Source organism: Melanaphis sacchari, unplaced genomic scaffold (genome assembly GCF_002803265.2).
Source record: "Melanaphis sacchari strain LSU unplaced genomic scaffold, SCAv2.0 Contig107_pilon_pilon, whole genome shotgun sequence".
In the NCBI taxonomy this organism is placed as follows: domain Eukaryota; kingdom Metazoa; phylum Arthropoda; class Insecta; order Hemiptera; family Aphididae; genus Melanaphis; species Melanaphis sacchari.
The window spans coordinates 1-72089 of record NW_020270407.1 but is presented as its reverse complement, the minus strand read 5'-3'; the positions used below and the strand labels follow the sequence as shown (position 1 = coordinate 72089).

The 72089-nt window shown below is 24.4% G+C and overlaps 5 protein-coding genes across 8 annotated transcripts in view; 3 read left to right on the top strand and 2 right to left on the bottom strand.

The window, feature by feature from the left end:
* The window catches only part of LOC112603400 (A disintegrin and metalloproteinase with thrombospondin motifs 9-like), an 87263-nt gene extending 73507 nt beyond the window's left edge, over positions 1 to 13756 (bottom strand). Inside the window, exon 1 of the mRNA XM_025351938.1 lies at positions 13181 to 13756. Coding sequence (XP_025207723.1) covers positions 13181 to 13370 — 190 coding nt within the window. The 5' untranslated portion in view covers positions 13371 to 13756. The remainder of the gene's footprint in view (positions 1 to 13180) is intronic.
* Positions 13757 to 26188: 12432 nt separating this feature from the next.
* LOC112603407 (peptidyl-prolyl cis-trans isomerase NIMA-interacting 1-like) lies at positions 26189 to 30142 on the bottom strand. Its single transcript, XM_025351947.1, has 3 exons — positions 29807 to 30142; positions 26566 to 26778; positions 26189 to 26493 (listed from the first exon to the last, which is right to left on the bottom strand). Exons 1-3 carry the CDS (start codon positions 29862 to 29864, stop codon positions 26273 to 26275), a joined length of 492 nt encoding a protein of 163 aa, XP_025207732.1. The 5' UTR covers positions 29865 to 30142; the 3' UTR covers positions 26189 to 26272.
* A 534-nt stretch (positions 30143 to 30676) lies between these two features.
* Positions 30677 to 56212, top strand: LOC112603405 (ecotropic viral integration site 5 ortholog). 2 transcript variants are annotated; one of them, XM_025351946.1, is made up of 16 exons: positions 30677 to 30841; positions 45136 to 45431; positions 46729 to 46826; positions 51187 to 51419; positions 51488 to 51784; positions 51926 to 52044; positions 52129 to 52243; positions 52325 to 52483; positions 52839 to 53075; positions 53142 to 53315; positions 53370 to 53699; positions 53911 to 54078; positions 54148 to 54243; positions 54325 to 54426; positions 55540 to 55594; positions 55970 to 56212. In XM_025351946.1, the coding sequence occupies exons 2-15, from the start codon at positions 45250 to 45252 to the stop codon at positions 55588 to 55590; spliced, it is 2361 nt and encodes a 786-aa protein (XP_025207731.1). In that variant the 5' UTR covers positions 30677 to 30841; positions 45136 to 45249; the 3' UTR covers positions 55591 to 55594; positions 55970 to 56212. The 2 variants fall into 2 exon arrangements, with proteins under 2 accessions (XP_025207731.1, XP_025207730.1); XM_025351945.1 differs by lacking the exons at positions 30677 to 30841; positions 55540 to 55594 and having other exon boundaries at positions 45250 to 45431; positions 55970 to 56110.
* Positions 56213 to 62755: 6543 nt separating this feature from the next.
* LOC112603404 (tumor necrosis factor alpha-induced protein 8-like protein) lies at positions 62756 to 68835 on the top strand. 3 transcript variants are annotated; one of them, XM_025351942.1, is made up of 4 exons: positions 62756 to 63411; positions 65605 to 65678; positions 65756 to 65910; positions 68013 to 68835. In XM_025351942.1, the coding sequence occupies exons 3-4, from the start codon at positions 65758 to 65760 to the stop codon at positions 68424 to 68426; spliced, it is 567 nt and encodes a 188-aa protein (XP_025207727.1). In that variant the 5' UTR covers positions 62756 to 63411; positions 65605 to 65678; positions 65756 to 65757; the 3' UTR covers positions 68427 to 68835. The 3 variants fall into 3 exon arrangements, with proteins under 3 accessions (XP_025207727.1, XP_025207729.1, XP_025207728.1); XM_025351944.1 differs by lacking the exon at positions 62756 to 63411 and adding an exon at positions 65294 to 65304; XM_025351943.1 differs by lacking the exon at positions 62756 to 63411 and adding an exon at positions 65345 to 65507.
* Positions 68836 to 70213: 1378 nt separating this feature from the next.
* LOC112603402 (zinc finger BED domain-containing protein 5-like) lies at positions 70214 to 72081 on the top strand (the record flags this gene model as incomplete). Its single annotated transcript, XM_025351940.1, has 3 exons — positions 70214 to 70386; positions 70543 to 71152; positions 71285 to 72081. Coding segments are annotated over exons 1-3 (1497 nt in total), but the record flags the coding sequence as incomplete, so codon positions are not given.
* Positions 72082 to 72089: the final 8 nt, after the last annotated feature.

Here is a 72089-nt window from a genome sequence, read left to right as displayed (position 1 = left end):
TGATCAAATAACTGATGAGATAATATTTTTAAAAAAATTTTCTCTTTTAGTGATATAATAAATTCTAAAAATGCTTCATCTTTAAAAAAATGTGTGTTCTATAATATCTAATTCATATAAAGGTATGATGTGTGATGAACAATATTTTTTCATCGCCTTGGCGATTATTAATGTATTAAATAAATATAATTATAAAGCATTAGATCCAATAAAAACTAAAATATTAAAAAAAAAAAAAAAACCAAAATGAATTTATCGTTTCTGTTATAACGTTATTTAAGATTCAGTTATCTTTTAAACTTAAATGTTTCTACGTAGTACACATTGGTATGTAATTAGCACGTATTAATATTAATGAACCTATATAACTGCACTAATATTCTTCTCGGGGCTAATAACATACCTAGATGTCGAATTCAAATGACAGTAAATATGTAATGCACGTGTTACTTTATTTTTTAATGAATAGTGTAAAGAATAAATTAAATGGCTTTACAGAAATACCACACAAATAAAAGATGAAACAATAATTTATTGTATAAATACTTCACACATTTTACTCGAATTTATCACAATTAATAAATATAGAATACAACTTATTGGCTTCATATAATTTTACACGAATAGGTAAAATATGTGTAATATAGTAATATAAGTACTAGACGTTTAATGATATTATCATAAATATTTTATTTTTCTATTTCGATATAGAGCTTAACAGGATTATCATATATTCAACGAAGTCAATTTACTATGATAAAAACTAAATTAAATTACGCGATATAATAATTTAGACCACATTACATAAGTAAAATAATAAATTATAAAACGTATAGTTAACTATGTGCAGTACCTATATATTATACAATTAGCGATCGTTCTTAAATCTCTATAGAAATCTATACAGTGTGTATATAATATTCTTGCGGCAATGTCTTGGAATTTTTTAATCTTACAATGTTGTCATTCAGCTATTATAAAATATGTTCAACTTTTACTCCGCTTAAAGCCACTTATTTTTTAAAGTACCGTTGAATTTCTAAATTGATGGATGAAAAATAATTATGAAAAGCAATCAGTTTCATCCCACAATAAAATTATTAGTTCGTTACTTATTTTGTATGTATATTATGTTATAAATCCATATAATTTAAAATAAGAAATAAGAAATAAAAGGTTAATCAAAGAACAGCAAATTAATATTTCTCAAAATAAAACAAAATGTCCTTTTGTCTATTACGAATTAATTAAATAAAATTATTTATTTATCATCACAGTACGGCGCACGCAGAAATTCTTCAAATTTTAAGTTTTCTCTTTTAAGATTATCTAAATTTACCTAGCTAATATGATTTGATTTAAATTGAATTATAGACATATATATTATATTAATTATATGTATATATTATTTTCAATTAGTATATAATAAATTAATGTCTTCAAATTTTGAAGTTTGATCCAATTTCGAACCTAATTGTGATAGTCACACTTGACCTTGTCAGTAATCACTTTTTATTTAAGGACGAATTCAATAACACTATGTGTAAATTTTGGCTTAGCCAGTAATTATTCTCTCCTTTTTCATAATTTTTACTGCTGGTTCTAAGTAATAATGAAACGCTGACCATTATGCTGAATATTAAGAAATTGTTTTTTCATTCATTCATTGGACTCTAGATCTCATTCAACAAAATACTACGAAATTATACACTTATTTTATAGAATATAATATAGTATAATATAATTAACATAATAGTCTATTTCAACCAGTAAAACTAAATGACTTAACATAATTATAATAATATTGACTTTCTGAAATACATTTGGCTGATGTGAATGGTTAATAAATGGTCATAAAATCTAAACTTATCTATTATCATTTGAAAACCTACTGTGAAACCACATATTACACACTCTTAAATTATAATGGTTAATATTTCTAATATTATTAAATCATTTTTGATATTAAAAAAAAAAAAAAAACTTTTATAATGTTATAATAATATTATTATTGAATGGTATAAGGTATAATAAAAATAAAATTAAAATTTGTTGAAAATATAAACTATTGAAATCATATTTTAACTCATATTGATTTCTTATAATTGTTGATTTTTTAAAAATATTGAAAAATATGTATTAAAATTCAAAATCAAATTATTTGATAACGTGTATTTTTTATGCTCATTAAATATTATTTAAGCTACATAGTGGACTCATTTAATATCTGATAAAAGTTAACGGTCTTTTTTCGTTATGATAGCAATTAATTGTTCTTTGTGTACCAGAACATTTCATAACAATTTGCACACACTACGGGCATTTTTGAAAAAGGTGAATAAAAATTATGTAAGCACTCAGTTTATTTTATTTAACTAATCATTACTTCACTTTGACTATTAAGCTACTAGTGTTACATTTATTGTTTAGTTCTATTAATTATTATTTAAATATATATTTTTATTTAAAATAAACAAAAACATCCTTGGTTAATAGCTTTATTTCAACCAAAATAAAAGTCATATTTTTATTTTACAATACATAACAATAATGGTACAATAATATACTATAGTCAATTTAATTTTATTATCGAATAGTTAATTTAAAAATGATGAGTCTAATTTTGGTTTGCATAAACTATTAATAAGCTCTTAATCAATCAATAGGTAGTGAAAGCTAATAGTTCTTTAAAAATTATTTAGTGTTCTATAATTGATCCATTAAATTTTAGTGAACCATTAAACTAATCAATTTTTTATGCAGCTCAGCATAATATCAGAGTATAATAATTTATGTACGTATGTAAGTCAGAACTCGGAGATAAGAACTACTGTGATTACTCATTATTCTTATACAACAATATTCTAAAAATACTAGTATATGTGTAATAGGTACATATGTCATATTAAACTAGAAACCTACACACTTAGTGTAATAATATTGCTTAGATTATAAAAACAAAAAAAACTATATGCATATATAATATATTATATAATATAATATATGTATATAAACAATCTCAAAGATTGAGAAAGATATTATAGAATGAATTTTAATCTATGAAAAGTATTTATTGAACTAATTACTATATATCTAAAACATAGGTTCGTATAAAATCATGCACAATGTATAATCTCGATTTAAATAATTAATTAACAATTAATAACCAGAAAAATAAATCTTTATATAATATTGTAAAATACAATCTACATTCGATTAAATTACAAAAATAAAATATCACTATGCGAAAATTGTTTTCATTATAATAAATGTCAAAAATACAGTAATTTAAGAGATTAGTACCATTTTTATTTTTTATTTGTACAGTAGAATAGGTATATTCATAAACACAATGGTAACTCACTGTTTGTCTACGTTTATGAATAAGTTAATAAAAGAAAATATAGAGATTTATCAAAATATGAATACTACTAATTAATTTAAATTTGTATTAGATTTTAAAAATATTTAAATTGTACTCGTATTTTACGTCAAATCAAATAATCTGATTATATAACGTATTCATTCAAAAAAGACAAAATTGTTTTAAATTATATTTTTTGATTTCAATTTTTAAATATTAAAATATGTTTAATATTCCAAATAAATTATAAAGTACAATTTTTTTTTTTTTTATAGAGATAAAATTATTAAAAAATAGAATATCCTATAATCTATATGATTAACATTATATACTAAAAACATTTTATTTAGTTACAGTTGTTTAATTTTTTATAATTTTTCTGTTATTTTGTGTGTGTGTGTGTGTGTGTGTGTGTGTGCTTATCAAAACTATAAAATAGTAAAACAAATGTTTTTACGCCCTCTAAACGATTACATATTTTTTTAATTATAGGAAATGTTTAATATATAACTAATCATTGTAAATGTACTATGAATATTTAAATATTTCTAATAATTTTATTGTTAAGCATAAATTTCCATTTTGCTAAAAGTAAGCAAAGAAAATATTATGTACTATATGTATTTACAATATTATTAAGGAAATAAAATATAAAAAAAACTAACTGATGAGAAAAATCGAGTTGTAAGCATACAAAATTTAAAGTTTCTATTCTTCATCGACCGGATGTGGTTGTAAGTTTATGACATAAATTGTAATGTTGGTTAAAAAATATATATTCATACGTAATGAACACTCAATGCTCATATAATAATAAAGAGTAGTATACAACAAATTAAATTGAAATAACTTTATTTTGAAAATGACTTTATTCACATACGACGTTCATTATAAAGTAAAATATTATATTATTTCTTAAATTTCTGACTACATGATTTATGTTCTTTCAACGGTCGCCCATACATAATATTATACATTTTACGAAATATTCCTCCTGTCTATGTATCATCATCTGTACACGGGGTAAACTCGTATCCGTTTGTTTACTACCTACCGCGTATTATAACCCCAAACAATTAATGAAACCTGTTGTTTTGTCTGTACATCTCCCGCTGTTTTTTTTTATTCTTTTTGGTCCATTTTACATTGTTGACCATTAATCATTGACGTGAACAAATTACAGTCATATGTAAGACTTCTGTGTATAAATAATAACTTTTAGACTACTCACCGTGGATTAGGGAGGTATAGACATTGTATGTCATCTGACATTTGACTATTTTTAATTCATACTACATTGAGATATTATGTAGAATAATGCCACGATTACGAACGTATATAATAATATTATTCATTAAACAGTTAATATTTTTCATAAATATTTCTTACTAGGTATATTAATAGTTAGTGAGAAGTATATTTATAGCAATTAGTAACTATTTTTATTGAAAGAATAAAATATAAAATATATTGATATTAATATTAATTTTTACTGAAAACACTTTAGCATGTGGTTATGGGTACAGCAAAATATATAAACAATATTATTCGCTTATTTTAAAAATTGTAATTTTAATTTAAAAGTATTTATTATTGCACCTGCATCTAAAAGTATTTCTTAAGTTTAAAGTTTATTAACGTTCAATTTGTAATATAAATTATTCGATCAATACACATTCGAAAAACAATTATACAGACCGCGGTGCTCAGGTTTTGCATTAATATAAAAATATTTCCACAATAAATTATTGGTAATCTTTCCTTACGTTTTGTAAAACTAGTAACTATACTATTAACTACAGAAGAGATTGAGATTTGAGAATAATAACATATCAAAAGAACGAACTGCAAACTTGAATCAAAATCAATAGATTTGTAAAGAACTTTTAAAGCTTTATCACTTTCTAAAAAAAAATATTTTTCTAACTAACAAGTCAGTTACAAACAAAAAAATATAAGTATAACATTCAAACTATTAGGTCTAAAGTGTAATCAGCTCGTATGTGATTGCAGTATGTAATAATAACCTTAGTGATGTGTATTACTTTCTGTGACTCACTATTAAAAAGATTCAATACATTCGATATGTGTATGCAATATATATATATATGCATACCCTAATATTTTCATTTGATAGAAGTTAATTACAAAATCAATTTCTAAATTAGCATTTAGTTATGGTGAGTGTAATTGTACATTCTTACATAGACTACTTTTAAACAATATATAATAAAATAATATATATATATACACATATATTATAACGCATTATCAATGACGACAATTAAGTATAAGCTGAACCTATTGCAGACATCATACACAATAAACTTTACCTATGCGTATTGTGTTATTTGTGTATACACATTTGATTTAAATAATACATTTTAATTTTTAATACTTGAGAATAAGCCTAATCTTTTTGTAACTGTATCATACCACAAAACTAATTATTTTCTTGTGTATTGTTTGTGTGGGTCCAATAATAATTACTTTACTTTTAGATCTTTTGAATAAAATAATTATTATTACGTTGCTTTCAGTAAGTTTACGTACAGTTACATAAATACGAAAAATTATAAGCTGATAATATTATGATAACACATTTTACTTATTCTTGACTTAATGATAAAAATAACAATTTTAATTAAATTATTTTACATTAATTTCAAGGAACAAATAGCATTTATTTTCATTTAAAATAAAAGCAAAATATTACTTATACTATTGCCAGTAAATTATTTATGATGTGTGGTGAGATTTTTATTGATTATTTTTCTATTTCTATTTCAGAAGATGCAAATAAGAAATCTTATTAAAAGCTAGTATACTAATTAAACCTAATATACTAAATACTAATATACCTATAATAATCATCTCCTCTATTTAGTTACATATTATTTTCATGAGTAATATTTGTAAATATATTATGATGATAATCAATATATTTTTTTTTAATTCAAACACTTTACTTCTACTTGAAATTTCAAAATGTATCTTCAACTTCATTAAAATTACATGCAAAAATAAATTAGAATTAAATTTAAAACATTCAATATAAATAATGCTAGATAGGTAATGTTTATATATCTAAATTAGTTAGAAAGCGATAAAAATAACATTGACGTAAATTACTAAATTAATAAACAATTATACTTTTACTTTTAAAATATTAATTGAAAATACATGAAACAATTTTCAAATTTTTAATATTAGTTAAATAATTGATATATAAATAATTAATACCTATTCGTTTTAAGTAATTTAATCGTTTGTATAATCATTATTTATTAATTATACAAACGATATATTATTATATCACCAGAATTTTTTTCTTCTAGTCTTTCTAATTAGGTATTTTCCAATATCGCTGTAAAATATTTGAAATCATCGACGGTGATCGTTAAAACCATTTCATTACCACATATCGGAAGAGAAAACTTTAAATAGAAAACATTAAATAACACTACACCGATCGAATCTTTGAAAAGGAATATTAACAAGACGTAGTTTACGTCGTATACCATCGTCAAACTGTCAATGAAACCGACATACGTTTTTTTTCACTGTCATGAAAACATATCCAATTCTATCCACTAAAGCAATAATAATAATATGTCAGGTACACGCACGAAATGTAAATCTGTTTGAATTCGCAGTGAAAATATTTTATTTTTTTCATTTTTATTTAAAATTATATACATAATGTAGGTACCTAATATATATACGGAGTGAATCATTTGACTGACTGCAGAAATTTCCTAAGTGAACTGTAGATTTCTTTAAGAAAAAATGTTTTTATACAATTTTAAGTATCTTATAGTAATGTAACACAATATTTCTATATAAAAAAATATAATTTTTTTTTAACAACAATCAGTAATTTTAGTTTCAGAAGCAAAAATACTTTATTAAAATAATTGAAGTGTAAAATGAATATCGAATACTAAATAAATTATTATTATTATTATTATTATTATTATTATTATTATTATTATTATTATCATTATTATTAATAACTATTATTTAAAGTTTTTATGAGTAGAGAACAGGTGGTTTACAACTTTTTTAGGGTGCATGCCCTTGATATTTTGCTTTATACATATAAACTTTAAAATTTAAATGCATGATAATAAAAATGGTTTTTTTTTTTAAAAAATATAAATTTTCAACAAAACAATTAATTTAAAATCACTACAAAATAGTAAACAATAAAACATATTTTTTTTTTTTAAATGTGTTATACACTTATTACAATAATAGATTTTCAAAGTTCTAATTCTATAAATAAAAAAAAAAATTGAAATGAAAATGATTGTAGTCATGTTAACGAATCATCCTGTATATATAAATAGCATTATATGTATTTAATTAAGCTATAGTCGAAGAAAAAAATTAGCCACCGTAAATTGCATTCGTGCGCATAATACGTTTAGGGCCGTCGTTCAGCGTCAGCAATCCGCTGACTTCGCGTTGACAGCCGTTAATGTACAAACGCAGTACCAGTGTGCCGTAGTGTGTTATATGGCGCGTAAGTATAATATGCAATGTCCCAACCTCACGCAGATGCAGTTACGAAAGTCATACTGTTATAAATTTATAATACTGGACATAAGTATATTTTAGTAACTCGTTCGGTGAACATATTTCTCACGTTCTACAGTTACTTCTGTTTGAGTGGTATTCGAAATTATTATGTGACGCGTAATATAATTAAAAAATATTTATATGTGTTTAAATAAAGCTATAAAATAACAATGGACTTATTGAATGTAAAAAATTTCCTGGGTGAAAAATAAATTAACCTAACCTAAGCGCGCAGAAATAGTATAGAATAAAAATTAAAGCAAAAATATTATAAAAAAAATAAAATAATAATAATAATAATAAACATATATTTTTATGTTAAAATCTAATTAACCTACATATTAATAGGCTTATAGGTATAATGATTCGTTAACGCCAAAATTATTTTATTGACAAATCTTTGTTTACGTAATAGAATATTATCAACTTAAATATTATTGTTAATATTAACCTAGAACATGAAATTATATCTCGACGCTATAGATAATTATGAATATTATATTATTAATAACCATAGAAATATATTAGACCGTTTTAACTGATTTTACATAAATGACGATTCGTCTATCACAATTATTAGACAAAATATGTTGTCTTATTACTTTAATCATGTATTTGTCAAAAAAAAGGTCTATTTTCTATTTCAATATTTGATAAAGAATATACTCCTATTTTAACAACTAAACATTTTAAAAAAGAATTTAAAATATCATTTTCTAATTAAAAATAATAAATTTTTCCTAATTATGAAGATTCTGAATTAATTATTTCATAGATTCCATAGTAAAGTCTCTTAAATTTTTCCATTTACCATTATTATACAAAAAAAACCCTACTACAGTCCGATTATCTATAATAAGCAATACTTTTATTGTACAAACGCAAATTTAACTACATACGAATTACGTCCCAAGATCCCCATTTCATACTAATTTTGAATGATATTAAACAACTTTAATTAATTGCAATTTGTAATGCAACATGCAACTGCATAATAATGCATTATTTACCCCTATGTTAAATACGTTATTCACATACATTATTGTCATTAAACTTAAAACAGTTGTCTATTAATAATATCAATCATGTAAATTATGTAACTTGCTTGACATGTTTTGAATTACATAAACCGTAAAGTATGTATGTATTATGATGGATTAAAGTTATGATATCATAATATATACAATATAATTCATAAATTTTAGCTTATATAAAGATACCTATTTTATAATTCACTTTAAAAAAGTTTCGATGGTCTATTACTTTGATATTTTTTTAGTTATAAACGCAAGACATTACTATTATTTTATATTATCATCAAAAGATCACGGTATGTTATTTTATTTTCATCGTTTAATTTAATATCATTAATGTCATATTGTAACTTCTACATTTTGTTTTGTTTTTTTTTTGTACCATCATGTATTATTATTTTTAAATATTTTATGGTATCTAAATATAAAACTATAACTTCAAAATAAATTTTTATATTTTTCAATTTTATAAAATCGCTACCTATAGACTTTCTGCGTACTAAATCTATAGCTATAAGTGATATTAGAAGTTGATGTCAATAACCATATTTATTAAAATACTAGCCATTAAAATTTAAACTTTATAAAATAAAATTATATCGAAGATGAAAGGTTACTAATTATAATTCGATATATTTTTACAGAATATAATTTTTAAGGTAATTATTTATATTGTTTTAACATGCACTTTTAAATATTTTAAACGATAAGGTGAGTGGAAGTATGAAAATATAAGACAATAAAATAAAACAAAAGTCTATGTATTTTATTTAGAAACTAAAGTACGATGGTATGAATTAAATGATTATTTTTGGTTAAATTTTATTAATATTTTTGATTTTTTTCTAAACTAAATTACTTCTAAATACGTTTTTCAGCATAAAAATAATTTTAGTATTTTTTATAATAGTTAGAAATAATTATAAACATTTTATAAATAATTAAATTTTCAAATACTACAATCTGGAAATAAAACAACTACAGATGTTTTTTTTTTATGAACTCATATTGAAATATTGAATAACAACAGCCTAAGTTAACGTATTTCCAATAGCAATTTAAATATTAACATAAAACTTTTCTATACGACTTTGATTACCATAAGAATATTTTATAAATAAAGCATACCTATTATTCTTTGCCAATTCGATATCATATATTTACAACTAAATGTATACTTAAACTTAGTGTGCTGTGTCTGCTTATTGAATGGAAACAGTTTGTTGTTTATTCATACAACGATATTTTAGCGACCGTGCAAGCCACGCCTACGTCTCCTAGTTGTCTCTTAAAATTACATTCAGTGTCGGACAATCAGACTAACAAAATTTGTCGACGCGATATATCATTATAAATAATAAAATCCAGAAAAATATTAATATTTGCATAACTTAGAAGATGTGTTGAAAACATAATAAATATGATACATATGTTATAAACATAATATTATATTTTGCTTTCTATGAAACGAATAAATTACTAGTCAACATTAAATTATGGAATCAGATATTTTATGTCATAAATGCTTCATATATTTTGTTAATTTTGTGATGAAATTTAATTCTATTTAATTTTTACGATACGAGAAAGTGTATTTCTTAATGAATAAAGATACATACATATATCATGATATAATAATTAATTATATATTAATGACATATTAGGTACAATAATTAAAACACATAAGATTAAATAGCTTTTTTCAGATCCTTTAAAATCTAGATCACTCAGTATTATTTAATAATTTAATATTTCTTTTTCTTTTTTTTTTTTAACGATAAAATAAAATAAGTTTTTAATAAGCCATTATAATATAACTAACTGTCTGAAAATTAATTATTACAATTAGCAACAAATTATCTTTTAATTATCAAAAGAATAGCAGTGAAAGGATTTAAAATGGTGAAAATAGTACATCAACATTTCATCGATAAAACGTCTGCTAGAAATGATTAGGTTTGTGCATGGCTCTTAGCCAGGATAAAAATACAATTTCACAAAAAAAAAAGCTTCCGAATCAGTTGAAATATTATTTGCAAATGTTCCTTAATATTATTGTTAAGGTCTGTGGAACAGTCTTACATATAGCATATAGGTAAGCGTCATCATCATTTATAAAACATATTTATTTATAATAGTCAATTGTAGCTATTATCAATATATAAAAATATGAACATATCTACTATTAGTTGTTCTCATAAAGAAAGTAATTATATATCTTCTTTAGGAGTCGAACAGTTTTTTTACAATATTTATACTTAAATATTCATAATAGATCTATTTTTGTGTCAACATTTTACATGCTATTTACCTACCGTTTACAATATAAAATCAAATAAAAAAAGATTTTTTTTTTTCAGCATATTATAATATATTAAAAAATTAATTTATTCAGAATAATATATTCAAAATACTTTGAACTCAAATTTAAAATTAATAATTCGTAATTTTTTTTTTTTTCATTATTTAAAAATTAAACATTATAGTTTTTATTATTATTATTATTATTATTATTATTATTACTGCTACTACTACAAACGTTTGGAACATTTTTTTCCAACAAACAAATTAATTATTTTTCATAATATAATACTTGCAATTTATATAAATATAATTGTGTAATTCGTGTGTAATATGTTACATGCAATTTAATAAAAAATTTCAATACTTAATAGTTATTACTTATTCGTTATGAATTAATACCTACTTATTAAAATTTTATTGTAACTTTAGTTTATGTTTTTAATAAGTAGTTCATTAGTTTATTTAAATTATGGATAACATAATGTAATAATGTATAATATTATATAATTATCCTAAATTCATAAACATAGATCATACGTATAGTTATATGTTATATTGGTTATTCATTTAGGTCATAACAGTATTATATAACATAAATAACGAATCTAAGAATACAATAATTACGTTTTTGGCAATGTTTTTTAAATGTTGTTTAAAAAGTACTATACCTAACAATATAATACAATATATTACGAACAAATTTTAAGTTAAGTTGAATACATAATGAACTATTTAATTTTTCTTCAGAAAAGTAGGTACGTATTTTTTACTAGTTAATTAAAACTCAAACAGTCTACAAGTTATTTTTTTATCAAAATCTAAATTTAAATTAAAATTACTTAATAAACCAATAATCTAAATAAGTAATATAACAAATTATATCTTGAAATTAGAAATCTATAAAGAAATGTATTGTATCAACAGATTTTAATCATGACATTTCTCCAGCTCAAAAAATACATTCAAAACTATCTAATTACTTAATTTATATTTTATACAAATTAATCAGCAATTAATGAACTTTTTAAAAATAAAATGTGCAATTATTTATCATTGTTCATATACCTACCTACCTAGTTAAAATCATCAATAAGGTAATACGTTATGTAGATAGGCATGTTCTTATACTTAATGGAAGATAGGTATTTTACTGTAATAAATCCAACTTATTATACCAAATAGGTAAATACAATAGTTATTTTTTAACTGATAGAATCAATTCTATAAGAAATACGAATGTTTTCATTATTAACATACCTTTAAACAACATCTCAGTCAGCTATAAAATATATGCGACTCATTACACTTACGTTTATTGAGTATAATTTAGTTCAAATTTTAATTTTTTAAATAGCTCTAAGTATAATTTCTATAGTGTATTTTCTACTTAGAGATATAATTCTCAAAACCTTATTACGCCTACATCAAAAATAAAATATGTCGGTATACTTAATTTTCAAAATGTTTCAAACATATTATATTATACTTAAAGAAATAACATAAGCTAAATATGGTTTTCATCTATTAAATTTACTAAAAAATAGTTTTGTTTTTTATTTTTTGAATTTATTTTACTATTAATTATACACTTTGAAAAAATGATTAATGAACATACACGATAATAATATTAAAAACGCGTGCGATGGTAATCATAAAATCGATCTCATTATGCGTATACGGTATATATAAAATATTGTTTAATTCGATTTGTTTACACATTTGAATTAAATTAAGCACACAGTTGCACAGCAAGTAAGTGCTAATGTTTTGTTATTATCGTTATTTTTACGGCCCCCAATACAGTAATCAGTCGTAAATTTTATGGACGCCAACTTAAACGGTATAGGCGAGACAGGTATAAATATACTTTAGGCTTACACGGGTAGGTACTTACCGGGTTGCGAAACATCATCGAAGTCAGTGGTTACAGTACCGTCGAAACGTTCGGTGGACGTCCCTTGCAGATGGCCGGTGGCCGTCCACGCGATCATGGCCACGAGGATCGCGGCCGACATGACGGATAACGCCACGATCAGTGGCCACTTGGCCGTCGGCGCCCGAGCCGACGTTTTCGGGCAGCACATGGTGTAGTGTCCTACACCGTTGAGATATTGTAATGTTATATTGGCGTCGTCGGACGATTTCGGGTGGAAAAAAAAAATGCGAAAAAAAAGGGCCGCTGACGAGGCGGGATAAAAACGAAAATCAAATTAAGAACTATGGTACGAAACGGTGACGCGGATGCAACGACACGCGCTTGGACGGGAAATTTTCGAATTCAACATAATACCGACGATACGATGTAGCATAATAATATTATATAACGACAATAATTATTATTGGATTGTGCGGGGTGCATGAAAATAAGGTATGCCTCGACGACTGCGACTTTGATTCGTGGCGGTATTATTAATTTTTGAGGGAAAACACGCGAGGCGCGCGTGTCGTAGGGGAGTTGGACCGGCACAGACCGCGTGTACCACCGACTGGACGAGACGGACACGGACCGCACGCGCGCGCCGCCAATGCCCCCACCACCGCGGACGCCAGACTGTCTATATATCGCGCACGATGACCCCCCGCGGGGGGACGTACAAGCGCGGTACAAGTTCATTGCGAATCTTGTCATGTGCACGCGTAGGTAGGTATATTATTGTGTATATAATTATTATTATATGTTGTGTGTAATGCGATGATGCACTTCGCAACGACTAGACGCGCGTACGTATGAATAATAATAATTCGTTTTGCGTACAATATTATCGTTATGTCCACGCTACTACGTGCGTAATAAATTATTGCCCAAGTATGCGAATATATGTGATATTATTTTGGTACATTTTTAGTATAATATATTTTTTCATACGCGTAATACATCGTCGAAATCGTCGTCATTGTCGCGGTCGCCCGCTCTCTAGCTCGTGAGGGAATCGACGCGGAGTGACTCTGAATTTTTTCCAAATAACCCGAAAACAATTATTTTTTATTTTTTTTTTTTTTTTGTTTAAACCCGTTTAAAATACTCGAATACCTTCCGTAAGGGGTTAGATTCAAGCACCTAATCCGTACACAGGTACCTACGGAGTTTTTTGATTAAAATTTAACTTTACATTGATATACAATTTTTTAAACAGATTGGTAAATGGATACCTGAGTACGCATATTTTTTCACTGCGGATTACCGCAAGATTTTGGACAAACAATTTAATCGAATTTTTCTGTTCATAGGTACCTATCTGCGAACTGTATTCGGAGAAATAACATTTTTAAATTCTATTAACCATTATACTACTGGAGTAACTAAAATACTGTAACACGTATTTGAGATTCTGCATTTTCTACAATGATCGTGAATCGTGATAAGTTTACTACATTGAATAAATCATAATAATAATCAAATTATTTAATTTTTGTTGGAGGACAGAAGTTAGTAATTTTTTTTTTTTTTTGTATCTTAAAGAAGTCCAAGAAAAGATAAAAATCTTTAAATTAACTGATATAAAAAAAAAGCATAATCCGTTTACAACAGCATATGCGCATATAAATTCTATGCTTATTATTATATAATTTTTGAACCAAAAATATTTAGATAAGTTTTTTCGTAATAAACAATTGTATAATATTATATTATTAAAGATTTATGTTGAGTGCCTAAAGCCTAAAGGTCTAACATATTTAAATTACTATGTATAATAAAAATTAATTTGTTAATCAAGAAAAAGAAATTGTTAAAAAAATTAATAAAATTATGTGCAATGTGCAAAGCATGTAAGGGATGGTGGGGTAACCGTACTACTTAAACTTCTAAGCATCTTGGAACTTACGAAATTCTAAGAATTTGAAATTGGATTGCATAATAATATTACAAGTACTATTAGTTTCAATAATATTCAAATATTTTTAAAAAATTTTAACATGAAATTAAAAAAAAAAATCAAATTTTGAAAGTAGGTACTTAAAAATATGATTTTGACCCATAGGTGGTGTAAAACCGTATTAATCTTGGGGCAAAAACGTATGATGTTCTAGTGATCTAAATAATAGAAATAAAATCAGTGATACACAATACCTTTGATAACAATTTTAATCAACACAAATTTTGTTGATAAATTCATCTCTTATAAAATAATTGTCGATCATTTACAAGTTTTATTGGCGTTTCGCAGCGCGGGGTGGGGTGGTGAATATAATTTTATTTTAGATATTGTCATTTTCATACTTTACTGATATTTAGTGCTAATAAATAATCGTTTTTTTTTACTCATAATCTTTGTAAAAATTTTACATAATGCTTGGTATTATTTATTTATTAACCATAGGCTCGCGAGTATGGCATACCGACCTACGCTTAATCACATAGTAGCTGACTTAAAATTAACAGTAATTAAGTAAAACTAATAAACAATACCATTAAATAATCTGTACTTACTTTTTCGTAATTTGACACAGTTTTCTTTTACGTCGAACAAAATTAAGTATAAACATTTTTAATTATAATACATGAAAAAAAAAAATAGCAATTATACATATTTTATAATAATAAGAATTTGAGCGGGAATTTATTATAAATGAGGTTGTCGACAACAATAAACATACGGTCATGGATAAATAAACATCAATCATTTTTCTTTCTATTTTAATTCAATATTCAGAAAACTTTATCAGTTATCATACGATTTTGTCTCTTGTACGGAACTACCCCGCTTTTCACTATGTATCTAAAGTAACTTAATAGTTTTTTATTAATTGTCATAGTAATAAACTAATAACTCACCTTCTCCGTATTTATTTTAAATTTAAATTTACAATTGAATTACATTAATAATTATACGAGTAAACCTTGTTTAAAAAAATATGAAATAATAACGTAATTAAAAACCGATAGCCAATACCTCTAGTTTACTTCAAATGTTTTAATAATTAAATTAAATTTATTTTTATATTCATAATTTATTAATATCACGATTTACATTATGATTATATATCATTTTTAATTCTAGTGGCTTAGTCTCATCTCGTTACTTAAGACTTATAATCCGACAAAATCTTATAATAAATTTCAATTTAACTGTCATCATTGACTTCAAATCTTTAAGGCTTATTATTATGGACTATTATTCTTAGTCACTATTAATGTGTAATATATCAAGAACTACTTTTCAAATTCAATTCAGTGCATCAAAATAATTGTGAATAAATCTCTGTTTAACAATTTATAGTAAATACACTGAATACGGTAGTTTCTCATTTGAAAAAAATAAGTTTGTACCACTGCATAGAACACTTTTTAAACGGTAAAATAATCTTAAATAATATATTAAAATATGATTTTTCAGTATACTTAAATATACATAAATAAAATATTAAACATAAGTCATACTCGTGTAATTTTCTTATTGATAAATGTAATTGTGTAAATAATTTTTTTTAGAAATTTATCTGATTATAAATAAATAAATATAATTTCAGTTTTATTAAAGAAGTTGAGGAACTTCTGAAGCTTATTCTCAATAAAAAAAAAATATATTATGTAGTTAATGTAAAATCAAAATTATTAGTATGTAAGTATATGTTCATCGTACTATAAATGTGCATAATTATTTTTTAACTGTTTTTAAACAAATATATTGTTAAAAATAAAAACACTAACAATTATTTCCAAAAAATCAAAAATCCAACTTTTTATTCAACTAATTTACAATTTTTAAATAATATACATTTCCATGGCACGTACCAATTAATTCTATACACACGCATATAATATTTGTATAGGTAGATGGTTACACGCGCAACACGCACGTTTTACATCGAAACTTATCTTAGGTTTATTAACTCTTAATTTATTTTTAGAGAAAGTGACAAAAGCATTTGTATTGCTTTATCTAACGCTTCCTTTTTTTTTATTTATATTTTTATTTTTACTTTTTTTATAAACATGACTCTTTGTATTGATTGAGATATAAGTCTATAGGTAAATCTGTTTTTGGTAAAAATAAAATATATGTACCTATATATATATATATATATATAATATGCAACATCAAATTATAATCTTCAATAATGCCTCAGGCGAAAACCTGTTTTAAAATAGAAAATTTAAATTTAACTGTCTAATTCTGCTACAGCTGCAGTTAACTGTCATATTTTCCTTACGTGTAACTTGATTCAAGGTTTTAAAAATCTGTTCTTATACTTTATAGAAAATAGGCACCTAGTAGTGTCAGAAAAACCAAAACGGTCAATAGTTTATTTATGCATACCACAGAAATAGAGGTTTTAAATGTATTTATTCATTTTTGGTATTGACATCTGCTGTATCGTACCCGGGAGGTTTAAGGGTTCAGCTAACCTAAAATTCATGTTCCTTTATGGCATATTTTCTTTCTCCATTTTCCACTTATAATTTTATTAGAATAATTAGTTTAGATAAAATAATAAAATTGCAAAACGTTATTAACCGTTTGTAATTAAATATGTTTAAATATGGTTCTGGTTAAGTTCTGATAGTATAAACTATTACAATAACAACTATAGTTATTACTTTTATGACAATAATTTCGTCTTCACTACTTCTATAGCAATAATTATTATGTAAAATGATTAAATTATTTTAATTTATAATTACTGTTCACAGCACCGGATCTAGGGAGGTGGCCATCCGGGGCACGTGCCCCGAATACTAGTCATAAAGGGGCGAAAATTTCTAATTATGTAATAAGTAAAAAAAAAAAAGAAAAGTTATTGTTATAAAAGGGCACTAATTTCATATTTTGCCCCGAGTTAAAAAAATGTTAAATCCGGCACTGGCTATTCATAATTATCTTTATGAACAAGTTTCGATAATCTAACATACCTAAAGTTCTTCGTTCTTGTATAGTGTTTTCTTAAATCATGACTAATTGTATAGCCTATTTAATAACTTACTAATATTATTATACTTTAATGGGTATGATCACATTCTATTATCATGGTATGTATTTATTAAAATAGCATAACATGCACTTAAAAGTTAAAAAAAAAGTACTCTTAAGAAGTAGGTATATAATACTAGTTTTATTTTGAAAACTAAATACCTATCTACATTATTATAGTATAAGTGTATAACATTTAAGTACCTTTTATAAAATTAAAACTTAATTTAATCAAAATCTGCATACAAAATAGTAGTATTTATACCATAATAACCACTAAACCATGCATCATAATACTTTGAAGAATTATGCACCAACATGATACATCATAACACCGTAATAAATTATAGTATCGACATTTATAAATTTTTTGAACACAATAATTTTTTAAATCAATTATCTATATTTATAGGTCGTACTCGTATACATTATCAGTAGCCAATGGGTTTATCAATTAATTATTTATCATATTCACTATACTTAACGTTAACACTAATAAAATTTCAAAAATGAATAATTTCCATTAACTATTAATTATTCAATATTCAATTAATGAACAAAAGTATAAAAACAATATAATTACATTTAAGTATGATGTTTAGAAATAATAAATATTTTACTATTTCTACATATTGTAACAAATTACAATATATTTTGCTTACTTATATTTTTATATTTTCTTATTAAAAAAAAATATTTTTAATTGTATCTATATTATCTATATACTATAGCACATTAATGGCTTAAAATTTGTTTAATTTATATAACTTCACACATATATAATTAATGTATTATGTACTTCAAACAATAATCGATGAAGCTGATTTATTTAAAAACAAATTCTTAAGCTTTTAAATTATTTAAAATTATCAAAAACCTTTTAGGTAATAAATATTATATAAATAATACTTCTTATACATTATCCCTACCTACTACCTAGTATGATGCCTCAAAAACGGTGGTCTGTTTTATTTTCGTAACAAATGTTTTTGTTTAAAAATCACGTAGGTAGGCACCTAACAGTCATTTATGACTGATTTGTATGACGATTGTTTTGTCGTGTCATAATAATATTATTTTTAAACATATAATTGTATGAAACTGAGACCAAGATAACAAATATTTGAACAATTGAACAACTACTACATCTTAATACAATTTATTCAATGCTTACGCATTACTTATAGAATAAAAATAAAAATTATACAAAAATTATTATAATAACGTACATTAGATAACAAAGAAGAAATGATTTATTTTAACATCATGCAATATTTCTATTATCAATTTAACTACAGAAAATGTAGGTCGTGATTTTTGAGATTGTACCTGATACTAAGTGTATAATCTAATAAAATACTAATATATAAGTTAGGTATATCAATGTTGTTACTTATAAATTATAATAATTGTGGATCATGTATTACCGAGATTAAAATTAAGACCTTCAAAATCGAATAAGCAATAAACAATACAATAATAACTAATTATATTACTAATAATTATACCTGTATAAAAAATATAATAGAAGGAATTTACATTAAGTTTAATCGGCCACCACCACCTTTAAATACATTTCTAGTGTAAATTTAAAAATTATTATCGATTTAAACTTTTAAGTATAATGAAAATAACATAATTATTTATTACACATAAATTTGTTTACATGGCATAACATTATATTAATTACAACTTAAAACATAAGATACACACGTTATAAAAATCTAAAAGTATAATTAAAATTAAATATAGGTAGTAGGTACCTATAATATTTTGAACTAAATAATAATTGTGTACTAGTAATATAGACCCTTAAAAAGATATGTTCGAAAAATTAATCTTACCACAAATATGAGAGTATTTTTCAAGGCGATAGTAACACAAGATCATTTGTAAAATCATTTTTACAAATTGGTTTATGAAAGTTTCCCTTAACAGTTGAGACTTTCAATGGATGACATCACGCTCACATTTTTGCCAGATTTTTGTAACACTATTCTTACGGTTAACCATCTATAATACCTAGTGTATTTCCTAACATCATCACTAATTACTAAAAATATGAGTTGCTCTGCGAAAGGGTTATTCTTTCTCAACGTAGGATTTATGTTAAAAATATAAGCAAGTAAACACCAATATATTTACTGGGTACTTAACTAGAAATATTAACAGCATACAAATCCACAGATACAGTTTTCGATCATGAACAAGCAGTCAATTACTCTACTGAATTTTTGATCTAATTAAAACCTCAAAGTGTGCCACCCTATTGGCTACTTAAAAAAAAAAAGGTCTTACTATTTGTCTACTATATAATCTTAATCTATCAAAACTATGCAACGGAACAAAATTATCACCAATCAAAAATTTGCTCACAAATATTAAAAGGCATAGCATGAAACTAAGATATTATTAAAGGCTAAGACATTTTCATACTAAAAATTCCAATGAAACCCTCTAGTATGCTCTTCAGCTTCAGATAACTTCAATTTCAAGTACGGTTTGGATTTGCGATGAAGATTAATAAAATACTGACTACAATCTCTAAAAGTAATAAGAATTTATATGGAAAAGCCTTGCTTTACTCGTAGACAATTATATAGGTATGTCACCTGTTTTAGGATAGATGTACATAAAAATGTATACGTGTATTTTACTAACAACGTGACAAAAAATATCGTTTACAAAAAAACTTTGAAAAAACGAACTCTTTGGCAATTATATACAATTTTATTTATCTTGCATTACAAAAATGCAAAATATTCAAATTGTATATTCTATGATCTTTAAACGTAAACAATTAAAATTTAAATGTAATAAAAAAATATTTTGCTATCTATCTAGGTATGTGGGAAGTAATTTGAAACAGATGAACCGATTTTTACGAAGTATTCTCAGGTAATGTATTTTATATTTCAAACTGAAAATGGTAATTAGATTTAAACCCAGGCAGAATTAAATAATAAATCTTACTTAGTTAATTAATAAATAACTTAATAAATTATTTAACTAATTTATTAATATATAATTTTAACTTAATGTATATATATATATATAAAGTCCTTTATCCTTGGGATTGATGACAAGAGAAAAAGACAATAAAATAACATAGAGTTATAATAAAATATCAATATTGGCCTTCATTAAATCGAAACGATATACACATCACTATACATACTGCGTATGTACAATGTACATTGTACATATTATGAAATACAGGTACTTATCTGCTACCCTACCTCTTTTAGAAATAATAATACAATATTATTATTAATTAATAATCTTAAGTTTTAAAAAATTCTAATTCAAAACTTTGTTTTTAAAATAAAAACTAACACCCATATTGTAAAGTAAATAATAACGGCCGTTGAAATTTATTTCAAGTTATTTTACAACGATTCATGCACATTAGGAGGTACCGATTTCCTTAGGGCATAAAACAAATATTTAAACACTGCAATATTTAATGGATGTTACAGTGTTTCTGGAATATGAGAATAAAATTTTTCCATAGTATATTTTGTTTTTTTTTTTTTTTAGTAAGATACGACAAAATAAAAAAATCGATTTTGTCAAAAACTGTATGCAAATTTTCAAATTTTTTTTTTTTCATATTTCCCGATTATATTAAAAAGTACAGGGAATTTTAATTTTTACCTCCCATAAGTATCAATTAGATCCACTTATATACTAAAAAATATATTGATGTTAAAAATTAAAATATTTTTTCTACAATAAGTCAAGTGCCTACACATCATTCACAAAAACAAAATCACACACACACACACCATTGTACATTTTTAAAATCAATACATTCAACATTTTATTTAAAATCTAAATTGAATTTAGATCATTCAAATTTAAATATTATGGAGAAATCGAATATTATTTTGAAAATGAAAACTGAACTAAGTATTTTTACGTAGGTATTATTAGAGTTATTAGAATTAACCATTGGAATGAAAATAGGACATTTTTTCGTAATCGTTAAATAGATTGGTGACATGTAAATGCAAAAAAAAAATAGTATTCCATACGTTTACAATTTATTATAATAATACCTATATTGGCCGTATCTATGCTCACTCGAGAAACTATAGTGATCATTTTTTACGACTTTAACACTAAGAAATAGTCCTGAATGCATATAAAGTTGCCTATAAAATGTTCCTTTTATTTTAATAATCACGAGGCCCGACTGCTAGAGTATACTAATTTTGTTCAGTTTCGTATACTGTAATAAGGAAAAAAGGAACGTCCAAGTTATTATTTTAGTTTAATCATACTAAAACTGGAATGAATTGAAAATTGATTAATTTAATGGTTCACTTATCATTAGACTTTAATAGATTAATCATAGACTACTAAATCATGGTTAAAGAATCATAAGCTCACAATTGATTCATTATAAATGTTTACAGTTATAGCTCATACGATCAGGAATAAAAATCGTAAACTATTTTTTCGACGATAATGAAATTGATTATCATTTTATCGAATTTTTGTGACAGCTGATTGCTGAGTGCTAATAATAATGTTATACCTAAAAAGTTTAAAATAATATATTGTGCGTACTTCTCTTTGAAATTATTGATAAAAACGAAATTACAAACGTCAAATTTAAGATATCTGTAGACAGTTAACGGTATATATAGTAAGTACTTACATAATATTATATCATGTATATTATACGGTTCTAATCTTTAAATTCGATATAATCCGATCTGGGAGCATTCAACTCTTGTATTAATCTATATTCTAGAGTTTTTTAGAAAAATTAATTTATGTTTTTTTAAATTCCACATTGCAGACACTGAGACACTAGAAAATAAATGCCAAAATTCATATGATGAAATCGATTCTGTTTTATTTATGTATGAAAGATTATGTTTAAAGTTGTATTATAAATACTATTTATAATCAACGATAATTAAATATTGTATTATTATACCTAATGTACAAACAAAAAAATTTAAAAAGTAGACTTATTATATGATATTTGTATAGGCATCCAAAAAAAACAAGTCTAAAGGGTCTTTCTTACTTCTCGGTGGATTATCCATAAGCTCAAGCGAAAAGTACCGACTGAAAGCTGTCGAAAAGTGTACAAACGTAGCAACCGCTATTAAAGTTTCTATTAACCAACATAAGAGAATACTGCAAGGTTCGACTGCATAAGAGAATACTATATTCAGAATTGCCTCATTATCGATTTATCATCCACTAACCAATGATGTCGAATTCAATACACAATAACGTAGGTATTAATGTTTTAATGTAGGTAATAGTGTTACAAACTATATCTAGCAAAAATTCTAGAATCTAAAATATCAAATAGTTCTGGTAGATAATTAGATCTTGTTTATAGGTATTTTAAAGAGTTGAAAGCTTCCCAGTACTTATGAGCATAACCAGGAAAAACAAAAATAAAAAAGTTATGAAAAATAGAAATTTTTATGCATATCAGTTTTTGAAAATGACAGTTTTATTTTTTTTATTATTATATATTCAAAACTTATTTACATTAGAGACTTAAATTTTCCACAAATATTTATCATATTATTTTCTATACATGATATAATTTTCAAAATATTTAGTTTATTTTTTAATTTAATTTTAATTTCTTTTTTTTGTAAAACTTTTATTTGTTTATTGTTACATTTTAAAAACAAAATATTTGAAAAATATGCATAAGTAAGATGAGTTTTACTTTTTTTATATATATAACTGTCACCCCTTAGTTGACATAAAATCCATAACTTTTGTACAGAATTAACTTATTCATAATTTGAAGATGATATTCCATACAAAAAATAATTTCATTTCATGAACAAAAAATTAATACAGGGTTTATGCGTTTATGTATTGTGTGACAAAATAAAATAGACAAGATGGATATAAAACTAGAAACTCAGTTTAATTATTACTGCTACCAATAATTATGTATACTATCTACTTATCTCTTTTAGATATAAAATGTAAACAATTCATTGTACCTACTTCAGTACTTCATCATTACACATTAGGTACTTAATTGTATTAATATATTATCAAATACAAGAACTATTCATCGAAATACAAATCTTTCAAGAAAGTATTTAGTTACCTAACAGCCTATATACACCCATTTAAAAGGAGTGACAGCCATCACCCCTGGTATACAAGTTTGTACAAAGACGAAAGTATAAAAATCTACAATTAATGATAATATTGATGATTAAACATCTGAATTTGTCAAAGTTTCTTCTTCTAACATGTATAAAAAAAATAGTTAGTTAACAATGTATTTTCAATAGTTTTAATTGCTGTAAAAATAACTTATGAGTTAAGCACGGATTTCTATGCAATTTCATATTTTTACCTTTTCACTTTTTTTAGATTTTTCAGTTATCTTCATAAATCATGAATTGAATATAATTTATTTGTATATTTTCACAAAATTCGAAATATATTGCATATTAAATTGTTAATTATATGGAATTTTTCAATAGTTTTTAGTGCATAAAAACCTATTTAACTTATGAGGAACTTTTTATTTCGTTTCCAATTTTTTCAACAACTTTATTATTATAAATCAAAAACTTCAAATGTCTACAGTAAATAGCTCAAAAACAGCCAAAATATTTTAAAAATCATGACTAAAAATGATTGATGAAAACTTCAAATCTTTGTTTTGAGTTTTAACTAATTAATTATTAATTTAAACAAAGTGTTTTATTAACATAACTAACCTAATTAAAATTTAAAAATATGAGTTAAGTATCCAAAATGCGTTATAGAGGGAAACTTAGATGTAGCTATTGTTTTTAATAATTTAACTCAATTAATATGTACAAAAGTCTTAAATTAACAAATGTCTATAAATTATTTAACATATTTAGTGAATTCAATAAATTAAAATGCTACATCACAGATAAAGTTCTCTATTTACGATTTAAATATATTTTTGTATTCAGTTATGTACACATACTTATTATAATAGATATTAGCAATTAAATCAGATACACATGACTGCATCTTGAAAATAATAGCTAAAAATTAAATTATCAATGCCAATATTTGTCAACAGAACTACAAATTTTGATAATTTTTTGAAAAGTATTATCTATATGTTGGTTCATAATAAAGTAAATCATTTTATTAATAAATGTATGACTTTTATTTTTAATCTGCGAGTTTTAAGTGAATTAATGTTTTAAATTATAATTTTAAGTAAAATGTTTTTGAATAAAATTTTTTGTTAAATTAATATTACTAAAACAATGGACAGATTAAATGCTATTCAAGATAAAATCAGTCTTGGGTAGCCAATTTGTGCACAAGAGTGAAGTTTTATTGAGAAACAGTTGACTTGACCTGATTTGACATTTACCAGCAAAAACTAGTTGTCACCCAATTCTGATATTATTTTGAATGGGATATAAATAATATGTTTTATTGGCTGCAATATAAAACAAAACAATAATAGACGAGTTGATTAATTTAATATTAAAACAAAATACTTAAAACAATGATATTTTCACAAGTACGCCAGAAGAAAATGAAATAATATTTTGATAAAATTAGCAATCATAACTATGGCAAAAATTATGACTGATGATAGATAGTTAAAATATACAACAGTCAATTATTTAAAATGTAATATAGAAATTTAGAAAACTGTAATATAAAAATTTATTACAGTTGAACAGTTGGTTTAAATGATAGCATAAAGAAAATTGAGTAAGATAAGTAACATTTATCAAATGAACAGTTAGGATATGAAAACAGAAATTTAAATATCACAATATTGTTCTAGAAACAAAAAAAAAATATAAGCAGCATAATAATTAAAAACCGTCATAAATATCTAGTAACTATAACTGTTCGAAATTTTGTTTATATTATTATAATATTATTTTTACTGAAGAAACAATTATTGCAGTTGAAAATAAAAAATAAAAAACAAAATATTTATAAATGGCAATCAATATTAAATAAGGCAACCAATACATAATATTATTGTGTCTCAGAAATAAACAATAAATTAGAAAAGGTAAAAGTTTGAATTATAAAAGAAAACAATTGTTCTTGATCTAAGCTGTACGTAAAATTATGTGTACACCAGAATCAGTATGGATAGGTTCGCTAAGCTCTCCAATTTTTAATGCAAATGACGCGTCTTCAAATGGCTTTTGCATTGTGCCTCTGGTAAATGGTCCCAAATCACCACCACGTTTGGCCGAACTACAATCTGAATATTTCTGGGCAAGTTCAGCAAATGATGCTTTTCCAGAAACAATTTGTTCGCGATAAGCTGTAAATATATATAATTTAAATTTTATTAAAAATCGTCAAAATATAATAAACTAAATACAGATATATTTACATTTTATAATGTCAATTGCTTCAGATTTTGATCTAGTAATGCGTTCTTCTCGCCACGATGATGGACGACGTGATTTTTCATGTTTAACCAATAAATGACTACATTGTACTTGTTCGGGGCCAGAATTTGTTGAGGCTGTATTTTCAGATGCTGGTTTAGTTGGTACAGACCATTGGCTTTCTTTAGTTAATAAGTTCAAATAATAAGTTTGACCTGAAAAGTTATAATCAAATTAATTACATACATTTATTTATTCATATTATTCTAAAACTATTTAATACCTTACGATAAAAATATTCAAGATAGATATCAAAATTAACGTTTAACATACATAAAAGAGAATCTGATTTGAAGGGAAAAAATAAATCAATTACTTAAATCTAAGCATTTTTTTAAATTACAATCTATAGTATCTTTAATTTGTTTTAACCTTTTGCTGTAATTTTTATAAAAATCAAAGAATTTAAAGAAAAAATTATTAGTTTTAAAAATATATTTGATATATCTATTAACAATATTATTTATAAAGAAGACCCACAGATACCCCAATATATAAATGGTTAAAGAGTAGGTACATAACTGTTAAGAACACATTTAGGCATTTTTCAGGAATCAGATTTGAGATTATAAAACAATGAAGAAATAATAATAAAGATTTCTTGTCAAATATGTATGTATATTATACTGTCCGTTTATGGTATAAAATTGAATAACAAAATAAAATTTTCAATACAAAATCAAAATTATGGCGTCTCAGTTAATAATAGAGTTTAAACGTCTTATCAAAATTGAAAAGAAAAACATTTTCTCTGTGATAATATTGTCTTAAAAAAAAAGTTGTACAATGTTTATGATTATTTTTATACTATATTCATAAAAATCCAGAAACCCAATACTGCACATAGACATGATTTGACTAAGTAGCAAGCATACAGACATTTGACTAGATGGTAATAATAGATTAATGATATCAGACAGTTACGGATAAAAATTAGTCATCTTTAAGTCTAATCTTTTTATTTTAAATAGAGTATATTCTTTCTAACATTTGTATCTAATTTTTTTGTTAAATAATACTTTACAAAAATCATAAAATAATAGTACCATAAAAATACTCTCCTCTTTAAATTAAGAAAGTAATAATGTGTTTAAACTGAAATATTAGGTAACCTAGAAGAAAGAATTTTGATTTTGAGAAAAGTGTAATTTTGGTATACCTATTGCAGCAAAAAAAGAAATGAAATAAAAAAAATATTATGTTAAATGTCTTTATTCATCATTCTACTTCAAAATACATTTAATATTATGTTAATTGTTACATTACAAATGTAAACCTATATACTGAAATAACTTATACCTAGAACACAGATGTTATTGCATTTACAACTTTTTTTCTACTTATACAATTTATTGCTTAGTATGTTTTAAGTATATGAACTAAAATCCTTAAGTTTTAAGCGCAATTTTTGGATTTTTATTGAATTTACTCATTCATACGACTATTTTAGTTATGGTCGAATCTCGACAGTCATATTATAGATAAGATTATATTTTAATACCACCAGCTATAATATCTAATAATGTTATCTTATAAAATAAAGATAATTTCAAGTTGGTAGGTATTTAATACAACATAAAAATAATTTATGAAATATGACTATTTGTCAATCACACGTTATATTGTTATAATCTGTTCTTCAGTCACTCTGTGGATTTTAAGCGATTGTGTTCTGTTATTGTTTGATACATATGTCAAAAACTAAGCCAACTATTTTAACAGATGTAAGAAATTAAATTTTAGAACTTGGTAATTTTTACGAAATAGTACAAATTGTATTCGTACTTTTCTGAAAATGTTGTGAAACAAAAGTAAGTGTTAAATGAAGTTATACAGTTTCACACCATATTGAAAATGGTATGATTAAATTATGTATAATATAGTTGTAAAATACATTTATACACCTACATATTATATTTTTTTTTGTGAAATTTTAGATTATAACAGTAAATTTAAAACATTTATGACAAAAGGTTATTTTTTAGTGCAATATTGCAATCAATTTCACTAATTTTTTAGTACTACAACATCCGTAACCTACTTGTAACATATGTTAACAACGTATTAAATTAGGGTTAGATTAATAATTAATGTTTAAATTATTTGAGTAAATTAATTAATTTGTTTGAATACATAATAAAAATTCTTTCACCAAGTATTGTTAGATTTTTACAAATAATATTAAGTATAATATATTATGTTCTAAAAATTAAGTAGTAAAAGATTATAGTTATGGCCCTTGATTTGTGGAAAAATGCATTATTTTTTTAGCTTATGTAACTGATTTTCTAACACACAGTTTAAACTATGTTTTTAACAAAGAATGAATTTTTTTAATTTTTATTTTGCATTTTTCATGCATTCTTTTTTTACTACATTTTATGAAATATTTTTTATTTAACATAGATATAAACTGCACGTTTTATAACAGTTTTTACAATTTGTAAATAGATTCCTAACTAAATAAATTAAATTATTTTAATTTTATTTCTAGTAGGTTTGATAGAAATATAAAATATAGTTTTTTTATTTTCAATAAAATTAGCAATTTTTTTTAATCATAACATTTAGATTGCTAGATACTTAAATGATTAAAAAAAAATTAATAGGTAGGTACATATTACGTTAATGCATTAAAGTATAAGAATCTTAAGTGTATTTTTGAAGTTGTATAATGCATACCTCCAATTATAACTTTCTTTATTTTATTAGTTTATTGCTTATATATTTTGTAATATAACAGTATGAAATTTAACATATAGAAAGGTCAAATTAAAATTATATACATTATTATTAATAATATGATACCTATAAGACATTTGTTATTAACCATAAAATGTTTGTCATAAATGCCTATTATCTGTCATTAACTTTTTACAAATAATTAAATATTAACAACAAAATATGAATATTAAAGCTAGAAATAATGGTTGAATAAACTAAGATAATACTCAAATTTACTAAAAACAAATGCAATAGTATTTAATATTGAATAATTCATAAGTCTCTCTTCTCAGCCAAACACCTAAATGGTCATATATTAACACTGCTAAGATCCAAAATCTACTCAAATTGCACAACAAGGAACTTAAGTAATATTAACAATTTGAAAATATTAAATTCCATCATTAATTACAGATAAAAGACATTTATTTCAAAATAATTCCACATTAAATAACATACCGGTGGATCGGCTCACTCGCTTCTCCCATCCGGTCGGAAGTTGTTCTTCTTCGCTCATTTTCCTGTTCAAAAACTTCGGTTTTCCGTTACGTTTCTGCGACGCCGAAGAATAACTGAACAGTCAATATACCGTAATTTTGTAAGTAAATTTAGAAATAAATACACTAAATTACAAATGTTGTTCACCCTTTAGAGTAAAATGACACATAAAAATGTATATATATTAGATTGTAAGGGAATTACAATATGATCCAAACGCTCCACAGAGGGTGAAAAGCAAACAAACGTATAAACAACGGAGACGGAACGAAAAAAATTTTAATCACAATACCGAAGGCGCCCGAAAACTAACCCCTCGGCCCACAGTTATGGTATAACTCGAATACCAGTTACCGGTAACCGATTTTATAAAGGTAACGACAGTACGGCATAAACAAATATCTCAGCTGATCGCATTCGTATTCTCTTTGGAAATTTTACCGAGCATATTGGAAAAACGTATTTATTAGTAGAATATTAGTCAAAAATCAAATTAAATCATCTAACTTGAAATATGTAAAAATAAGTTTTATAAGACTTCAATTATTGAAAAATGTAGCACATTTTAATAATTGTGCCTACTGCTTTCGCTTTGTCGATTTTACCCATTGAATAGAATGTAACAATTATCAAATTTTAATCAATACACTGTAAAACGTTTTGTGTTGATTTAGAACGTTTCGAATCGTTCCGAAAATGTTGGAAAATTAGAAAGTTCAATAATTATTATTTTGATAAAAACTACTTAATATAATATAATTTAAATACATCGATAAGCTTTTCGATAAATATAATTTTTGTACTGCATTTTTTCAACTCTTTTTTTACTTGCATTATAATATAGTATATAATCGTAATTTATAATTATTTTTTAGTTATAAGTATAATAATTAAGCTTATCCGAGTACTTAGATGTAAATTGCAATTTACAAATGTGTTCGATCGTGACGTGTCCTGGAAAATTCTAATCACAGTTGGGTCAACAAATTAAAATTAGTAAGTACTTTGGAAAAGCATATACGTTTAATTTCATTAGAAATTAATTATAATTATTGATTCAAATTTTAATTCAATTCGATTAGTATTATTAATTTGATAATTAACTATCTTCATATTATAATTGTTGATCAAATTTATATTTATTTTATTTTGCTATTTTAAATGTTAATAGAAATTTTCTGTAAATAAAGTTTGTTTTTATGTTTAATTTTGAATTTAATTTTCTTTTGTATTCTCATTCATCCACACATAATTATATACTTGCTTTTTCAAAAAATATTTTTAACTATTATTATTTTAGGTATATTTATTTATAAAGTTAGGATATCGTTTATTTCAACTGCCTAGCATTATCTTCATTATCCTAAATTAACTTTCATAAAATATTCTATTCTATGTCATTTATAAAAAAATTGATAGTTATTCAAATCATATCTATATGAACAATATACTTAAGACTTAATAGAATGTTAGTGTAACTCCGTCAAACATTTTAGGTATAAATTGATCGTTCAAAATATGCATTGATGCATTATTATTAAAAAAATTAGTTATAAAATATGAATTATTGTATTCACTAATCTACTAAAACAAAAAAAAAATAATAATGAGGTAGTTCAATGATATATTGTTGTTTATGTTACAAACATCAAAAAATAATGTTATTTATTTGTTATCGCTCCACTACTAAGTAACTAAATGTAATCCAAAAATCCAATAAGCATGATTAATATATTTATTATTAATTAATGTTTCAATATATTATGTTTAAGTAAATATAATATGTAATCTAGTAGTATTAAAAAATTAATTACTTCATATAGTTTATAAAATTATATTTTATTATATAATACAATCATGTTTATATGATGTTGGCTAGCCACTATATCGGGTATGTAGTTTAAAGTGTGATGTATATCTATGTTATTGACCTCGTTATTAATTTATTTTAAAAGACTTTAAAACTAATTATAGTATGTTAAATCCACAAAATTTAATACTGAAATTCAATTTTTAAAATAAACATAATATTATTAGGTATAGTAAATTAAATGTCTATTAATGGATAAGAAATGTCAATTAAAGAATCTTTTTCTTACACATAGAACATTTTCTTATTTTTTAATGTTTTAATTTGTTATCATAAAATATTAATTATTAACCCTACTGCTATTAATTATTTATATTTAATGTGAAAGTGTATAAAGACATCTTAGTGGAGACATTATATTTCAATATACATTTAATAATCTATATTTTTTCCTTGATTTTAGTTATTAGAATCTTGATAACTTAAATCTCATAAGAGATAAAAATTAATTTGACTTCTGTTTTTTTTTTTAGTTTTATTGAAGTACAATTCAATTACAATTTATAAACTCTTAAAAAATGCTAGAAAAAAATTAAGTTAGGTTTTTGAGTTATTTTGTGACTCCACTGTAATTTATTATAAATTTACATTTTTTTAGAATAATTTATATTTATCCTACTCTAGGTGTATAAACTTCATACCTCTGTTCAGGTGCGGTTTATGTATGTAAAATATTTGAGAGAATGGTGGATTGTTCAATATTTAATGTATATTTTTAATTGTTTGTAAATTTATTAAAAATCTCTTATATCTACCTTAATTAAAATATTTTGTTGAAATCTTGACAAAGTTATCCCATTAAGTATAAAAAGTTTAATTCAATTAATAGTTTAAGCAGAACAATTTCCTTTGCTATAATCATTAATATTTATTAATTTGGAAACCATACACTTAGGTAGTTAAAATTGGTAATTTATCAATTAGGAAAAATTATTTGATGAATTTACATCTATACAATTTATTAATATCATAAATATTTACACTATTTACAAATTAATAACTGATACTACTATTTTACTTATTTTACTATTATATTATTGGAAAAATTATTCCCCAATTCATGTATACTTCATTATATTTGAAATATTCTTTTTCATATTATCTAGCCATCAGGTTAAAAACATAGATGCTATTATACATTAATTGTTCTATAGTACTTAATAACAATATGAATTTAATGCAATCATCACTTACATAAATAAAATCTTAAATATATTATATTAATGGTATTTACTTAAAATTTATTATGATACAGGTAGTTGTCCATAAAACCTGTGTAAAGATTTATTTAATATTTAAGTATCTTTTAAAAATACAAACTATTGTACTACTAATACATTTATTATACAATAAGTGTAGTTTAAATTATTAAAAAGAAGGGACTAAACATAATAAATACAAACTACCTGCAAGGTTGTGTCTACCATTCATCATCAGCATACTAGGGAATCATATTATTCGGCACCACTATTCAACATAAATAAAAACTTAATATATCTTTTTGAGAAGTTAAAATTAATTTTACATACATTTTTATCTCTAAGAAAGCAAAAAAATAAAAATAGAATTATAAAACATTAGTAATTGCATACATATATATTATATTTTTCTTTTAATTGAATACTCATAAAATTTATAACATGGTAGAGCGCTTACTCCTTTTTATTTTAGTTTTTGCTCTACTCTTAACACAGCTCTGTATACATCTAAATTGTGTGCAGTTAAAATTTAAAAAAAAAAACAAAGAAACTCAGTTTAGTACCTCTAAATATAACATTTCTAAAAAACACTAGGTATCAGTAATATGATAAAATATAGTGGATATTTCCATACTTATATTCTTAACAGATGGAAAATTCTTTTCATATTTTTTATAACTAGGTACCCTAGGTTTCTAATAATAGTTCTCATTTAAAACTTAAAATTTCAACTATCATTTTTTTTTACCTAATTATTACCTATTATAATTTCTCTTTAAATCATAGGTTCTTTCTATGAATTATATGATAGACTTAATATATAATAATAATTACAACTTTTATTTCTGTACCATGCATTTGTGCCTTTTATTATTTCAAATGCCAAACATTTATTAATGTGTTTTATAGGGTATTATAATCTTGATCTTAAACTACTAACAAAATATGTGTGAATTTGTTTGTGTGGACTAAACAGTATAGGTATATAGTTACTTTTCAAAGTATACATCATTATCTGAACAAAAAGAAAAGTGAAAGGGAGACAAGTAGTCTTTAATATTAGCACACAATTTCCTTCCAATTCGTTGAAACAACTATAATAACAATAGTCAACAGTTGAGTGCTTGAATATATCAAAATATTTTAATTCACTTGTCATCCGTCACACATTGATCTCCCGTATAATATTATCAATAAATGCTCAATGCCTTACATGACGATTTTTTTTTTTTTTGTGTTTGTCGAATATCTAAAAATGTTTAAACATATTAGGTATTTCCGGATTATATCTAGTTACTAACAATTAAATAATTTTTGTATGATATTATTAATTTATGGGTTTTATATTATTGAATGAAATAATTTATAACTTAAATTAGATTCATTTTTTTTGTCTTCTAATAATATTTCAACCGGTTTAATCTATCTTCTAGATATATTTAAAATATTAGTACGCACCTACATAGGTGTAATAAATAGGACATTTACTGAGCATAACGTGTACATATGCGCTTCTGGAGGTTCAACTGAACTGACACACCGCCACAACAGCAGTGTAGTACTCGTAGTCTCGCACTCTCGCACTTCGCAGTCATCGCCGGTCATTGAACGGACCACGTCCTCGTGCGTTTTAGTATAGACAAATTTTTAATTATTACCGTGTGTATTTTTTGCAAACACAGTGTTATATTTCGATTACTTATTTGAAACTTCAATAAATATATTTCAATTTCAAATGAAATTCTCATACATAACTAATAGTGACAATAGTTCGTGACGGATGATTTTACTTCTAAATTATTATGGTAAATTTTAACGATTTTCTGTTACTAAGAAATTATAAATGTTATTAAATGAATTATTATCAAATATTCCTTTACACAACGTCTTACAATCAAAAAACATTTATTGAATATTTCATAAATTTATCTGTTTATAAAAATACTGACCAATAAAAATAAAAAATATCTAAAATAAATGTAAAAACACCGTATTCTGTAAAATACGACTATGTAGTTTAAGTTATCATAAAATATTTTTCTAATTTCGTATTCTTTTATATACTTATTAAATTAATAATATTCAATAAGAACCATATTTATGTGCATGTAGCATACAAAGTTATAAATTATTTCTTATAACTATCTTTGTCCATTCTAACGGTACTTGGTTGGTTAATTGGCTAAAAACGAATTATTAACGGTTGAAGATAATGTATTATGTGGATATATGAACTGTATATTATATATTTTTCTTAGCACGTAGGACAAATTAAATTTATAATTATCATTAGCGTTATTTTATAAGAAACATTTTTTTTAATTTTTGTTCTAAATTATTTTAATAATAATTTTTAAAATACTATGTTAACATAATATAGAATAAATAATGCAATAAACAAAAACTTAAAATTTGTAATCAAAATAACAAAATTTATATTTATTATATTCATGCCTACATCACAATAATATTCATAAGTCACTGTACCTATTTAAGTTATTATAAACTCATGTTTATTTTTATTGTACACGAAGTACATGGTATTATATCAGTCCAATAAATTAATTGGTTTCAATCATTATTATTTGACACTAAATTAAATTAAATGTTTGTCTTCACTAGAAATTACCTATAATTAAATAAATGTATTTTTAATTATTCCATAAGTTATGCTTTAAAAAACAAATTATTGTTTAGTTTCATCGAGTACTATATCAAATGTAGGATATATCCCCAAATAAATCTACGGAAACATACAAGGTAATAGATAATTTAACTATAGGTACCATTATAATATAGTTCAAGGATTCTATAGAATTCCCCCCTTTTTACACAAAATTGAATTTCAAGGACTATTTAACCAGCAAGTTGCGATCAATTTTCAAATCATTTTATAACGTTGGAAAATCTCTTTAGTATTGTAACTGGTCATGGGTATAATTTACGCATTTAACGTTTTAAAATAGCTAAAAATCATCGAACCGAATATATTATTACAAATTGATTGCATCATTAGTATTGAGGCCTACTTTCTGTAACATGTATTTTTGGTTCATGAAAATTATCTATAAATTAAAAGTTATTTATTAATATTATCATACATTTAACTTTTCGTATTATAAACAAGAATAAAAATAAAAATTTGAATTGTTTTAAATCAAAAAATCTTTACCTATACTGACATTTCAGTAGTTCCATTTTGCGTTTTATCTCTGTTTCTGCGTATTATACGAATTCGTGTTATACATTATTTTTCAATTAGACCTCTGTATATTTTTCAATTTTTGTATTATAAATCTATTATAATATTCATATAATAATAAATTTCTGAATAATTCTTATTTTATAAAAATAAAGTCGTTATGTAATGCTAATAACTACATCCAAAGCACACTTATATTCTATACCTATAAAATATAATGCACATATTATTACAATTCTTATTATAATATAATATTTATTTTCCAACTTTTAATCTACGAGATTTATTACTGTTTAATTACCATATTAATAAACTCAATTAATTTTTACTTGAACTTAATAATAAAAAAATAAAAAAGATTGTTTTTAAATTTGTGTATTTGAAAATCTATTTTACTTTAATTGTATATTATATAATCATACAATATAAGAAAATTTCACAATTATATAATTCTTATCTATGTAGTTTATAAACATAAAAGAAAATAATTGTATATTTGTATGTACTACCTACTATACCATTATTGCATGTATCCTTGATGTAATTTCATTACTCATTGGTGTACCTGTTTTATGTTAATATCATTTGATTGTCATGTTCTTTGTTATGATATCATATTATCATAACCATATGGTATTGTAACATCAAAAATATATATTATTTTTTATATAGAGCAGTTAAAGTTTTTTCTATGATTAAAATTAATGTTTTTCATTAAGTATATAATATATAAACTTTTTATTTTATATGAAAATTATCCACTTAAATTTTGAGCAAGTTGATCTCAAAGTTGTTAGTCATTACATTTGACGCAAAACATTACTTTTAATCTTCCTATCTAATGTTTATTTTTGGTAGCAAATTGTATTTACCTTGTATTTTAAGGTGCCCGAAAGTAAAAGTTTAAATCATTATGTACCAAAAGTGGCACGACGGTATTCTGTTAAAATATATTTTTATTATTTAAATAGTTAATTTCCCTATTTTTAATACGGTTGATTGAACTAATTTTTACAAGAAACATCTCATAATATAATATTACAGAATTAATTATTTTAATATTATATTGATATATATTAATGCTATTAACAAGTCGATACCGACATACTATTAAATAATGTGAATATGCAAGTGGTATAAATAACATAAAATTATAGGTAGTCTAAATATTTTGAAACCTAACTGTATAGAAAATGATAATTTACATAATGAATAAAAATCAATATTAATATTTTGTGAATATGTTTTGTAGGCACAAAACATTCCTATAATCGGTTATTCATTTTTATTTACAAAAAACAAATCTCAAAAATTTATATTTAGTAATTTTTTTTTTCAATGTTTAAAAAAAAATATTTAGATAATTTTTTTACTCTTAAATTCCAATGATCCAACCAACCGAAACGCAGTTATTATTGTAAAATTAATACATTCATTGCTCTAAAAAAAAAATCCTTTTTAATAGTGTAGGTGTAATCGTACAAGCCTAAAAACCATATTGTAAAATTTCAATTTTTTCTAAATACCCGTTGTTAATTATTTGATATTAATACATTGCTTTATTATTAAAACGGACAAAAAAATGAATCAATTCAGATATAATTGATGTTATAATATTGTAGGAAAATATAAAAATAAAGAACGTTATTATATTTAGTTACAGTCATAAAAAGGTACTTTCATTTAAGTTGTCACTCAGTATTTAATTTGTATCTACTCGTATAAAATAAAGTTAATTCGATTTAATAAGTTTTTTTTTTTTTTTTAGTGCTTTTACTTGAAACAAAAATAAGTTTTAATACGTATGTTTTTTTTTTTTTTTAATTAAAACATTGTTAATAATTTGTAATTACTTTTTATTTTTATTACATTTTCTATACCTAGTATTTGTTTCTTGGCATACTTATTTTAAAATCATCTTAGATAGGTACAATATTTTAATACTATTTATAATATTATTATACAATTTTAAAATATATAACTTTTACATGTTTTAAATGTTTAAATTTATAGTACACTTTATATTGATTGCACTCCATACTTAAATCGTGTGTTGTACCAATCTTGTAAGATTTGATTTGTTATTCTAATTAATGATTCCTACAGATCCATCCCACGTGTTGCCTACGCTTACGAATATACAGCGTATTTTTTACATTACAGTTAACATTTTACTTAACCCACGATTATTCTCTAAAATGGTAACAAAGACAATTTTTTTCATTATTTAATATCTAAATAATGATACTTTTAAATATTGATAAAATGTATTTTATTTTTACAAAATTGACTGACTATAAATATTAAGGTAAATTAATTTATAATTAAATATCTTTTTCTAATTCAATTGACCTTAGGTACAATTTAATAAACAAGAAAAAATTATGTTTAAAGCTATAACAAATATATAAATATACTAAAATTATATATTATATTATACAATTCATTTGTTATTAAATGATATTAAAAATGAACATGTTTCAATATAATACACTATACACATTACGTATTTTTACAATATACATTTTGCGTCTGTTAAATTTAATGAAACTCCCATGTACATTATGTACATTCAATTCTAAACAAAAGATAAACTAATCGTTTTAATTTTAAGCTTAATAATTAATACTTGTAAATTGTTATATATTCATCATCATGATACTCAAATATCGCATAAAAACATACGTAAATCATTAACAGAATATACCTAATGGCTAATTTTAATTTTAGTAGGTACGTAATTGTCTATTATTATATGAAACTATTTTAAAATATGACCAAGCCAGTCACACATACACTGTGTACATACCTAGAGAACATTTCAATATTCAATAAGATCACCCTAAAATTGTTTCTAATTTATACGAATTACCAATCCTTTTATTATAGTGTCATTCATCAGTTATTGCTGCAATACATATAGTTTAATTTATGCATTCGATAAAAATTATATTCATTATTTCTTTATCTAATACGATATTACAACAATATGGCATTATTTAAAGTGTTTATATTTTATAATGCACTTTTATTAACTCTATGTATCATTATGTAATTTTATTTTATTTTTTTTTTTAAATAAAGTTTTATTAAAATAATATTTACGATTTATCTTCACTTTTAACTTTTAGGACTTAATTTTTTTATCATTTGTCAAAAACTACATTTGTATTTATTAATGATAAATTAAAATTAAAATATATGAATAAATTTGTTAAATATTGTATCATAATATACATTTGTCGGTGTATTAAATTGTAAATAATTGTAAATTATACGATAACCTACTATAAATCTAAAGTTGACATATAAACCATTTATTCATTGAATTCATAATATAGGTACATAATAATTTGTTTTTAGTGTCGCTTATGCGTTTAATTATTAATCTATGATTTATCTTCACGCTCATTTTTATTTTTCTAGGGGAAATTAAAAAAAAAAAACTACGATAACTTTTATATTTTATGTTTTTAACAACAACAATAAAACACAAAATGTTTTTAGATTTTAAATAATATATATTAATATGTTGAACACCATATTACATTGTGTTTAATGTTTTTTATGAGATTCCCTAGAGAGTAATGGTCAACAATGACCTCATTTGGTCCAACTGTATATCGATCCTATTACCATTTTTTCGCCGTTCTAGCTCAACCATACATAAAAAAAAATATCTTCCCTCTTACATTCGTTATACTTTTATATTTAATATACAATAGGTATAATAGCTATATATTAGACAAATGTATGTTTTGGTTGTTATACATGGAGAAAGATGTACATTTATGTTTTTAATATTATTAAAATGATTTCCTATTAAAAGTACTTATATCGATTTGTGGTTTTCTTTTACTTCACATGTAGCATAGAAAAATTACGCTCCATATATTACAACCATTGGTTAAATTTCTTTAGATAATTTAAATAATATAGTACTATTTTAATTTTTTTTTTTTTAATGATATGAATTGTAATTGTTATCACATATTTTAATAACTGTTTTTTTAATGTTAGGTATCTTATATTTAATATTTTTAAAATAACCTTCGTTAAGAGTAAAATATTATTTTTCTTTTCTATAAAGTTTATTATAATTATAAAAAAAATGATAGAGTGTGACATCAAATTTTCTAGAATATATGCAATAGACATGAACGAAATATTTTGTGGTTTAACTTTCTTTTAATTTAAGAATTAAAAGCTATATAAAATAGCATAAAATATAAATACTAGTGCCACGATCGTGATGCAGATTAGATTAAAAGATGCTATTAATACAAACACTGATCATATTAAATGGTATACATTAACAGGTAGCATTGCATTTTAATTTAACAGTATAAATTATCAATTTTTGTTTTCCAACCACTACTGACCAGACTTTTTGAAAGATTTAAATTCATATTATGATTTATATTTATAAATATTATACTATTATTATATTATAGCTTCCCTACCTATTTTCGAAACAGTTAAACTAGCTGGATCAATAATATTATGAGCTGTATTGTAATTTTCTGACTAATTAATTATTCATTGTACTCAAATGTAAAAGTATGCACTGAAATTGTAATGAAAATTAAATAAAGCTGGACAATATTATATATAGAGACCAAATGACTGACACTTGTCTTATTTCACGCTTAGAACATAATATAGTATAGTCTGTTTCGTCAAAAACAAATTCCCTTCTTATAATTATTATTACTAATATTAGGTATCTTTTAATATTTTACTATAACTTAAAAATAATAATAAATACTAAAAATCACTATGAAAATATAATAGACTTATATCAATATAAAAGTTTAACATATTAGGCATTTTTATTTTGAGTATCTATGTAAGTATTAACCATGTACGTAGTGATATCAAACTTATTTTTTTTAAACTTATCATAAATTAACGATTAAACTTTTAAATGCTATTTAATTAGCATTATGTTCGTATACCTACTTAATTAATAACTATTGACTAAATTTCACAAATGTGTGTATAATATACCTATATGTTTATATAAATGATAGTACAAGTATTATTACAGCTTCTATTTTTGTGTGCGCGATAAATACAATGTGTAGATACTGTAAAAAATTATTAAGTGTACTAATATATGATTTTGAAATATTATATTAAATACATTTTATAAGAATAGATAATTATAATGTATTGGAGTACAACATTATATATACGTATATATCACCATAATATTAACATGAATTTAGTAAAAATAATTCAAAATATTTATTCAAAAATTTCTTTGAAGTTAACCCTCAATAGAATAAATTAAACCAAATTTTTATTTAAAAAAATATAATCTTTCAAATTTGCCAATAATTTTTGAGCTAACCTTGAAAAAAACTGATAAAATATTATCAGCAATCTCTTGATTTTATGACATTTTTATAATATTTGTCTTAATTTTAAAATGTCAAGACATTCTCTTAAATTATGAACTATTCAAATGGTATATAATATATTCATTTAATATATTTTGATAAAAATTCTAAGCTTTTCAATAAAATTAAACACTTATACATAATTATAATTAAATTGTTTGTAAAAAAAAAAAATGCTATATTTAATCAGCTGCAGTTTTTTGTCATATTGACGTTAAAAAGTCCGTTTGTATGGTGGAAAATTGTATGCTTTCGGTTTGATCAGGTGTTGTAAACTGTTTTCGAGGTCGATCAGGTTAGTGGCATAAATTACATCATGTTTAACGCGTGGTGAATAATGAAAAGAATTTTTTTTTTAATAGTAATTCTTTACAACCGTGTAGACACAGTTATTCCAATTGGATTTAACGTATATTTATATATATATATATATTATATTATATTATATTATACTTAAAAATCAATCAATATATTTAAACTAAAATAAAAATAAAACTATTCAGAATATAGTGAATACTAGCGATTAATGTATAATATAATATGGTACTCGATAAAATTATATAAAATTCATTACATTTTATAATGGATTTTATCTCCAGATTTTAATACGTATTATGTAAAGATGGATTTAATATTAACAGCAATACATTTTTTTTTCAGTAGATAAGTACTCCTATTAAGTATTTGCGTATTATGGTAGATTCTATAAATAATTTATTTGTTCTTTTAACTGTAAATATTTCATGTTATGATTATACTATTTAAGTGAAGTCACTGTATATTAAAAATCAAAAACAAATCGAAATATTCTAAGTACAATGTATACAGTAGAAGTTGTACGTATATTTATAATATACTTAACAATATCTATACATAAATAATAAATCTATAAAATTTTAACTATACTTAGCCCGATAATTTATAATTTTGACGTATTAAACACCATTACTACATACATTTTAATAACTATTAGCGCTTAGAACTTAAAAGTTCAAAACCTTATTAGTAATTTTTACAAAATGAAGTTTAAATTTTTTTATAGTTACTAGAAATTGCAAAATTTTTGAACAAGCAAGTTTTAAAATTACTTATTACACTGATACTGATTTTATCTTTATATACACTCATCTATTTACGTCCCTACTAAGTTACTATCTATGACACGGGCACAGAATATATATTACTACACTACATCAATGAATAAAATTAGTAAAAATTATCATTTAGGCGCACAAATTTACATAATTATCATTGTAGAACGATTCAATTATCTATACTGTATAAGTATTTTACCTGTATATTATTTAAGTGTAAACAACTGCTGTTTTTAGTATATATATATATAAACGGTACATTAGGTATGATTACTAATACAATTTAAAGTACATCAATATATTTTGTTAATATTATAACTTATAAGTATTATTTCTTTTAATGTATAATACAAAAATTAGCAAAAATACTAAAATAATAACTCTTAACGGGATACATCACAAAACTTTAAAAAATGATAAAATACTTAACACATAATTGTTAAACCAAATAGCTGTATATAGCTCAAAATCTATAATACATTTAATTAAGAGTTAAACCTTTGTAATATTCATAGAATTAATTTGTATAAGTATTAAATTTAATGTATTTGGTAGTACAACTGTTAAAAATGTTATTACATTAGGCTATGAAGTGAATAGAAAAGATAGTATATAATTGATTTCAATTCTTCCAAAAATTACAGTGATTATAGGTGTGGCCAAGTAGATATTATGAAGTCAGATGGCTAAATGTAAGAGTAGCTGACCAGCACGACCTTGACAGAGTTGCAACTGAACTATAAAATTTACTATAACGATAAATATTTGTTATTGATAATGATTTAAAAATATCTTTTTTTATAATATTATGTATGAGATACTTAACTTTAAAAAAAAGGAATTACTTTGTATAAAATACGCTGGATAGCTCAGGGTACTTAAAAGTAATCGAAGTCATACATTTTAATATTACTAAAATCAGTTTATATCGCGCGTATTATTAATAAGTGCTTCTATTTTTACAAAAAAAAAAAAAAAAAGAGTATTTATATAAATTATAATTTTTTATGAACGTCCAATGTAATAACCGTAATATGCTGCATGAAACTTAGAATTGTTTTCACTACCCCGATAAGTGTTAGCCAAATTTAAAAAAAAAAAACATAAAAATCATATTATAAGCCTAACAGCTTTCTCATTATTTATTCTGTTCTATTTCAAATTTAAAATAAATGATGACTCAAAAACTTAAAAGTGTTATCCTCTTTTTTTTATGATACAGGACTACAATATAGAACACAACATATTAAATAGATTTTAGAATTAGCCACAATAGAACTAATGGAAGGTTCCTAATTATCATATATAATACATACATTATTTCTATCTATTTTATATATATTATTTTTTTTATGAATATATTTATAAACATTTTTTGTTATTTTATTTATAAAAAAATCATTAAAAAATATTATGCTTTTAAGATTTGATCATGTGCATCAGATTTTAACTTATATCCGTAATGTACTTTAACTCATAATGCATATTGAATCTATACATCATCTCCCTACATTCCATACAACTAAAATTAATCAGTAAATTCTTAAAAGCTAAAACGTATTATACATTATCATAATAAGAGTATATTTATTGTTTAATTTCCTGGATAGCCACAGAAATATATAGTATTAGTCAAATAACCTTTAGAAATTTTATAATAAAAAAGCATCCTGTTACTACGTTGTAGAAAAATATGTAACTTCTCTATATCGTAATTATTCATGTTATTTTATGTGTTGTTTATCAATTATCTGAATCCCCTTTGTACTTAAAATTACAAACTATTTAGTTACGGTATTAACTTTTTTTTTAACCGAAAAATATAAGAAAACTAAGAAATAAATACTTAAAATAGCTTAATTATTAATTAACGAATATACCTAACATATATTCACTTTATATCCTAAGTTAACTTTATGTATTGACTTGAGCCAAGGGTATTTTTGAAAACCAAGATAGTTTGATTATTCTTCATTGATAAAACATATTTCAGTTAACATGTGTTAAATTCATATTGTCCACTAAAAAAAAAAAAAATTATTTATATTACTATACTAAAATACCGTTTATAAATGGTATTTGTATAAATGTATTTTTTCTATTTTAATATTATTTATATACCAACAACTAACAAGACCAACAAATGTATTGATTAAAATATAGTTTTAGGTATCTGATACATGGCATTCCTATATATATGTATTATTCATCATCATAAATTATAACAAAAGTAAAAAAGTAGTTGTGACACATTTATGATAAGTATTTAAATACACTTTTACATTATCGTTTACTTAATTTTCACTCCTCAAACACTGGGGAATAAAATTATTTAACTTAACAAGGACCATAACGGCCTAATCCATAACGCATACCTGTTGAATATATCTTATCTGTGACCTTAAGCTCGAATAACAAATTTTTTGTTGATTCTATATCGTCCATATTTATATATCGGTGTAATACGTATTAATTTTACTACCTATTATTTAGTAATAAATTGATTTTATATCGTTATAGGTTTCAACTGATCGTAATTATAATGTCTTCCGACCATCCAACCACCGGAAATCCGGTTGATCACGTCAACCGAAAGTACCCCGAAGTCTTGGCCTCACGGCCTGGACGACTACGATGAGCCCTCCAGTTAATTCGTCTGATATGTTGGTATCATCACAGACAACCACAGAATTCATAAATAACAACCAAAACAACAACAACAACTACAACGACGACTACGTCGACGATCCTTGTGAAAAACCGGCATTAACCACCGAAGAACTGGCGCTGTTAGCGAAACTCGAGGAAGCCAATCGGTAAGTTCTTATATTACTAATGAGGTACTACTGCACTAGATATAAATTTTTCTATTACATATAGGAGGGTTATTATGAAGTCATCAATAAAATCTCACTTATTATAAAAATTCTTCAATTTTTATGTAAGAATTTGAAAATTCATCAGATTTAAATTATTGTTTATTGACTTATATTGCATACCACTGGTTTAAAACTCAATTTTATCGACAAATAAAACAAAATTTGTTTAATAATGAAATAACTAGCTATTACTTATAATCCATCATACTTTTATTGAACATAAAGATTTTGATCTTTGATACTTTTTTTTAAAAGTTTTATTAACGGTAACCCAAAAATTAATATTTTTGACCAAAGATATTATTGCAATTTTTAAATAAGTTTTATTAGAAAAACATTAAAGGCTTTAAAATTATTTGAGATGGAACTCTCTAAAGTGCATTTTTACAGACATACATGAATAATTTGCTTTTAATGTATCACTTGATATACCTATACTGTATAGCATTATCTGCTAAACTATCCCGAATTAAAAATCATACTGAAATAAATCTTAGTCTACTATATACATTTGAATCGGTATAATCTGCATTAAACATTTATATATGTATTACATTTCATTTTTTTATTTAATGAACTATTGTAAAATAATTTACACAGAATGATAATTATACATCAATTATATATTTATTTAAAACGTTCATTTTTTCTTATTTTTAATGGTTGCAAATATGATGTTTAATAATATTCCAAAGCAACAGTTTTCGGAAATATTGATGTATAAATAATAAATATATAATAACTTATTATTAATAAGCATCAAATATTAAACATACGTAGATATAAACATTTAAACTAAGTATACTATTTAGATAAGATAAGTGAAACGACAGGGAATACCCCTAGGAATATAGTGCTCCACTACTTTGTTCACCTTAACTATAAATGCTTGTATAATAAAGTATGAATGTTCTATGTATATTGGTACATTCAAAACTAAATATTAATATGCCACTATATTTTGATCAAATTATGTGATGCATTTACGTGTAATTATCATTTAAAATATTTTGAGCTCTGGTGATAAAATATATCGCGATAAGCTTATTATTGTCCTAATATTTTTATATCATTATTGTTGTGTGTTGATACAGAACCCTCAGAACATTTTAGAATAACCTAATAACTTGTCGTTTTATATAATAAAACATTTTAAAGTACAAATTTTAAATCAAAAAATTAGCTTTAAAGTTATTAGAATTATTTAAAAAATGACAATTTTCTACGTTCCTAGGCTCATCGAGTCGGATTCAAAATCGCTCAATTCCATATCTAACAATAGCACACATTCCAGAAAAAGTTCCGATGCATCACAAATCTCACTTGTGTCTGGTAAGTACAAATTGTATTATTGTGTTAGTGCATTATATTTTACATAAATTCAAAGTTAAATTAGAATACAACCAAAATAGTTACTCTAAAGTTACAATTAAGTACGCTATTCGCGTTGCATTATATACGTATGGTGGCTTTAAAATAACATTTGAATTTTTTTCTTTTATATAATAGTTCAAATTAACTATTTAATGCTTGTAAATATAAACAACAATAATTTCAGAGAGTATAAAATAATTTAACATTTAAAAAATTTTTAGTTGGGTTGTTGTTTACTTAAAAAAAAAAATAATAAGTTTAAGTAATAAAGTATATGAATATTTAATGTTAATAAGATAAAATTATTTTTAAGTAATTTATAAGCTTAGGTATAAAAGTAATTAGGTATATTAGGAATAAGGTATTCATAAATTGTTTTAAATTTTTACACGTATCTTTCACTTTACGAGTTGATAAACTATATTATTTGTTAATAAATAATAATATTAAAATAACGTTTCACAAACAAATTTAGGTACTATGATCGATCATATTTGGAACTACATCATAAAATATGATTTAACATTAATCTTTGTCCTAATAAGTAAATACAGATACTGCATACGTTTCATTGATCATGTATAGACAGATGGTACTTATTATAAATTAAATATATTTACCAGGAAGTATTCACATAAGTTTGATTGTTTAATAATCATAAATTTATGTTAAACATTATTTTAAAAAAAGTTAACTATCCATTTAACTAGTTATTGAATGTATTATGTTACTATAATAAAGCAATTGCATTTCAAATTACAACTGGTCTGTCTTAAACAAAAGAACAGATTACATAATGCTTAATTCATAGTTATTAGGTTATTAATTTTTTTTATTGATACTGTATTTTGATTATACAAAACGCTATTGACATTTGTGTTATCACCTATGTATAAATATATATATAGGAAAATAAATAATTTATAACAGTAATGCATATTATATTATTTTTTATTTTTTATACTGAAAATAAAAATTATTATTTAATATATTGATAAATTAAATCATACTTTCTGTTGTAAATTTATAATTAATTTATTAAATTTCAAAATCTTAAAATGCCTTAAATATAATAAAATAAATTAATATATTATGATCACATTATTATATTATAGCTAATAAATAATAATTATAATATATTACAATATACATTTTATTTAGTAAGTATTTGCAGAAATTAAAAACGTAGGTGTATTTATTTTCACCGGTAATCTCTGTCTGAAATGGAATAATGACAATGATTATAAACAAATTATAATATAGTAATTGAATACCCGATTAATTTACTCCGATTAATTCGTCACGATCTATATAATCAAATATAATTCAATTAATATAATTATATGTACACAAATATCTTATCTATGATTGCATTTTTATTTTTGTCTCATTTATTATATGTTTAAAATATACTTCAATAATTAATATAAATCATAATGTTAATACGTTATTTCATTGTAACGGTTATTTAACAGTTGTTCCATGCTTGGGCGTTTTGCGTGTTCATTATTTAAAATCCACACAATGTACGGTGTTGAGTCACTCGATATACTTAAAAATATAATACATGTAAACAAACATATATCTACATTTTATACATAAGGAGTTTTTATGGCATTTTTAAATGTATTATAGTACCTAGATATTATATTATAATTGGTACTAATAATATTTATTTTATAATAAAATGTGTTCATCAAATTGTTTGAATAATAAATAATAATCAATCATTAAATATAATAATTTAAAAAAAAAATTTGAAATACAGATAGATCTTCGGTGTTCTCTATGCGATATTACATTTTATCGCAGTCCTCCATAATTATCTAGAAAGTCTCATTTCATAGACGAGTGCTCATCCGTACTATGGAATTTTTTGACTTGCATTGTTAAACATCGGCATAATGCACTTTCGGCTCTTAGTTTTATTTATTGTTTATAATATTATATGATTGATAACTTATAAACTTCTGTATAAATAACATAAAAAGTAAAATTAACACACATAAAATCCTACGTTTGTATATATTTATTATAGCTAGCTATAGTGCTCAAACTAAAAAGCTACTATTCAGTTAACAGATAATTTTTTACAGTAACTACAATATATTTGAACACAAAGTTTAACTGGATAGTAGCTTTTGAATATTTTTGTATCAGATAAAACGCATATTTCCTCAAAAAAAAAAAAGTTTGCTAAGAATATATTTCAAAAACGTAATATTAATGTAATTTAAATATATTAAGCACCAAAAAAATTTCATTCAAATAATTATTCATGTAGAATTCGCCTATAAAAAAATAATATTAATTGTATTATGCCTCGATAATAGTGCCTTTGTAGTAGTGTACTAATATGTCTGTCTTTAATTTTTTTCTAATAGTTATGTCACCAAAAAGTTATTTTTAATTTAATTTTAATCAGTGGACATAGGTAAAAAAAAGTACTCTTTTTGCTTGTTTTGAGAATACCTTATCATTGAGAAAGTCTCTGCAATAGATGTGTTAAATATTAATTAAATTATTGATTATTACATACAAAATTAATTCTGAGCTAAAGAGATCCATTTTCTTATATTAATAGCATTTATTTGATTCGGTGAACTAATCAAATAAGTAAAAAATGTATCGCATAATATAATTTATAAATCAATACTGACATATTAAATAATATGATACGGATTTAAGATATCATCCGTCAAAATAATAAAAAATATAATGTAAGTTCAATGAAATTTAAACAATTAAATCTTTAGAATGATTATTTGTTTAATTAAAATGTTATTAATACAAGGTTTTTGGTATAAATTCGTATGTACCACCGCCTTCAAAGATTACCATATATGTTTATTGACATATCCTTTGATTAAAGGATTTGTAAAATTTTGAAGATTTAACTTGAATTATCTGTAAAATGTTCTAGTTTTATCGTGGACAGAAAAAAAAATCATAATGTACAGTCTGATTTAAACGTAAAAGGATGCTTTGGTTATAATTCTGAGAGTTTTGATTTGAAAATTATGAATACGGGTTGGTGTTCGAGATTTTTTTCAGAAGCTTATAATTGGATTTCGTACATCCATATTGATCTAGGAAAGAGCTTATTAGAAGTTGAATTAATAATTTTATGTACTTGGACGTTAATAGAAAGAGCTAAAAAGACGAAATTGATTAGGTATTTAAAGATAAGAGTTTTTTACATTTATGTGGATATCAAATTAACTCGTATTTTCACTCTCCATTTCTTGTAACATTTTTATAAAAAAACTAGGGACAGCTATTCTTAAATAACACAAGGTCAAATAATGGTATAAACTTATAAGAACTTTGTCGTCAACAAAGCTTCCAATTAGACTAGTGAGTACCATAGGTTTGTCAGTTATAAAGATGTTAGACAATTGAATAGGAGTGACTGCACCTTGAAGGAATCCTACGTTTATTAGTTTTGGTGAAGAGGTGGATGAGCCATAACGTACTAATAAGATTATAAGAAGCAATCATCTAAGTAGAATTTAAATATAAATTAATAACTAGATAGTTAGATGAGTTTCAATTTTAACAGAAGATCTACATGCTAGACGTGGCCGAACACTTGAGGAATGTCTAAAAAAGAACCAGTTAAATATTTAAAAATATATTTTGTTTACTATAAAATTAATTTGATGGATTTTAGAATTTTGATTACAAAAATCAAATTAAGATTCGGGAAAATTTTAGTTTCTTCAGCAACATTTAGAAGTCTTTTTTTCAAACAGTTAGAGAACCAAAAGACTAAATTTAAAAAAATGAATAATTTAAAATAAGTAGTCTTTATATTTAATTCATAGATTGCATTTCATAATATAGTTAATTAATGTCGTCTAAATTATATTAATCGTTTAATTATTGTTATTTTCCTAATTTTTTTTATCTCTATTTTTCATTCAACACATGAAACCTATTATAGTCTATATAATATATTATTATTTTCAGAGCTGACATTAATTTCTATCTATCACATCTTATTATTAGTATTATTATTATTATTATTATTATTATTATTATCATTATTTTGTTATGTGGTCTGTCTGATAGAAATAAATCTTAAACATTTAGTTACTCAGTACAATATTAACAGTCGTTAGTAGATTGTCAACTATTGGACTCTAAATATTGATTTAAAAATATAATATGGCACCTCGCGAACAATCAAAGATGTTAAGTCGAAAAAAGTATTTTAAAAATAGTATTTTTATTTACATTCGTGTTCACTCCCGAGGCATTCGAGGTCTGTTTTCAATCATAATTTAGGTAATTTAATAATGTTTTTGCTATTTAGGTACAGGCTCAAGTCAAGATGGCGAGGAAGATGTATGGGGTCTTTGGGGACAAGTTGTTAATGACTGGGAGAGTTATAACAAGAAAAAAAATGCTTACCTCAAGGAATTAGTTAGAAAAGGAGTACCTCACCATTTCCGAGGAATCGTATGGCAGTTATTGTGTGGCGCTAATGATTCACCAATCAGAAAACAATATCCAGAATACATCAAAGCCACGTCGGCATGTGAAAAAGTAATAATACAGTTTATTTATATTACATTTATTATTATAATTACCTAACCATTAATAATATGTTTTAGGTCATTAGGAGGGACATTGCACGTACCTATCCTGAACATGATTTTTTCAAAGAAAAAGACGGGCTTGGACAAGAAAGCCTATTTAATGTCATGAAAGCGTATTCATTACATGATCGTGAGGTGGGCTACTGCCAGGGTTCAGGATTTATAGTCGGGTTATTACTAATGCAAATGCCTGAGGAAGAAGCATTTGCTGTTTTTGTAAAGATAATGCAAGATTATAAAATGCGAGATATGTTCAAACCAACCATGGCTGAACTTGGTCTATGCATGTATCAATTAGAAAATTTGGTTCAGGTATACTATGTTTTTAAAATAAATTATAGGTACAATTATAAAAAAATGTATACATCTTATTATATATAAATATATGTGTGTGTGTGTGTGAGTTGCTAGTATTTATGCTTATAAATTAGTTTCTTTATAATTTTTTTACAGGATCACATTCCAGAACTTTATGTACATTTTCAATCCCAAAGCTTCCATACTAGTATGTACGCAAGTAGTTGGTTTCTGACATTGTTCACCACTGCACTTGCATTACCTACTGCTTGCAGGTATCTAATTTATTGAACAGATTTGTATACAATGTCATCAATAAACAATATTGTACTTTTCACTTATACAAGTTTCTTTTCTAGGATAATTGATGTTTTTCTGTCTGAAGGAATAGAAATAATATTTAAAGTGGCTTTAGCATTGCTTCAATTAGGTAAAGATGATCTCTTATGTTTAGATATGGAAGGAATGCTTAGAGTGAGTAACTTGTACCATATCAATTTTAATAATAATAATAATAAATTGTATTCAATATATTATATATACTTTTTTTTATAGTTTTTCCAGAAAGAATTACCTTCTCGTGCTAATTCTGATACTGATGGTCTAATGGCACAAGCTTTTACCATTAAATATAATGTTAAACGCATGAAAAAATTAGAAAAAGAATATACAGCTTTTAAGAGTAAAGAACAGGAAGAAATGGTTGAACTCAAGGTGCCCAGATTAATATGTAGAATTTTGTTACGGCTTCACATACCTTGTAAAATTTGCACACGCTAGCTTACCAATATACTATTAAAATTGTAAAATTTTAAAAGAATAAACAAAATCTATTTATTTAAAACAACTTTGTGATTAAAAAAATGTATACTTTAAAAATGTAACTTCATTTTTATTCAAATATAAAATTTATCTCTTTGTTTTTAACTTTAGTCATTTTATACTACTCCTTGCTCTATCGCTTGCATTTATTTTTTAACATAAAAAATTGTCATTATATTAATGATATTATTTAAATAACTAATTATTAATTTGTACACATTATTTACTAAATATGTTTCTATAATAGAAACTTCGTACTGAAAATCGCTTGTTAAGACAAAAAGTTGAACTACTAGAAGCTGAGTCTAGTGAACTTGCTGGTCTGTTAGTAAGAGGTCAAGTATCTCGTGCTGAAGAAGAAGAAACAACATTTATTGTACAACGAGAATTAACTGCTTTAAGACATACACATTTAGAGACATCTCACGCTCTAGAAAATGCTTTGGACGAAATTAAACAAATGTCTATTTTGATAACAGAAAATGTAAGTTGATATTTAATAGTAATTTTTTTTTAAATTAAGTTGTTAATTAAATCAATTATTTTTCAGCACAACTCTTGTCAATCATCTCTGGATGAGCTTTCGATAAAACAAGAACAGTTATCACTTAAAGAAGAAATGATCAGTGATCTTCAAGAAGAATTGGTCAAAGTTAGATTACGAGATGCTGAAAACGAGGCTGCAATACGTGATCTAAAAGATAAAATTGGAGAATTAGAACATGTGAGTACAATTTTAAAGTGTGAAACTGAACAAATTCTAATGAATGTTTTACAGGACAAGAAAACTCTTCGAGAATCAGTCGTAGACAATTCAGTTGCACATCTTCAAGAAGAATTAATTGCTGTGAAATTGAGAGAAGCAGAAGCCAATTTATCTTTAAAAGATCTCAGACAACGAGTAAATGAAATCAACTCTCAATGGCAAAGGCATTTACTAGATAAAAAAAGGATCGACCCACCTCCTGCGCCTGATTCAACACCCAAAAAAATCGGTAATCTATTAAACTGGAACAATGCAGAAACTCAGCGGCTTGAAGAAGAACTTATGACTTCTAAACTTCGAGAAATGGAGACTTTGGCTGAATTAAAAGAACTAAGATTAAAAGTATAAATTTTTTTTTACTATAAAGTATTATTATAAATATTGTATTATAGCTAATTGATTTTATTCCAGACATGAAAATAGTTTTTAACAAAGTTATATCAATCAAATAATTTCCAAATCATTACATTTTTCTTAAACTAAAATTTCATAACAATATTTAAGACAGGGTGATTTATTATAATTATAAATGATAATTCTTTTAATTATTAAGGTCATGGAACTAGAGACACAAGTCCAAGTAAGTGGAAATCAATTAAGAAGGCAAGATGATGATAATAAAGCTGTGCGTGAACAGTTAGAATTAGCTGAAACTAAACAAAGAGATATAGTAGCAAAACTTAGGGAACAACAGAATAAGTATACTGACTTAGAATCTAAAGTATGTTTTACTTAATAGTTATTTTTAATTATTTCATTAATCCATATCAATTCACTAAACTTCTTATAGATGAAACATGACATGATTTCATCAAGGATACGAGAAGCTGAGCATGCTCAAATAGTGGCAGAATTAAACCAAAAAATTTCAAGATTAGAAGTTAAAGTTAGTGCAAATATTTGATTGGTATAGAAAAACTTTAAAACAATATATATACTAAAATAAATTGTTATTTGTATATTTTAGAATGAAGAAATGGTAACTGAAGGTGAACTTCGAAATAACTCATTAGACGACAGTGATAAAGTCAAAGAACTTCAAGATAAGGTTGCTGATCTTAAAGCAGAAGTAAGATATCATATCTGAGAAAATAAATTAAAAATACTATTTATGACAAACTCATGAGCTTCTTTAACATGCTATATATATTATAAATAATAATAATAAATTAATTTACTAGTGTTTAATATTTACTAATAATACTAACAACTATATTTTATGAGAGCATTACACTCTTTTTTCCTCTATTTGGTGAATGGAAAATTTAGAAAATACATATTAACTCAAATTGCAGTATAATTTTAAATATCTAAGTTCAAATTTAATTTTATAATAGTCATGTGCTTGAAGGTGCCAAACGACTATGGTACATATTAATACGTTGTAATATGGACTTCCTTATATAATGGTGTCTTCCATTCAATTTTTCTAGACTAATCATTCTAAAATTTAGAAATGTTCTAATTGTTTTTGTTAATGCAAATAGCTAGATCATAATTTGCAAATCAGTGAAACTTTAATTAACATTGGATAGGTCATCCCAGAATCATAAATGCAATTATAATATTTCTATGATAAATAATTTATACTAATTGATATAATAGTAATTTGATTATATTCTACAATAACATGTTGTTGTTTTTAGCAAAACCTTGGGGTATTTATATTCTAGCGCTTATTATGAAATAAATATATTTCTCATAACTTCTGAAAATCTGTGAATCTGTAACTATAGAATAAAGTAAATTATAAGAAATTTTGAAGAAGTTTCCTATTTTTATTTAAAATTAAAATATTAAAAACACCAACAAGCAATCTTAAAGAATGTAAGAAAATTAAATAATATTAGAAGCATTTTATTTTCTTATGGTTCTGTTTTTCATGTTTCATCAATAATTTTTAAAAAACCCATGTATAAAAAGTTATAGACTATTGTTATTGATAAACATTATCAATACTATGTTGTTTTAATAAAAAAGTTTAGAAATATCTATAAAGTACAATTATATTTTTGATTACTCTTAGCTATATGATATAGGAGTAAAACCAACTTATAATAAATAAATAAAAATACTGCATAACATTTAATATCATTGTTATTGTCATTGCTTGTTTAATTAATAACATCACTAAATAGCACGCTTATATTAACCAAAAAAAAAAAAAAAAAATGGTTTCTAGCTGCTCTCACCGACCACACCAGATGTTGAACCATGGAAATGGTTAGGCTGACACAGTGAGTTTGCACGTTTTTATTTATACATTAATATCTCACTTTCATTAACTTGCTTTTATTCTTAAATTAAATGGGTATGTATGTAATATATTATGTAATATATTTATTTCTTTAAATATTTTGAATGAACCACTTGTAATAACAAATTATTTTTGTTTTTTCAAGTATTACTTAATTTTTGTGTTTCAAACTATTAAATCATTTCATAATTGAAAATAATACTTCAATTAACATTTGATTTTCTAACACTAACCTTAAAATTAAAAACTACATATAACTATAAAAATAAATTAAGTGGCTCATTTTATATATAAATATAAATAAAGACCAATTAAAAACTTGTTAATTTATCAATTAAAACCATCATATTCTTAGGTTATGCGACTTGAAGCATGGAAACAACGTTGGGTGAACAACGGCAACACTATCGGCAAGACTGAGAGGTCAGCATCAGTAGATACTACTGAGAGTGAAATAGATGACTCAGCAGATCTGCATTTGCGGTTGTCTAATTGAACCTGTTTCCTATCATCTGTCCTTAATAACAAAGTTATATTATTGACAAAAAAATACCCAAGTACATTCTTTTTTTAATTATTTTATATTTTAATTTCCATTGAAATAGTATTATATAATTTATTTTTTTTTTGTTTGTTTTAATGGCCAAACATATTGCCGTCCTTATTATTTTATTTTTTTAATTTTTGATTCCAAATATTTATTATTTGTTTACATTTTAAATATTTATTTTAAATTTATTACTTCTAAATTTTATTTTTATTTTAGTTACCGATATTTTTGTACTTATATTATTATTTTTTTTCAAATTCTATGAGTCGTTAATCTTATAATTATTTGAAAATTTAATATCGCACAACTTTAGACGCACAAATATTTTTAAAGCAATAAATTTGCAATGAATCTTTGTATTCATAAACCATTAAACGTAATAAACCTCTAAAAATTCAAATTTAAAAGTGTTTACAATTAAATAATTACTTGAGCACAAAATAATAAATGAAATATTATCTAAAAAACTATGAACAACTATGTCTCTCATCATAGTAAACAACTCATAGTGTTAATTTTGTGTGTTTTTTCAAGTATATTTTATTATGATTAACGATTCAATACCAATTTTTACTAATTAAAAATCCTATTAGAAAAATTTATCGAAATGTTATTATTATAATATATAACAATAATGGATTACATGACGATAAGTATTTTAAACATTTAACCAAGTCTTTAAATTTCAAATATTGACCATTGACTGGTCTATTAAATTTAAAAAAAAACTATCTAATATATTAAATTTGTATACAATCCAGAATAAATAATTAATATTTGTACTAAACATTTTCAACCGTTAAAAATTAGGAAATTTAATTTATAACTCAGTATATAGTCGTATAAGCACTTGAATAATGTTATATCTATATTCATTATGTTTGATTTATATGAAAAAAATAGCTAAATGTTGTTCTGGCTGGCCTCAGACATTTCCTTTTATAAAGTGGGGACATAATTTAAGCAATATTAATTATAACTATCAATTTTTATTATAATTGATTAACATTTTTTTTTTAATATAATATTTATACTTGTGACTTACCTATAAACAATTATTATTGTCCACCTATATAATATATAATATATTTGATATATTTATCAATAAAATATCATATAATATGACCATGTATTTATGAATTTAAAATAAGTTTTTCATGTATACACAATGTTTATATTGTTTTAAAATTATATTATGTATATCATATGTCCTACATAATAACATAAACTAATTAAAATGAGTGATAAATGTAGAAATAGTATTAATTGATTCTTTTATCAATATTTATTTAGTTGGTACTTATATTATGTAGCTGTGAATGAAAATGTTTTTATGTATCCGTAACTGTAACTTTGTCTATTTTGTTATAAATTTAATATTTATAATCAGCAGTAATGAAACTGGCTCATTTAAAATACAATTTAAAATTGAAATTATAAAAAAATTGTTTGGTATTTTTTCCTAAATTGTTATTCCTTATTATATACTTACTTCATACTCATAAACAAACCAATATTATACAATCATCCTTAGATATTTTTACAAAACACTAATATTTAATAATAATTTGTACTGAAATCAATGATTCATCTTTTTATTTTTTATTATTTGTAATGCAAATGGTAACAGTTTTATGCATGACCTACAAATCAATTGTTTATGATAAATTATAGAGGACTATTGACTAAAATTTTAAACTTAAAAGGTAATTCTAAAATTTTAGAATTCTTAAGAATATTTTTATTTATCATTTATTTCTGCTTTAGTTAGAAAGATGATGTTATGAAAAGCACTACCAAGTGTAATAATAATTATTCTGTTTATAATTCCAAATAAGAGAATGTTTTTTTCACATAGGATGTCAAATAACAAGGTGAAAGACTAATTAAATTCGCCACATCTGACTCAAAACTGGTGTGCAGAAACTGTATTGTTAGACTTGCTTGCACATCACTACTGAGTGCCGATAAACAGAATGGATGGTATTGGTCACTTAACCTGAAACTTCAAGAGACCTAAGATAATTACATAGAAATAAGCAATAAGCAGAATGAACTATCGTTAGAAAAAAAATATATTTATATAATTGTCTTTTAGTAGCTGTCATCCCCGAAAGAAAACCCATACTTTTATATCTTAATTTAACGTTATACAAAATAATAGTAATTGTTTTCGTTTTACTATAATAGGTATAATTTTATTGTAAAAGCGGTGTCCCTTAACTTGTAATACCTTAACACGTCAGTATAATTGTGTACCTACGATCGACATCTTCTTTCCCCATACATTACACTTAATTACTGTTTTAATATTGTATCTTATTTTTTATTGACAGATATATTATTTTGACTGTTATTTATTCCCGATGTCAATTTTATTTTTCTTGTATCAATTATTGCACATAACACAAACAATCACAAGACTTTGATGTCGAGTTGCATGACAATTTGATAAAATTAATTTTCATTAAATGTAATTGATCGACGAATCATGTTTATGGTACATTGATACGAGACTTTATTTACAATATTATTATATCCAAATACCTATTACGATTATTTATTAATAATTTAAATTCTGTTTTAGTAAAATTTGTATATCTTTAATTTCCTGAAAAATATACAAAAGATTTCCAAAAATAACACTTCTAGAATACTACGGTAAGTGTTTATTTCTTATTTAAAAAATGTAGGTACCTACATTAAACTATAATGTATCGAACTGATGTGTGAAATATGTTAAAATTTTTTATTCCTTAAAGACATACCAACTGATATGTTTAAAAACTCAATTACTACTATAACAATATAGGTAATATAATTTTAATAATTAACAATAACTTTCATTGATTTTTAATCTTTTACTGAAATGCACAAACAAAAAACCATTAACGTCAAATCCACTATAATGCTATACAACGTCAACATATTAAAGATCTATTAAATTTAAAACAAATAAAAAATGCTTTAAAATAATACGATACAATTATACGAATTTAAGTCTCAAGCGATTATAACAATAGTTTACGTGATAAATATTTGTGAAAAATTTTTATCATATCTTACAGAAATGCACAAACTTATTCAAAATCTACTTCTAATTAGTACATCTAGCTGAGATTACAAATATTTTTTAAATCGAAATTCAGAATACTTGCAAACAAAAATCAAACTTATTATTTCAGAAAATCAATTTAATTGAGTGTAGGTAGGTATGCACAATTTTTTAAGTATTCCTCAGACCTCATTAATATAATATACAGAGCCGGCGCGAGCTATTTTGCCGCCCTGGACTAAATTATAAATGCCGCCCTATTAAAACTAAATGAATAAAAACATTAAATAATCATATGATACAAATTATGCAATAATATTGGTTTATCTAAAAATATTTATTTTCATAGTCATAATATTTTCGTCATAAACATAAAATTAAAGTATAAAATAGTCTTTACATAACACATAAATATAAATATACTAATAATATTAATACAATTTATTATAAAATCGAAAGTTTTAGCTAAAATGCCGCCCATGGGTATTTAGACAAAAATTTCCGCCCTGGGCTGTTGCCCAGGCCGCCCCTGCCTTCCGCCGGCCATGAATATATATCCATACTTGGACACCGTATAGACATATAGTTCATGGTTAAATAGATGGAGTAAGCTTGCCAAAATCGGTAAGTGTGCCATTTCAACTTTTAATATTATTATATTATTTTACGACGCAATACATATTATGACAAACAACGCAATTCTTATCAAACTCGTGGTGTACATTAGTGCTCTGCATGGTCCTATCCTAACATACAAAAACTATTGAATCGTCGGTTTGGTCCGATTCAATATTTTTTAGGAGTAATTCGGTCTAGTCCTCAGATAAAATGCATTATTATTAGTCCGGTCCGGTTTCAAAAAAAAAATATGAAAATTAGTTCGGTCCGGTCCGGTCTCAATCACGGTAGGTACTTAAAATCTAAATAAGATATTGTTATGTAACACAAATAATAAGAAAACCATTAAATAAAAACCCACAACTAATGGTAAATATTTATTTATAAATTGATTGTACTGATTACTAAATGTCATCGGTTGTCCGTAAATATCATCGACTACCACCCGTCAGACATGAAGGTCAAAGGATATAATTTCATTTTTATTCATAGAATTCATAAATCATAACACGTAATCTCAGGAAATTCAACATTATTTCGAGTATTATTATTATAGCATCGTATGGTTCGGTCTTGGCTAATATTGGCTGAACTTCACGGTCCGGTCCATAAACGGTCCAAAATGTTTTAAGATCGAACCATTAGTCCGGTCCGGGTTTACTCTATTCGTCTATTCGATTAATTTAATTATTGGTCCGGTCTGGTTTATTAATAATATGTAGCCATGGGTTCAGTTCGAATTTGGTCTTCTGTTTAACTTTTAAGTGTGGTCCGGTCGGAATTCGGTCTCTTGTTCAAATTTAAAGCCCAGTACAATCCCTAAAATAACGGACTGTGCAAAGCACTAGTGTACATTATTGAATTATAGATTATTTATTACGTATACATTACAATAATAAATAATTCAACCTATAGGATTCAAATTACCTAATAAATTTGTTCAGGGGGTTTTTTATCGACATTTGCAAAAATCTCACGAATAGCGTACTAACTACTAAGGTAGATAGGTATATAATATATATCAAGACAACGACTTCTAATTGGAAACAACTTTTATCATTGTTTCAATCATTTTCTCTGCAGTCTACACACAAAACATTGATTATAAATATAACAACTACTTACTACCTATTATTAAAACATAATTTGAGCTTTTGTAACTACAATTCAGCTTTAAAATCAATAATACGTAGAATTTAGATAAGGTGGCATAGGTATGAGAAGTAATGTGAGCAGTGGTTTTCTTTTTAGAAAAAAACTTCAAAATATATAATTATTTAATTATGGGTTATAACTTATAAGACATAGTGGTAATGAACGAATTGTATATTGTAGGGCTACGATGTAGAGAAGATATCTATATAATCATGAGTACACCTATACTTTCAGCCTTTTAAATACTTTATAACTTAATAATATACTATCTTTATTCTATAAAGTTTGAAAATATGTAGACTTCCACTATATTACACTTAAATTGAGTCCATCGTGAGTGCTGATTTCAAAACAAAAAAAAAAAAAAAATAGAAAAAAAATATGAGGTTAATGCTTATATTGTACAAGTAAACGTACCAAATAGCGTTTAGTTATATTTATTACTTGTCATGAATTATTTAGTTAGTTGTTATTATTTGTATTTTATGTACGTATAATATGTTATTCCTAGTTTAGATTTCTATTTCTTTAAATAAAATGTAATAATTATCATACATCCATGGTATTCATACAACAAATAGATACGCAACAACGTAGACGGTATAATAGTCTGCAGACTTCTACGCGAGAAATAAATTAAATTTAAGTTAAAACACCTAATGATGAGTTAAATATATTTTAAAAATAATTAGAAATTAAAAACTTTTTAACACAGTTTGAATCACCAACGTGTTTCAAATTTTGTAACTGTATCTACCTATTGTACATACTAAATACTAATTGCTAATAACAAGTAATTTAATTATAAATTCAGTGTCGTCGAAAATTAAATCTACTTAGAGACTATAGGTATATTATTATTCAGTTAGTAAATTAGAATTGACGTGACTTTTTGAATAAAACATGAATATATTTTATATTTTGCGTATTTTTGTTCTCGTTAAAAATAAAGTTGTAATTGTATAATTTGTAAACCTAGTGTTATAGTTGTACCTATTACCAACCCACATAGAAGTTAAAACCTACAACTGATAATAGAACATTTGAGTTATATTACCAGTTGTAAGTGTAACTTGTACTATTTTAAACAAATACCTAACTACCAAATAATATGTAGGTACTGACTACTAATTTTTAAACGGAAAATCTTTAAAAATTGTAAAATTCTATTTGCTTAAATATTATACGTAACATTAAATCTTGAAGATTTAGGTATTTTATAAATAATAAAATATTATGTAGTTTTTACAAATGTTTAACTACAGTCTACAATTAGTATTAAACACAAATACACGCCGTACAACGAATTTTCACGAGACATGTTTAATAATTATATTATTAGAGCAGATCCTTATGTAGTATTCTGTATTAAGATGACAATTGAAAATAATTGTTTAGGTTATTCGTATACAAAGCATAGGTAACAGGCGACAGGTGTATAATTATATTATACGCATTGTAAAGCCTTATATGTATTGTTTAATAATAAATTGTTTTTCTCGTGCGGTTTGCAGCATCATATCATATTACAGTATATTTCACGACTACCAAATAATTGATTTAATTAACATTAGTAATAACAATATTATTATATCCATTGCCTACACACGTGTGTTATTTTATCTGTTTATCAGCTCTTATTGGCTAATCAAAGGGAAAGAGTTATGAACTGTATGTAAGTTATAATTTATTAAACAATCATTATTACATAGACAATCATTTTGGCATAACATTTTGCTACCAGTCATTTATTCTTAAATAATTTTTTTTTTTTTTTTTTTCATGATCATGCGTAGAATTTAATACTAATATAGGTAGATACCGGGCACTGGCTACCTATATGGGTAAGTTATATGTACATCATATCATTATAACATTATAACATTATAACATTATCGCCATCACATGCGTGCAAAGGCGTAAGCAGCTGCAATGCGTTCGATTTTTTTTTCCCTATTATACACAGCACTCATTCACTCACTATTACAATAACCGTCGTCGTCATCGTCGTCCGCGTACGAATATCAAGGAGGCAGCTGCTATTTCGTTTCCGTCTTTCCGTCCACCAAACGGTTTTAGTCTATATAGTTCCTGTGCCGGCACCAAACCGTCAACCGCCACTACACGCTTGAACCGTATATACAGCGAATATCTAAATAGTCAATATACTCGCAGTAACATTTTTTCATAATATTTTACCGATAAAGGTTCTAAACTTGAAATACTTATTTTTATTTTTATAATACATAATTTAATCAAATTTCAAATTTCAAATAATATACAATATACCTCGTACGACGTGTATGTCATAGAAGATAGGTATATTATAGCTGCAGATATCTATCATTGTTGACGCCAAGTATTTTACTATGTTCATAAACTACAATAACAGATTATTCAACTATACAAAAATGTATTGGTAAGTACAAATTTTATGAAAATTTAATAAAAATGTATATAGATTAATAGATTCATTTCTTGCTTTATACTAATAATAATAGTATAATACGCGAGTATTAAAAATAAATGAAAAACTCTTTCAAACATAATTTAACGTGCGTCGTCTAATATTGTACCAATAATTTAGCATTTTTTTTTTTATGATCGATTGGTCGAGTACCAATTCTTATTATTTTCAATAATTGTACCAAATAAAAATAACAACTATTGTATGAAAATATCTTAAAATATTATTAATACATAAATACTTTAATGATACTCATTTGCTGTACACTAAAAAAAGTAGGTATCTATACAGTATAAAAATAATATAATAAAGATTATTATGTAAATATGTTATACCTATAATATTTGAATATTTGGTATAGGTAGAATAAAATACCCACCGTTGATCTGCACGATACACATCATTACTATCATTTAAATTTAAACTTGCATAATGCATATAAAACACAAGATTCACGTGTATTATTTGGTATAGGTGTTAATAATTATTTTGAACTTGGTACCTATTGTTTATTTACTATTCGATATTACATTCATTAAAATATTATTTTTAAATAAATATAAATAATGAGAATGTCGAGTAATAATGATAATTTTATAAAACAAACTACCTACATTTTATATTATATTATAATATATACGAGCCTAGTAGACATGTACCTACCTATATAATAAAAATGGATATAATCAAAAAAAAAAAAAATACCAAATAAAAAATAATATATTGTAAGACACTAGGAACCTTAGTGTCTACTAATATAAAATGAGCCATCAATAGAAATAATTTAAAGAAAAATGCTTGTAACTATTTTTAAAGTAGTTGCATTATATTATATATATATATACGTGTGTATTATTAGACTACTATTATTTATTACTCACTGCTGTACTGTGGAACGCAAATGTTAACAAATAAAATATGCATCTATTGCGAAGCATTGACCTGATTCTCCTGATCGTAAAAAGTATAAAATACCGATAATTATAATAAAACAGCAATAATTTACATCGAATAATTATAGGAGGCAAAAAACTGTAATTTAAAAACACGATCCTCAAAATGATGCATACAGATTATTATAGCGGTAGATAGGTATGCATTTTTAAACAAATATTATTGACTAGGTACTTAATATTTTATAAGTTATTTGAATATTATTAATTTCAATGACGCTAAATGAAGTAGACCTTGAACGAATCCTCGGTGATGTCAATTAAAAACAATATACAATTATGATACACGTATAATGTATATGCACAAATTTCTAAAACATATTAATAATAACAATTAATGAATATTAATTATCATAAGGTGGGAATTTAAGTGGTTTCCAACAAATGAATTTTATGTCATGATTGTCTAAAATAAAATAAAATTAGGTACTATAATTAGTTTTACGTTCGCGATTTCCCAAAAAATGAACAAAATATAAAAATATTAACATTATTTATTATTAATTGTTGTGTAGTATCAAGTTCAAATTAATTATAGCAGGCAATAGTCATTATAGTTAATTTAGATGTAGGTAAATGGTGTTCGACATTTTGATGTTAACCTTTGTAAAGGCTAATAGCCATCATCGTTGGTTGAGGTACTATATAAATTTTATACACCAACATGTCAATATTACCATCATACAAATTCTATTTGTAAATCAGTGCAATAATAAATAATAATATTATTTAATAGTTATACATTGAGCTCGAACATTAAAATAACATGATAGATATCTTATCATATCAATGTTTTTAGTTATTAGTTATTAGTGTTATTACACATATTCTTCCCGTCCCCTCTTCTGATTAGATTTATTTAAAATAATTAAAATTTTAAAAATATGTATTGGTATAATATGCATTTTTGGTGTCAAAAATGGTAGGGATTGTATATAATTATTTAATGCAACTACCTTCGTCTTAGTCACAATTAGTTTGAAAGATCCAATCACGTAATATGTGTTTAACATGCCTACGTAATACGTATAATATATGATGTATTATATTAAATAGTATGACCTATAATACTATAATACAATATGTCATTTACAAGTAATATACCAAACCAACAATTTAAAAGAAATAATTTATTTATAATACCTAATAATCTATCAATGCGTATAAAATATAATAATATAATGATTTCCAGATTCCAGGTCATCGCTGCAAAGACGACATAGTAAACATTTCATCGTTTAAACGTTTTTTTTTTTATATAAGTGGGTAAGTTAAAGGAATTTTAGTATTGTAATATAGTTTATACGCTAAACTAATTTACTGATTTTTTGCCCTGAATTTAGGAATGACTACGGAGGGGTTTAAATCAAAGGAAATTTTTTTACAAGCTCAAAAAAAGTTCTTGGGCAAAGTAACCAATAAAAATGTTATAAAATTATTTATCCATGAGCGCAATGCTAATATCTTGGATAATTTATATCGACTTGCCAAAATTTATGTAAGTTTATATTATGTTTATTTAATATATCTCGAACACTAATATTTAAGTAATATATAATATATTATATTCACTGTTAAGTTATGTTCAAATATTTATTTTTACAACTAACAGAAAATAATTCCGTGTAAAGTGTAAAGTACAAAATATAATAAATGTTTACCATAATACAAACTACTGCTAATATTATTAAAACGGTGTATTTTAATTTGCTAATTTTTTTTTTTCATTATTATCATCATTATATCCACAGTACATAGAATACATAACTTAACTATTTACTATTAGAATGTAGAGGTATTCAAGAAATCCGTTTATATAATATTCAATTTTTGCTTCAGAGTTGCTCATATTTCAATCTATATTCCTAGTATTTTTTTACCATTACCAATTCTAATTTAAATTGTTTACTTTTAATTTATAATATTATTAAAATAATAAAAATACAATGGGTACCTATGTAACATATATTTTTTATTTTATTTTTCTTATTTAAGTACCTGCAGCCAACATATCTTATTTACTTTACGGCATTACAGTAAATCCTATTTATACTTTCTATTGCATAACAATTCACAATTTTAATGGTATCTAAAGTTAATGTAATATATGTTCAATAAATATAAAAAAATTAGCTAGAACTTCCAAATTAAATAAAAAATAGTCAAAATATTTACCTCAGTAAATTAATAAAAAAAAACACGAATTAAATTATGTAGCGAAAAAGTATAAAAATAGTAATAATAAAACATAATAATTTTCTTCAGTATATGCATATTTGATAAAATGTAAAATAGATTTTAAATTTAACGTTCATTACCTAGGCCTACACCTTGACCACCGACTAACTTAGGCAACATACACCCATATGAAAAGACTTTAAATAACCGCTCTCGCTTTCTATGTTATCTACTCGCATCACAACACATCAACTTAAAAAACAAACTTCTCTTATATAAACTCCTACTCAAACCGATCTGGGCATATGGTATTTAATTATGGGGTGCAGTTAAACCGTCCTATCTAAACAAAATTCAAATATTCCAATCAAAATGCCTCCGTCAAATAACCAAAGCCCCATATTATGTATCTAACAACACTCTACATAATATAGAGATCTACCCATTCCAACAGTCCAAAACGTTGCAAACACTTTCTACAAATGCTTACACTCTAAATTTTACAATCATCACAATCCTTTGATTTCCGAACTGTCCACCAAATCTATTCTTGGTTACCCCAGAAAGCGTCTCAAACGTACCTGGTGTCGTGACCGGCTAAATTAAAATTACTATAATTCCTACTCCTCCTTGTTATCAATCTCATTCTCTCTTACTGACATTTTAAAAACAAACTCCTAACATTAAGTGCCTCCAATGGGTGGCTTCTTATCTCCTGTCTCTCAAGCCATGTTATTTATCTTCTCCATCGCATATGCTTATTGTAAAATAATAATTACAGATTATGTATTTAATAATAATTGTAAAAAAAAAAAAGGATTTTAAATTTACCTGTCCTTAGTATAATTAAAAATAATTGGCCAAATATATTATATAAAATGAAACAATACATTTATGTCATTTCAATCAGTTGGACTAAAAATATAACTTAAAGTTTAATTTTCATTCAACTTGATCCGATTTTACTTTTAAGGTTTTATCATCAATACTCAATAATATGCTTATTATTCCTACTATAATAATAGCATGTAGATTCAAGAATCATAAGATATTAGAAATTAGATATGATTTCATTGTAAACTGCAAGTTTTAACTGTTGTAAAATTCTTAATACATATTATGATATAATTTTTTAATTATCAACTTTATTAATTGCCAAATTTTTAGACTTTGTTTTCGTATGTTATTTTTCGACTACTAAACCATAAAAACGCTATTTATACATTTGCATTTATTTTCCTTCACACTAAAACTTTTAAAAATAATGTGATGATTGACGAGTGTTTGTAAAAATATTTAAAAACAAAATGTAATAAATAATCAAAATGATAGCACATAATGATCCTTAAATATAACAATCTGATGTTTTAAACGTTTTTAACATAAATTATAATTTTACTTTTTGCTATTACTATTTTTCAGACGGGAAATAAGAAAGAATCCGAAAAGTTGACGAAAAACATTATCAAAATAATTGTAAAATTAAGTATTTTATATAGAAATGATCAATTTGATAGTAATGAATTGGAATTAGCGAATAGTTTTAAAGATAAATTTAGAGAGTTAACTATGATTGTTGTAAGTTTTTACGAAATAGAATTTAGTTATGACAAACATTATATAACTAATTATTTATTTAAGTGTAGAGAAATATTAAAAGAATTAATCAAAAGACATCTCACGGATAAAACACTTTTACGGGTAGACAAAATTTTTGATTTTTTTTCAAATCCTGCATTTTTAGATTCAGTTTTTATTAACCCAGATTCCGGATTAACCGAAACCGTGCACATTATAATTAACGACTTAAAAGAATTATTAGATAAAGACTTATAGTATAATTTAATATATCCTACTGAACACTTCATACTTCATGTTTATATTTATCAATTATTGTTCATTGATTAGTAAATCAATTTAAATTTATTAAAAAACTTAACATAATATCATCTATTGATTTAAGCCTGACGCATTAACGGTATTTTTTAAGAAACATTGTATAAATTGTATAAATATTTTTGTTAGCAACCACGGTTATGTACAACTGTACAAGTAACTAAAAAGATAACTTAACTAGCAAAATATTTTTAAATTACATGTTGGTCATAGCATGGAAAATATGATTGACGGTTTGTAAAATGGATTATACTCATACTTTAAGTTACCCAACCAATTAAATTATTATACTTATTATTTATTTATTTTTCCATTTTAAATTACTCAAATAGTTTCTTTTTACGAAAAATATAACACCTAATATTATTGTAATATTATACTATTTCTATTGTATACCTATTTGTGAATTAAGTACTATTGTGTTTTATATGTATATATGTGTATACGCCTACTACATTGTTAATAATTGTATATAACGATGTTTTCATTAAAAACTATTTTTAATTATTGAATTTGAATAAAATTCACAAATAAGTAATAAAAATATGTATTCGAATTAATTTATTAAATTATATGCATCTGAACGTCTTCTAACAAATGGAACAACCCCGAATAAAATGTAAAGTTATTTATCCGAAGTAACTCCGAAGTGTTGACCAACACTGCAGGATACTTATTATGATGATGTTATACAAGATTCCAAGAACACTAATTTATTATTCTTTCATGCATAGAAAAAATAAATAAATAGTGTTTAATACAATAAATACCAAAGCTTTACAGTCAAATATAAAAATCCAAAAACAATTTTTAGGTAGGTATTAATCATACATTTTAGTTTGTTTCCCGAATTATCAATAAAGTTGTTCAATATACCTCCACGATACCTTCATAAAGTTTAGATCCTTCAGCGAGCGAGAAGATAAGACACGCAGGTTGGAAATTTCAGAGATATGCTGTAGCTACCAGCCATCAACCATCATTCTCGAAGCTCATATAATAATGAACATGGAGTAAATTTTTTTGTAAGCGAAAAAATTAATCATTTTACGTAACCAAATTAAATATGACGGTGCATTTCAAACTGTTTCTCTCGATATGTTTTTTTGGCGAGGATTTGAGATTAAATGGAATTTAAGTTGAATATTGTAACTCGTGGGTGTTTTTCGTTGGCACTATATTTAACAACTTAAAATAAGCACAATGAATAAAAAAAATAATTTTGAAAATAAAACTTTTTGAAACTTTACTATTAAGTATTAAAATATTTTTAATCGTACATCTACTTTTGGACACTTTATACAAGACTACTTAATTATGGTAATAATAAATACCTACATACTATTATGCATTTATGCACCTATACGGCTATACAACATCATAACCCAGCGGTTCCCAATTGGTGGTCCGCGGACCCCCAGGGGTCCGCGTGTTGGTTTTAGGGGGTCCGCGGTTATGTTGTTTTGTAGTAATATTTTAATTTTATTTTAGTGAAATTATTAGTAATATGAAATTCCGAGTATTTATGGACTATTTAAACTTGATTATCGCGAAAAAAATAGATAAGCAATTTCATAGAAATAAATATCATTATTATCTTCACTATTACACTATTATTACTATAATTCAGAACATGAAACCATACTGATTATTTTCTTTCCATTAACCAATAAAATATATTTCGGACATGTAATTTAAAGTAAATAATCAACATTAGTATTAGTTAGTAGTCTCAGTCATTATTGGTCAGCGATTAGTGCCGTGTGTCCTTTTTTATACATTGTATTTCAAAATTAAACGAATAACCATAATGTATCAGTGGTTAAAATCTGGTTCACTTAAAAGGCCTCTATCTGAAATAGAAGAAGATAATACTGTGAATGATATGAATAAAGTTCAGGTAAATAACTCATTCATTTATTTATCAAAAGAACTTTTTTACTTATTAATCTGTCGTTAAATGCGTGCATATTATGTATTGCGCAAATTATATTTTATAATTTTACGCTTTATCTGTATTTTTATTGATAATATTTCAATAATAAATTTATTTTAGTGTACTGATCAACATAGTAGTTCAGACTCAAATCGCCGTAATGTAAACTCGAAGAGTACCGTAGGAACTAAAGTGAGAAAGTATAACACTGAATATTTACAATTAGGATTTACATTTGCTGGGACTGAAGATGAACCAAAACCACAGTGTATTATTTGCTTGGAGATCTTGTCCAATGAAAGTATGAAACCTTCCAAACTACGACGCCATTTTGAGACTAAACATGGCGAATTTACTAGTAAGTCGTTGGATTTTTTTGTAGTCAAGTTAGGAGAATTTAAAAAATCACAAAAAGTGATGAAATCTTCGACAAGTTTAAGTGGTAATAAAAATGCCACTTTAGCTTCATACGAAGTCGCTCAACTTGTTGCAAAATCTGGTAAGGCTCATACCATAGCCGAAGAACTAATTCTTCCTGCTGCAATTGTCCTGTGCAAAACAATGTTAGGTGAATCTGCAGCAAAGTTGATTAGTTCTGTCCCCCTATCTAATAATACTATTCAAAGAAGAATTACTGATATGTCTGCAAATATTGAAGAAACACTATTTACAAGGCTATCTACAAGTGACAAGTTTGCATTGCAACTAGATGAAAGTACTGACATAGCAAGTAAGTCATCTATGTTGGTTTTTGTCCGTTTTATATGGGAAAAACAGTTATTTGAAGATTTTTTGTTTTCATGCGAGCTCCTACATACTTCGGCAAAAGATATATTTGAAGCTATTGATAAGTTTTTTACAGATCATGGCATCAGGTGGGAAAAATGCGTTGGAATAACCACTGATGGTGCAGCAGCAATGTCGGGTTACAAAACTGGATTGTTGGGTCGTGTGAAAGAAGTTGCACCTCAAGTAAAGTGGACTCACTGTTGTATTCATAGGGAAGCGTTGGTTGCTAAACGCCTATCAGAACACATGAAAACAACTTTAGAGGAAGTAGTGAAAATTATAAACTTTATTAAATCACGACCTCTACAATCAAGGCTTTTTGAAGTCCTTTGCAAAGACATGGGAAGTGACCACGTACAGCTTATTTTGCACACTGAAATTCGATGGCTCTCACGTGGAAAAATTCTTCAGCGTTTTTTTGAGCTAAGAGACGAAATTCGAGTATTTCTTCTCGAAACCAGGTTTGTAGGCTTGTTAACTGATTTTTCTTGGCTGTCTCGGATAGCTTACTTGGCTGATGTGTTTGAATACTTGAATACACTAAATTTGAGTTTACAAGGAATTTATATTGACGTTTTTCACGTTGAGGATAAGATCGAAGCAACTATAAAAAAGTTTGAAATTTGGGCAATACGTGTTGAAAAGAACTCTTTCAGTAACTTTCCGACATTACAATCTTTTTTGGAATCTTCGTGTGAATGTCTATCACAGGAGGTAAAGAGTGAAATATCTGAACACTTGTTGAGCATGGCCAAAATATTAAGAAAATATTTTCATCAACCTGACCCAAATAATACGTGGATAAGAAATCCATTTCACTGTGATATTGAAAAAATAGAAAATCTCTCTGAACAGGAACAAGATGAATTAATTGATTT

Excerpts from the sequence above, each read along its gene's own strand:
- LOC112603407 (XM_025351947.1), bottom strand. The coding sequence starts at position 29,864 with ATGAGCGAAGAAGAACAACTTCCGACCGGATGGGAGAAGCGAGTGAGC. Across the intron at positions 26,779-29,806 it reads GCGAGTGAGCCGATCCACCG|GTCAAACTTATTATTTGAAC; the intron begins GTATGTTATTTA and ends ATAACTTTTCAG. Across the intron at positions 26,494-26,565 it reads AGCAATTGACATTATAAAAT|CTTATCGCGAACAAATTGTT; the intron begins GTAAATATATCT and ends ATATATTTACAG.
- LOC112603405 (XM_025351945.1), top strand. The coding sequence starts at position 45,250 with ATGAGCCCTCCAGTTAATTCGTCTGATATGTTGGTATCATCACAGACA. Across the intron at positions 45,432-46,728 it reads AAACTCGAGGAAGCCAATCG|GCTCATCGAGTCGGATTCAA; the intron begins GTAAGTTCTTAT and ends CTACGTTCCTAG. Across the intron at positions 51,785-51,925 it reads AATTAGAAAATTTGGTTCAG|GATCACATTCCAGAACTTTA; the intron begins GTATACTATGTT and ends ATTTTTTTACAG.
- LOC112603404 (XM_025351942.1), top strand. The coding sequence starts at position 65,758 with ATGACTACGGAGGGGTTTAAATCAAAGGAAATTTTTTTACAAGCTCAA. Across the intron at positions 65,911-68,012 it reads ATCGACTTGCCAAAATTTAT|ACGGGAAATAAGAAAGAATC; the intron begins GTAAGTTTATAT and ends ACTATTTTTCAG.